The following is a 59983-nucleotide window of genomic DNA, read 5'->3' as shown; positions in this document are numbered from 1 at the left end:
TACATATCTATGTGTGTGCACGGAGGTGGGCCTAGGGCCCTTGGCCTGCACAGCTCTGTTGGTGCCCAGTCTCCTAGGTCCTGTGCAGCCCATGTCACCCCCTGACCCCGATCCACTTGCCCATCCCCCCTGTAAGCTTGTCAGTTGACCCGCTGCTAGCGGCCACCCCACCTCGACCTTGTGGAGGGAAAGAGGGGGTGAGCGGGCCACCTGTTCTGGGTTATTACATTGAATGAGCTGACAAAAGCCATCAGAAGGTACGTTTAACAGGATATTTAAAAGCAAGGAGAGTGGCTGGGGTTCTGACTCAAAGTCCCTGCATTTTTAACATAATTTCTTCTGCCCCTCAAATCACAACATTCTACATGAAAAGAGTAGCTGTGTTTGCTCAAGGGTTTTGTCATTCATGGATGTGGCTGAAGTTTTCCCATGAGCTATGTCTTTTGGAACATGTTTCTCATGTGAAGCCTGTAGACTCGGTGAGAAGGAGAGACGTGAGACCGTGGGGGCTGGAGTGGCCTCTCCCCGAGGTGGGCAGCCCGGGGCCTGCACCAACACCCGGGCGGGAGCTTGTCAGCCTTGCTGGCCCAGCACCAGGAGCAGGCTTCTCGCAGCCTCTGTCCAATAGGCTAGAGCCTGGTGGGCACCCTGCAGTAGGCTGGCTCCCTTGCCTACAAGGGAGGTCTCTGGCCTTATTCCCCCAGTTTGTGCAATTGGGTGGAGTCCAGAGCTCCACCTGGGCCCCCCTCATTTGTTCTGTCCTCCCACTTTCCATCTCCACTGGGACCCTGTCCTGGGAGAAGCCCGTCACTGACCTGTTGCAGCCGCTGCAGGGCGTTGGGCTGGCTGATGAGAAAAGCCTTCGGGGAAGAGCGGCACCTGATCTAATGCTGAGAGATGAGTAAGATTTCATCCTCACCTGAGGGCGTGTTTCATCGATTTGAGCGAAAGAGGAGGGAGAGGGACCGTGAGAGAAACATCAATTGGTTGCCTCCCTCATGCACCTGGACCAGGGATCAAACTGCCTAGGTATGTGCCCTAACCGGGAATCGAACCCTTGACCTCTTGGTGTCCTGGGTGACGCTCCTACCAACTGAACCGCACCAGCCAAGGAAAAGATGAGGGAGACGTAAGTGTATTAGCAGGGTCCGGCTCAAAAGGCAACACCTTCGTCGAAGCACTTTCAGAAGAAGAAAGTGAATGGGACACATGTGGGAAGGTGACAGCCAGCACCCTGAACAGGGCAGGTGCACAGAACCACGGAACAATTTCTACTCTTGCAAAGGTGACGCTGTGCGTGCCCTGTGACCCAGCACCGCAGCAGGCCTGGCACTCCCCTGGGATAACCTCACCGTGTGTACCAGCAAACACAAGAGCTGCAGCGTTTTATGGGGGAAATATTGCCACGAATCTCAGCGTTTCCCAAGCAGAGGAAGGATACATAAAGTCAGGGATGCTCAGCAATGGAATTTGAGACAGCAGTTAAAGCGAATGTCACATGTTGTCAAGATGCATTAAGTGCACAGATTGTTGATTGGAAAAAAGCAAGTTGCACAAGTCTCATACTATTTATTAAATGTGAAAACATGTGCAAATATTATGGTACTTTTGCATACATATGTAGGTAAGAAATGTTTAAAATGCTGCCTGGGAATGATACCAACTGTGGGAACCCTCATCAGAGTACATCGGTGATCAAGCCCAATTTGCCATAAGCATGCGTGCAGGCAAGGACACAGCAGTATGACCAGGTGAAAGGCCCTTGCCCTCATGTGCGAGGGCAGTAACTCAGCAGAATACACGTACTGCACACACTCACCCTGATGTGACCTGTTCATGTTCATGCAGCACGAGTGTCACTAACTGGCACGAGGCCTCCTGTTTGAGTGTGTGTATCAGGTGCCACTGACCAGCCTGATGTGGGCCGCTTTGTGCGGCTGCTGAGAAGAACTACTTTGTCTGATGGCTCCTGTGGTAGCAACAGCTACCTGGTCTCCAGTAAAGTCTCCCCTGTATGCCCACGCCTTCTCACGTGTTCACCTGCTGCCCGGCCTCTGAGACCTGTGCTCCCACAGCTGGTGCAGTGCAGCCGGGTCAAGGAGCAAGTGCTCTGACACCCACTCAGAGTGGCTGCCTTTGGAGATGGAGGGCCACTTGAGAGGCAGGGAGAGGCACACAAAGGATTTCAACTCTATGTGGGCTTGTTATTTCTTTAACAATGGCCTAAAGCAAGATACAATAAAATGGGGATATTCTGTATGTATATAATGTAGGTATTTGTGTGTTTTTTTATGTGTGTGTGTGTGTGTGTGTATGTATTTTTTTATCCAGCTCTAATTGGCATGTAATATTATTATTAGTTTCAGGTCTGCAACGTATAATTCATTTTTATATAATGAAATGTTCACCACAATCAGTCTTGTTAACATCCATCACCACACATAGTTACCAATTTTTGTGCGTGTGATGAGGACTTTTAAGATCTACTTGCTTAGGTGACATTCAAATATACAAACAGTAGCATTAAGTGTAGTCACCATGCTGTTCACTACATCCCTGGGCCTTACTTATCTTACAGCTGCAAGTTGGCACCTTTTCACCCTTCACCCATTTTGCACTCCCTGCCCCCGCCAGCCCCTCATCCACCTCTGGCAACTGCCATCTGTTCTCTGTATCTACGGGCTTGGTTTTCTGTGTTTGTTTGTTTGTTTAGATTCCACATCTAAGTGAGATCACCTGGTATTTGTCTGTCTCTGTCTGACTAACTTCACTTAGCATAATATTCTCCAGGTCCGTCCACGCTGTCGCAAAGAGCCAAGTTACATTCTTTTTTATGGCTGAATGTAATATACATATATCAGGTTTTCTTTATCTAGTCATGTATTGATGGGACTTAGGCTGCTTCCATAGCATGTATATATGTTGACTATGCTGTTGTTCACTTAACATTTTATAATGAGCATGAAAACATGGCTTTTGCTGACTGCATAAGGTCCTGTCAGAGGGATGTGCATCGTCTATGAGCTCAGGGTCCTGTGGTCACATCCATAGGTCTCTATCTTTTTCACACGGCAGTGACTTCCTCGGACACACTGATTCCTTGGGACAGAAACTGGGATTACTGGGTCAGAGATTTACCTAATTTTAAGGCTCTTGGTAATCACCGAGTGAGCTTGTCAGTCAGAAATCTTTGAGTTACAAGCAACAGAGAACCAGCTCCATCGGCCGTAAGTAAGAAGGGACATGTGCTGGTTTATGCGGCTGAAGAGGCCAGGGAAGGAAGGCTGCCTTCGGGGGTGACCTATGACTTTAGGGCTCTGCCCAACATCTGGATCCCCTTCTCTCCACCCCTCACACCTGCTCTCTTGCAAAGCAGCTGTATCACAGGCAGCCTCGTTCACCTGGCTGGGCGGCTCCCACAGCTCTGGGCTTGTTTGGTCTTTGTTAGTTTTCTAGGGCTGCTGTACAAACTACAACAAACTTGGTGGCTTCAAACAGGTGTGTCTGCCAGTTCTGGAGGCCAGAAGTCTGAAACCGAGCTGCCGCCAGGGCCACGCTCCCTCCCCCAGAGGCTCAGAATAAACCCACCCCGGGCCTCTCAGCTCTGCTGGCTCAGCGTCTCTTGGCTGTGGATGCATCTCTTTGTGCTTGGTGTTGAGGTGGCCTTTGCAGGTGTCTAGTCACTCTTATCAGGACACTGGCGATGGCAATTGGGCCACCCAGAGCCTCTCCTCTCAAGACTCTTAATCACATCTTTGTGGCACATTAGCGTAATATCCACTCTAAGAAAAAGACTTCAAGTTCAATGGTCACACTCCCTCCACATTCAAAAAGTAATTACAACTCAACTCCACACAGAAGGTTTTGTGCAAAGTTATGGGAACAGACATTGTCTAAAAAGTCAGGTTAAAGGTGCTTCTGTGGCTTTGTTTTTTAAAAATTTAAGTTGTTTATTGTTTAATGTAATATGTAAGTCTCCTTTTCCCCCCTCTTCCTGGTCGCCCCCAACTCCTAGCACATGCCCTCACCCGCCTGCCCCCCAGTCTGTGTCCATTGGTTATGCTCATATGCATGCATACAAGTCCTTTGGTTGATCTCTTACCCTCTCATCCCCCACCTTCCCTCATAGGTTGGACAGTCTAATCAATGCTTCTCTGTCTCTGGATCTGTTTTTGTTCATTAGTTTATGTTGTTCATTATATTCCACAAATGACTGAGATCATGTGATATTTATCTTTCTCCGACGGGCTTATTTCACTTAGCATGATGCTCTCCAGAGAGATCCAAGATGGCTGCGGATGGTACGGCAGCTGCAACATAGTGTGTGAGTGAGAGAACGGAAGGAGAGAGTGTGGATGTGCGGGAGTGTCTATTTGTGAGTGAGGGACAGCTATATTCCAAGGGACTTTTGGGGACTGGTGGACTGGGCTCCCCTGGCCAGGCAGCCTCTACTGCTGCTGAAATCTCTCCCGTAGCGGCCAGCTCTGTCCAGAGACTGCACCACCTTGAAGGGGAGACCGGCTGTGATCTGAAGCCTAGCCTTACCTTCAACTGGGGACACCTCCGATATCTCCTGGGACCGTACAACCATAATGCCCAGGTACCAGTTACCTTTTTAACTCTTGCTTTTTCTTGCTAAGTCCAGTACATAGGCTCTCCCAATTAAAAACACGCATGGAGACTGCAGGGGAAAGTTGTTTTTATGGAAACTGGGAATCAGAATGGGAAGAGATGAACAGGAAACCAGCTCTTGGGCTGTCTGTCCCTCCAATCCAGTATTAAGTGCAGCAGGGGAAAAAAAATCGGATAGAGGGGCCTTTTAGTCCAAGATATTAATACAGAAACACTGCCACCCAGGGGTTGTATCAGAAACTGACTCTTGTGTAAATACAATTAAAGGTGGGCTGAGAAACAAAGGGGCCAGAGAGATCCTTCCTGCTTAAAAACAGGATTGTGGCTTATGACACAGAGGAGCAGTGGATCAAAGGGAACTTCAACACTGTGCTAACTACCTGACAGGAAACAGACGTGCCAAGCAGAACAGTAGAGGAAGAGAACGACCTTCACTACTTCACTTTTTTATTTTTTATCTTTCACATAAAGAAACCAAATTCTTTTCTCACTTGATTTTACTTTTTTATTATTATCTTTTTATTTTTTATTGTTATTATTACTACAATTACTTTACATTATTTAAAAGTTTTATTTTATTTATTTATTTATTTTAGGATTAATGTTCTACATTTTACATTTATTTTTATTTTAGCATTATTTTACTCAATTTTTCCTTTATGCCAACACTCTCATCCTCACTTTTCCCCTTTATTGTCTTCTTACCCTGTTCCTGCTTTAGTTTTTCTCTATCCTTTCTTTTTACTCCCTGTTAAAAATTGATCTTACTCATATATCTAATTTCCTCTCCTCTGCTCCAAGTCCATGCACACTTCTCTCTTGTCTTCCTTCGCTATCCAAAATTTTTTTTCTTCCTCTATTGTTTTTCTTCCTTTTTCTTACTTTCTGTCTTATTGTTGTTTGTTTGATTGTTGGTTAGTTTCTTTTTTCTTTTTTTTGCTTCTGTTTTTCCTCTCCTTGGTTGTTCACTTCTTCTACTAATAGCTTAATTAATTCCAATCACCAACTCAGGCCTATCTACTCTCTATTCTCATTTTGCAATAATAGATGAATACATAGATAGATAGATTTTAAAAGGGGGAAATTTACATATATATATATATATATATATATATATATATACATATATTTTATATATATATTTATATATATATATATTCTTTTTTGCATTTTGTTTTTTACTTTTCTTTTTATACACTCATTCTCTTTCTACCTCCTCTATACTGAATTGTGGCTATTTCCTTATTCATTCATTTCCTTGACGTTACCTTCTGGAAATAAGCTCTGCCTCCTCAGATTCATCTGGGTGTTTGTTATTTGGGTGTTTGTTCTTTGAATTTTTTAGATTAGTTGTTGTTTATTGTTTGCATTTATTTCTGAGTATTTGTTGTTTGCATTTTTTTTGGATTAGTTGTCATTTTATTGGAGTTTTTTCTCCCATACATATATATTTTTCCCCTTCTTTTTTTCTTCTCTTTCTTTTCTCTCTTACATTTTTTCCTTTTCTCAATATCATTTTTGTACTCTTTTATGTCCTCTAACTCTCTTTTCTCTGGTGGTCACCTTTATTTGGGATTATTAGTATCGTGAATACATTTGTGTTTGGTGCTCTGTGCGTTGTGTCTTGTTGTGGGAAACTGTTTATTGCCTTCACTATCTGATAAGCATAGACAGAGAACCCCCTGAAGGCTGGGTGCCTTTGAAGACCTAGCAAAGGTCAAAGCTAGGCACCACCTCTGTTTGTCCAGACAGTGGTGGCTGAAACTACTCCCCCATTTATTATTATGTAAATCCTTGGTGATGGGCTAGTCTGCCTGTTACTGGGGGGTCGCCTGCCTAAGGGCTATGCTATGGGTGCATCCCAGATCAATAAAAGCTTGGTGAGGCCTGAGCATAAGAGGAAGTCCTTCCCATTGAGTTGGACTTGCTCGCCTGGTCCCCCAATATTTCCAATTATCTTTTGTCTTTTCATTTTCATTTGTGTGCGGCTCTGCTTCCAGTTCCTGAACCCTGATCCATGCGGGATGTGGGAAGGAAACACTCAACATCTTGTTGTGTTGTATTTTGTGCCTTTTTGTCAATGCAGGAGAGAGAGAGCTACATAACCAGACACCCTGAGAGGAGAGATCATGGGGAGACAAAGAAAGGAGGAATCACCAGAAAAGGAAGTAAACGAAATGGAAGCAAGCAATATGTCAGAGAAAGAATTCAGAGCAATGGTCATAAGGATGCTGAAAAGGTTGGAAGACAAATTCAATATTATGTATAAGAACCAAGAGGAAATGAAGAAGAACCAGAAGAAATGAAAAATGACATTGCTGCAATAAAGAACTCAATAGAAAGCATGAACAGTAGACTAGAAGAAGTGGAGGACCAAATCAGTGAGCTAGAAGACAAGGTAGGAAAAAATACCCAAGCAGAACAGCATCCAGAAAAAAACCTTAAAAAAACAGGAGGAGAGCCTAAGGGAACTTTGGGACACCACAGGACAAATCAATATTCACATAATAGGGGTGCCAGAAGGGGAGGAAACTGAGCAAGGAATAGAAAACCTGTTTGAAGAAATATTGACAGAAAACTTCTCTGATATCTGGAAGAAAAAACGCACACAAGTCCAAGAAGCTAACAGAGTCCAAAACAAGATGAACCCCAAAAGACTGACAACAAGACACATTATAATTAAACTGGCAAACACCAACAGCAAAGTAAGAATCTTAAAGGCTGCCAGAGAGAGACAGAAAGTTACCTACAAAGAATCCCCCATCAGACTATTGACTGATTTCTCAACAGAAACACATCAGGCCAGAAGGAAATGGAATGAAATATACAAAGTCATGCAAAGCAAGGGTCTGAATCCAAGAATACTATACCCAGTAAGGCTATCAATCAAAATTGAGGGTGAAATCAGGAGCTTCACAGACAAAAAAGCACTAAGACAGTTTATTACCACCAAACCAGCAATGCAAAAGTGCTAAAGGGTCTGCTGTAAAAAAGAAGAAATAGGAAAGGAAGAAGGAACACAGGCATAAAGAATAAAAATGGTGTCAAACAAGTACCTATCAATAATACCTTTAAATGTAAATGGATTAAATGCCCCAATCAAAAGACATAGGGTAGCTCAGTGGATAAGAAAACATGACCCATATATCTGCTGTCCACAGGAAACCCACCTCAGAACAAAGGACTCACACAGACTGATGGTGAAGGGATGGAAAAAGGTTTTTCAGGTGAATGGAAATGAAAAAAAAGCTGGGGTAGTAATACTTATATCTGACAAATTAGACCCCAAAGTGAAGGCCAGAACAAGAGATAAAGAAGGCCACTTCATAATACTAAAGGGAGCAATTCAACAAGAAGATATAACTCTGATAAACATATATGCACCCAATACAGGAGCACCCAAATACATAAAAAAAACTTCTGGAGGATATCAAGGGAGAGATTGTTAACAATACAGTTATAATAGGGGACTTCAATAACCCACTAACACCACTGGACAAATCCTCTAAACAAAAAATCAGCAAAGAAACATCAATCCTAAATGACTCACTAGATCAGATGGAATTAATTGACATCTTCAGACCATTTTACCCCAAAGTCACAGAAGCAAAGAGAGAGGACCCAAATAAACAAAATCAGAAATGAAAGAGGTGAAGTAACAACCGATTCCACAGAAATACAAAGGATTATGAAAAAATACTATGAACAACTCTGTTTCAACAAAATGGACAACCTAGGTAAAATGGACATATTCTTAGAAAACTACAAGCTCCCAAAACTCAACCAAGAATAATAAAAAAACCTGAATAGGATTATAACTACTGAAGAAATTGAAAAAGCAATAAAAAATCTACAGCAAACAAAAGCCCTGGTCTGGACAGCTTTACAGGGAAGTTCTACCAAGCATTCAAAGAAGAACTAAAACCTATCCTCCTCAGACTATTCCAAAAAAATTCAAGAGAAAGGCATACTTCCAAGCTCTTTCTTTGAAGCCTGCATTACCCTAATCCCCAAACCAGATAAAGACAACACAAAAAAGAGAACTACAAGCCAATATCCTTGATGAACATAGATGCTAAAATCCTCAACGAAATTCTAGCAAATCAGATTCAGCATTACATTAGAAAGATCATACACCATGACCAAGTGGGATTTATTCCGGGGATGAAAGGATGGTACAATATCCAGAAATTAATAAATGTGACACATCACATAGACATACTGAGAGTCAAAAATCACATAATCCTATCAATCAATGTAGAAAAAGCATTTGACAAAATCAAACACCCTTTCTTGATAAAAACTATCAGCAACATGAGAATAAAGGGATCATACCTCAACATAATAAAAACCTTATATGACAAACCTATAGCCAACATCATACTCAATGGGCAAAAAATAAACTCATTTTCCCTAAGAACAGGAACAAGACAAGGATGCCCACTTTCACCACTCCTGTTTGACACAGTACTGGAAGTGTTAGCCATAGCGATCAGACAAGAAAAAGAAATAAAAGGCATCCAAATTGGAAAAGAAGAAGTAAAACTGTCCTTATTCACAGATGACATGATACTGTACATAGAAAACCCTAAAGACTCCATCAAAAAATTATTAGACTTAATAAATGAATTTGGCAATGTAGCAGGATACAAAATTAATACCGAGAAATCTATGGCTTTTTTATACACCAACAATGAACTCACAGAAAGAGAAACAAACAAAAAAACAATCCCATATACCATTGCACACACAAAAAAATTAAGATACCTAGGAATAAATTTAACTAAGGACGTGAAAGACCTGTACTCAGAAAACTACAGAACATTTAAAAAAGAGAGAGAGGAAGAACATAAACAAATGAAGAACATACCATGTTCATGGATTGGTAGAATCAACATCATTAAAATATCCATACTACCCAAAGCAATCTATAGATTCAATGCAATCCACATTAAAATACCAACGGCATATTTCAAAAATCTAGAACTAACTCTCCAAAAATTCATCTGGAATAAAAAAGATCCTGAAGAGCCACAGCAATCCTGAGAAAGAAGAAAAAAGTTGGAGGGATCGCAGTGTCAGATATCAAGCTATTTTACCAAGCCACGGCTCTCAAAACTGACTGGTACTGACACAAGAACAGACATATAGACCAATGGAACAGAACAGAGAACCCAGATATCGACCCAAGCCATTATGCTCTTAATATTTGACAAAGGAGGCAAGAACAGACAATGGAGTCAAAACAGTCTCTTCAATAAGTAGTTCTGGAAAATTTGGTCAGACACTAGATCACCAACTTACACCATACACAAAAACAAACTCAAAATGGATAAGGGATTTAAATGTAAGACAGGAAACTACAAAAATCCTACAAGATTCCATAGGCAGCAAAATAGCAGACATATGTTGTTGCAATATCTTTACAGACACAGCTCCTAGGGCAATGGAGACTAAGGAGAAAATAAACAAATGGGACTACATCAAAATAAAAGGCTTCTGCACAGCAAAAGGAACCACCAACAAAACAACAAGAAAGCCCACTGCATGGGAGAACATATTTGCCAATGCTATTTCAGATAAGGGTTTAATCTCCAAAATTTACAGAGAACTCATACAACTTAACAAAAGGAAGATAAACGATCCAATCAAAAAATGGGCAAAGGACCTAAATAGACACTTTTGAAAGAGAACATACAGAAAGCCCAGAGACATATGAAAACATGCTCAAAGTCACTAACCATCCGAGAGATGCAAAAACAATGAGATACCATTTCACAGCTGTCAGAATGGCTATCATCAACAAATCAAGAAACGACAAGTGCTGGCGAGGATGCAGAGAAAAAGGAACCCTCATGCACTGCTGGTGGGAATGCAGACTGGTATAGCCACTGTGGAGAACAGTATGGAGTTTCCTCAAAAAGTTAAAAATGGAACTCCCAATTGACCTAGTGATCCCACTTTTAGGACTAATATCCCAAGTAATCAGGAAGAATATATGCACCCCTTTGTTCATAGCAGCACAGTTTACCATAGCTAAGATTTGGAAACATCCTAAGTGCCCATCAGCAGATGAGTGGTTTAGAAAACAGTGGAACATCTACACAATGGAATACTACACTGCTATAAAAAGAAGGAATTCTTAGCATTTGCAACAGCATGGATGGAGCTTGAGAGCATTATTTTATTTTTAAATTTTTTTATTGTCTAAAGTTTTATATACGTCTCCTTTCTTCCCAATTTACTCCCCCCATCCATTCCCACCCCGGGCAAGCCCCCACTGCCCCAGTGTTTGTGTCCATTGGTTATGCTAATATGCATGCATACAAGTTCTTTGGATGTTCTCTTAACCCCCCCCCCATTTGTCTCTGGATTTATTCTCATTAGTCATCAAATTATGTTGATAATTATACCCCACATATGAGTGAGATCATCTGATATTTATCTTTCTCTGACTGGCTTATTTCACTTAGCATAATGCTCTCCAGTTCCATCCATGTTGTTGCAAATGATAAGAACTCCTTTTTTTACAGCAACGTAGGATTCCATTGTGTAAATGTACCACAATTGTTCATAGTATTTTTTCATAATCGTTTGTATTTCTGTGGGATTGGTTGTTTTTTCACCTCTTTCATTTCTGATTTTTTTTTTTTACTTGGGTCCTCTCTTGAGCCAATGAAGCAGAGACAGGGTTGAATCATCTATGAGTGTTTATTCCAATCCTGCCGGCAGCACAGGAGAGCAGCAGGTCACCACAAAAATCCACTCTGCCCTCCCCACAAGCCAGCTGTTTATGTAGGGTTGGGGACCACAGGTCAGGTGGGAAAGTAGGAACTACAGGCAGGGGAAATAGGCAGGTGTAATGGTTACAGGTTACAGAAGCTGTGGGCTGGGGTCAAATAGGGCAGGTGATGGTGTCAGCAACAAGGTGCTAATCTTTCCTGGTGATGGGCAGTTCTGGGTAAGGAGGGGAGGCTGCACCCCATGCTGGCTCCCAAGTCCCCTCCTGGGGTACAGCTCCCAGCCAGCGGTGATGTGCTTTCCCTAATCACACAGAACCTTCATGGAGGACAGAACACAATGTATATTTCTTATCATTACAGCTGGTCCCACTATTTTATTTCTGCCCCTAATTCACTCAGCAAAGACATGGTTGTCATAATGAAATATTAACAGCTAATTCAGAGTAAAGATGGACAAATTTTAACATTAAAAAAGGCATAATTACCAAAAAATCTGTCACTGCTTCCTCCCTCCACATTTTGTTTTAAACTTAAAAAAAAAAGTTTGATTTTTTGGTTTTAATCCTGAAAGGGAGACAGTCAACCAGCCCCTGGAAGAACTCACTACTGACTGCGTGATGGTCTGGGCAGCTGGAGAGGGAGGGGGAGGGACAGGGGGCAGAAGGACCCCCTCAGCACTGGGCCTCACTGTATGACATGGAGGGGGAAGGGGTGTCTTTAGTCAAAAAGCAGCATGAGAAGAAGAGGAAGAGGGAGGAGGTGGGGGAGGAAGAGGAAACAGAGGTCATTGTTGCCTGTTTGAGTCCAGAGGAAAATGCCAGCCCTGTGTGTGGGGGCGCCCTTGAGGGGGGCCTGGCTGGAGGGAGCAGCCCTGGCGTGACCATCCCCAGCAGCACAGGACCCCGTGGGGGCAGATGGGGGCCAGGAGGGCGCTGTAGGAGGAAGCTACAGGGCATGAGGCTGGCCCCTGTAGTGGCTGTTCCATGGGGGGCGGGGGGCATTGGCCCTGGTTCTGAGAGTGCAGGTTCCACTGCTGGGCTCCCTGTGGACCCTGGGCACTGGCTGAGGCAGGTCGTGGGTGGTTGTGGGCCCTGATGACCCTGGGCACTGGCTGAGGCAGGTCTTGGGTGGGTGTGGGCCCGGGCAGCTGCCAGAGCTGTGGCGGGTGCAGGAGGTGGAGGGGTGGCTGTGACTGGGCTGTGGCTGCTGAGGGTGGGGCTGCTGGTGCTGGCACCTGAGGCAGGGAGGCCGCTGTTCCTGCTGTAGCTCCGGCCCGGGGTTCTCACAGGCTGTGCGGGTGCTGGTGGCTGTTGCTGGGGAGCCTGGTTGGAGCTGCAGGTTGTGGGAGGTGTTATCCAGCCATTGTTACCCTGGGGGTTCTGGTGGCTGCCACCCCGCACCCCTGGTTGAACCCTCCTGGGTAGTTGCCTCCTCACCCACTGCCCCTCCTGGGTTCTGGAAGCCTCCTGGGGCGGGGGGGGGGGGGGAAAAAGAATCACTCAGCACTGGGAATCCAATGGGGTGGGGGGGTATGCCTTCAGCCACTTGCCCGCTTCCTCCCGCTGCACTCAGTGAGCAGCTCCTGCCCAGGAAGCCCCGTGCCTGGCGCCCTGGAGGCGGCTTTCACGTCCAACACCTGCGAACTGGGTGCACACCTTCCCTCCCTCTTCAGTTCTCTGTATGGATCCGTCCTTTAGGGCTTCTTCAGGGGACGAAGGCTACAGCTGGGCCGGAAGCCTGCGCTGCCTCATTTGTCCTCTTACTGACCCTGCAGGTCCCTCTGGTGGAGGATAGAGTTGCGCTTCTTGTGGGCAATGATCTGGAGGGAGGGGGTGGCCCGGGCCCTGCTGGAGCCTCTGTCCTGGCGCTGGCCCCGCCCCCACCGCGCTCTGCATGATGCTGGTCCCAGGGTCCAAACTCCTTCAAGGGCACAGGCTGCATGCCTCATAGCCAAGGGCTCAGCATCTCCCCCTCTGCCTGGTCTTTTCCTTGGTGCCAGCCCCGCCTGCAGGGGGAGGTGCCTGTGAGGCAGAGCCAGGGGGGCGGCCAGTAGGGCTCTGTGCTCTCCCAGGGGTTGATGTCACTGCAGGATCCTTCCCAGGACATGAGGGAGGAGGGCCTGCCCCAGGCTTCCTAAGGGACTGGGAGGCAATGCCCCTCCCCTTCCTGTTCTCCTGAAGGAAAGTTCCCACCTTCCAAGTCTGCACCGCAGCCAGGCCCTATGTTCTCTGCAAACTCTCCCTGGAGACCAGTTATCGGGGGACCTCCTCCTGGCGCCCCCATGGCCCCAGGAGACAGGCTCTGGGCCCAGCTGGGTGCCGAGGCATCAGGGACCTGCGAGGGCATCTGCACGCAGGTCAGGCTCTGTGGGCGGGAGGTGCTGCGTGGGGGTCTCCTCACTGCCCACACCTGGAGCTCACGCCCCTCTCACCCACAGCTGGCTGGGCTCCTGACCACAGGTCTGCAAAGCCCTGGATGGTAGGCGGGGCCTCTACGGTGGTCTCTGTCTCCTCAAAGTGGGGGTGACAGTCAACGAGGGGCCATCACAGTCCCCTCCGTCCCCTCACGGGAGGGAGGCCGAGGAGAGGCCATCCTGTCCTCTCAGGGCTCAAAGGACCCCGTCCCTGCTTTTCTTCCCAAGGCCTCTGTGACTCCACAATTGCTGTCTTTCTTCTTTTTAATTATATTGATTTTTTGTTTATGTTGTTATGTAGAGAGACACAGGCATTTCTTTAGTCCTCACCCAAGGCTATGTTTATGGACTTTAGAGGGAGAAGAAGGGAGAGAGAGGAACATTGGTCGGTTGCCTCCCGCAGGAGTCGTGACAAGGATGGAACCTGCACTGGGATGTGCCCTCACAGGGAAGGGAACCACCTCCTCGTTGGACATGGGACGAGGCTCCAGTCAAAGGGGATGCTCGCCGGGTGCTGTCTGCCTGTTTGAGTTGAGAGGCCTCAGGAGGGAGGAAGCTGGTGGTGCTTGTTGCTTCATCTCTGTCTTCTCTGCCCCTGGGCGTTGGCCTGCTGCTGCTCCTTCCCCGGCTCTCCTGACTGTCCCCTCATTAGATGACCTGGGGCTCATAGAGTCAGTTCTGCCTCATAATATTGTCCATGACACCTCCCTGCCTGGGTTCCTCATCGTCCTCCACACAACCTGCAGCCGCTCAGCCAGCCCGAGTGTCCAGCCCTCACCCAGCTCACGTGTCCAACCCTCAGGTAACTCCCAGTGTCCAGCCCTCAGCCAGCTCCCAGTGTCCAGCCCTCAGTCAGCTCCCAGTGCCCAGCCCTCAGCCAGTGCCCAGTGTCCGGCCCTCAGTCAGCTCCCAGTGAGCTCCCAGTGTCCAGCCCTCAGCCCAGCCCTCACCCAGCTCCCAGTGTCCAGCCCTCACCCAGCTCCCAGTGTCCAGCACTCAGCCAGCTCCCAGTGTCCAGCCCTCAGCCAGCTCCCAGTGTCCAGCCCTCACCCAGCTCCCAGTGTCCAGCCCTCACCCAGCTCCCAGTGTCCAGCTCTCAGTCAGCTCCCAGTGTCCAGCCCTCAGTCAGCTCCCAGTGTCCAGCCCTGAGCCAGCTCCCAGTGTCCAGCCCTCAGCCAGCTCCCAGTGTCCAGCCCTGAGCCAGGTCCCAGTGCCCAGCCCTCAGCCAGCTCCCAGTGTCCAGCCCTGAGCCAGCTCCCAGTGTCCAGGACTCAGTCAGCTCCCAGTGTCCAGCCCTCAGCCAGCTCCAGTGTCCATTTCATAGCGGTGTATCTGCTCTGAGTTCCTGCACCTTCAGCTAGGCATGTCCCCAGCCCCGCCTCCCAGGGCTCTGTTCCCTTTAAATCTTCCCTGTCAGGAGTCCAAGGGGAAAGATGAGATGGCCCCCCTTCAATGGCACTGGCCATTCACTCTTATTTTTAATAAGTATCATAGGGCTCTAGCTGGTTTGCTCAGTGGATAGAGCGTTGGTCTAAAGACCAAAAGGTCCCTGGTTTGATTCTGGTCAAGGGCACGTACCTTGGTTGCAGGCTCCTCCCTGGCTGAGGCTCGTGCAGGGGGCAACCAATTCATGTGTTTCTCTCACATCGATGTTTCTGTCTGTTTCTGTCTCTCTTCCACTCTCTCTAAAACTCAAAGGGAAAATATTTTTGGGTGAGAATTAACCAAAAAAAAAAAAAAAAAAAGAAAAAGAAAAGAAAAGAAGAGGAAAAAGAAAGACCTCTTTGTCTTTTTTTAAAACAAGTATAATAAAGGCAGCTCTTTTAATTTTTAATTAATTAAGTTTTAATTATAATTGACAAACAGTATTATGTTAGTTTCAGGTGTACAAATAGTGATTGAGGAGATTAAAAATGGCGGCAGAGTAGGAGGATGCTGCATGGTCATGCTCCCAGGAACAAGCTGGAATTACAACTGAAATATGAGAAGGCTTCCTGAATAATCAACAGAAAACTCACAGGAGAGAACCCTGATACCCACGGACTGAAGGTGGAGCCGACATAGAGACTGGTAGGAGGGCAGAGACCTGACCCACAGAGGGGAACTGAGGAAGGTATCCACATAACATCAAGCCCTGAAAAGCAGTGGGGTGCTGTCTGCCAGGGAGTGGCAGCTGAAAGTTCAGGCACCCTCTTAAAGGGCCAAGGCACAAACATTCCCTGTGGAGCCACCCACCTTGTGCTTTGGCAGAGGGAGGGTGAAGTGGACTGGAGCTGTGAGAGCGAAGCCAGCACTGGGGACTCGGGGGACAGAGCTCAGAAGGCAGACACCCCAAGTCTCCTCGGCTTAGTCATTCCCTCACACAGCCACATAGACATCTGCCTTGCCTGGGGGGATAGACATCTGCCTTGCCTGGGGGGAAGACATTGCCTGGGGGGAAGACAGCTCACACACCCTATTAGAAAACATCTTGCCCTGAGGCCGCTTAAGAGAGTAGCAGCTGCTTGTGTAGCCCGCCCCCATCCAAGAAACAGCAGCCTTCTGATCACCACACCCTCTGTCTGAGGAACCTCTGTCTGAGGAACAGCAGCGGTATGTGAAGCCTCCCCCCACCAGCCAAAGGAGCCACCACAACTGTGAACAGCACCCACCAGAGGAGCTGCTACCAACTGAGGAGCAGCTGCTACCACAACCGCCCGAGAAGCAACCGCAGCCCGAGGAGCCACTTCCACCCAAGGAGCAGCCACTGAACAACTCAACATCTAGATATGGCTGTACGATCAAACATGGGTAAACAAAGAAACCCTCAAAGGAAAGAAAAGGAGGACTCGCCAGAAAAGCAGCTAAGTGATACAGAGGCATGCAACATGACAGAAAAAGAATTCTGATTAAGGGTCCTAGAGTGCATAAACCAGATGGAGGAAAAAATCAACAACTTATGCAAGAAGCAAGAAGAAACAGATGAAAAAATCAATAAATTATGTAAGAACCAAGAAGAAATGAAGAGTGATATAGCTGCAATAAAAAACACCATTGAAGGTTTCAACAGTAGACTAGGAGAAGCAGAGGACCGAATTGGCAAATTAGAAGACAGGGAAACAAAACACACCCAAACTGAACAGCAATTGGAGAAAAAAATTAAAAGACAGGAGGAGAGCCTAAGGGAACTATGGGACAACATGAAACAAAACAACATACGAATAATAGGGGCGCCAGAACAACAGAAAGAGGAATTAGAAAACCTATTTGAAGAAATAATATCAGAAAACTTCCCAGAGGTGGGGAAGAAAAAAAATTACACAAGCACAGAGAGTCCCAGACAAGGTAAACCCGAAAACACCCACACCAAGATACATCATAATTACCATGGCAAATGTTCAGAACAAAGAGAGAATCTTAAAGGCTGCAAGAGAAAGACAGAAAGTTTCATTCAAGGGATCTCCCATTAGATTATCAAATGATTTATCAACAGAAACACATCAGGCCAGAAAAGAATGGACAGAAATTTACAAAGTGATGCAAAGCAAAGGACTGAATCCAAGAATACTCTATCCAGCAAGACTATCATTCAAAATTGAAGGGGAAATAAGAAGCTTCACAGACAAAAAAAGTCTAAGGGAGTTTATCACCACCAAGCCAGCAATGCAAGAAATGCTAAAGGGACTGGTGTAAAAAGAAGAAATAAAAAGCTCAGAAAGAAAACAACCACACAAAAAAAGAAATGGCTACAAACAAGTACCTTTCAATAATAACTTTAAATGTAAACGGACTAAATGCTCCAACCAAAAGACATCAAGTGGCTGAATGGATAAAAAAACATGACCCATACATTTGCTGTCTACAAGAGACCCACCTCAGAAGAAGGGACTCACACAGACTAAAAGTGAAGGGATGGAAAAATATCTTTCAGGCAAATGGAAAGGAAAAGAAAGCTGGGGTAGCAATACTTATATCAGACAAAATAGACCTCAAAGTGAAGGCCATAACAAGAGATAAGGAAGGCCACTCCATAATACTAAAGGGATCAATACAACAAGAAGATATAACCCTGGTAAACATATATGCACCCAATGCAGGAGCACCCAAATACATAAAAAAACTCCTGGAAGATATCAGGGGAGAGATGGACAACAATACAATCATAGTAGGGGACTTTAATACACCACTGACATCACTGGATAAATCCTCTAGACAAACAATCAGCAAAGAAACAGCAATCCTAAATGACTCACTAGATCAGATGGACTTAATTGACATCTTCAGAACACTTCACCCCAAAGCCACGGAATATACATTCTTCTCAAGGGCTCATGGGACATATTCAAAAATAGAACACATATTGGGTCACAAACAAAGTCTCCTCAAATTCAAGAAGATTGAAATCATACCAAGCATCTTCTCAGACCACGATGGCATAATATTAGAAATTAACTACAATAAAAACATGGATAGATGTGTGTAAATACTCAAACACTTGGAAGCTGAATAGCATGTTATTAAATATTGATTGGGTTACCAATGAGATCAAAGAAGAAATTAAAGACATCGGAAACTAATGACAATGAAAACAAAACAATCCAAAACTGATGGGATACAGCGAAAGCAGTCTTGAGAGGGAAGTTCATAGCTCTATGGGTCTATCTCAAAAAACACGAAAAAATGGTAGTAAATCATCTAACTCTACATCTCAAAGAATTAGAAAGAGAGCAACAAGCAAAGCCCAGAGTGAGCAGAAGTAAGGAGATAATAAAGATTAAAGCAGAAATAAATGACATAGAGACCAAAAAAACAATACATAAAATCAATGAAACCAAGAGCTGTTTCTTAAAGAATAAACAAGATTGATGAACCTCTAGCCAGGCTCACCAAGAAGCAAAGAGAGAGGACCCAAATAAATAAAATCAGAAATGATAGAGGCGAAATAACAACAGACCCCACAGAAATACAAATGATTGTTAAAAAATACTATGGACAACTCTACTCCAACAAATTAGACAACCTGAAGGAAATGGACATATTCCTAGAAAAATACAACATTCCAAAACTCAATCAGGAAGAATCTAAAAATCTCAATAGGCCAATAAATATGGAAGAAATTGAAGCAGTCATCAAAAAGCTTCCAGCAAACAAAAGCCCAGGACCAGACAGCTTCACAGGGGAGTTTTACCAAACATTCAAGGAAGAACTAAAACCTATCCTCCTCAGACTACTACAAAAAATCCAAGAGGAAGGGACATTTCCAGGCTCATTCTATGAAGCCAGCATCACCATAATACCAAAACCAGGTAAAGACAACACAATGAAAGAGAATTACAGGCCAATATCCCTCATGAACATAGATGCCAAAATCCTCAACAAAATCCTAGCAAATCGAATCCAGCAGTACATCAGAAAGATCATACACCATGACCAAGTAGGATTTATCCCAGGAATGCAAGGATGGTACATTATCCTAAAATCAACAAACGTGATACATCACATAAACAAATTGAAAGAAAAAAACCACATAGTCATATCAATTGATGCAGAAAAAGCATTTGACAAAATCCAACACCCATTTTTGATAAAAACTCTCAGCAAGGTGGGAATAGAAGGATCATACTTCAACATAATAAAAGCCATATATGACAAACCCACAGCCAACCTCATACTCAATGGACAAAAACTAACACCATTTCCCCTAAGAACAGGAACAAGACAGGGATGCCCACTCTCACCACTCCTGTTCGATATAGTACTGGAAGTATTAGCCATTGCTATCAGACAAGATGAAGAAATAAAAGGCATCCACATTGGAAAAGAAGAAGTAAAACTGTCCTTATTTGCAGATGACATGATATTATACATAAAAAACCATAAAGAATCCATAAAAAAACTATTAGACTTAATAAATGAATACGGCAATGTAGCAGGATACAAAATTAACCCCAAGAAATCTGAGGCATTTCTATACACCAATAGTGAACTTACAGAAAGAGAGACTAAAAAAAAATCCCATTTACCATCACACCAAAAAAATTAAGATACCTAGGAATAAACTTAACTAAAGAGGTAAAAGACCTCTACTCAGAAAACTACAGGACGTTGAAAAAAGAGATAGAGGAAGACATAAACAGATGGAAGAACATACCGTGTTCATGGATTGGTAGAATCAACATCATTAAAATGTCCATACTACCCAAAGCTATCTATAAATTCAACGCACTTCCCATTAAAATACCAACTGCATATTTCACAGGCCTAGAACGAACTCTCCAAAAATTCATCTGGAATAAAACAAGACCCGAACAGCTGCAGTGATCCTGAGAAAGAACAAAGTAGGTGGGATCTCAATACCAGATATCAAGCTGTACAGCTGTATTACAAAGCCACTGTTCTCAAAATTGCCTGGTATTGGCACAAGAACAGACATATAGGTCAATGGAATAAAATAGAGAGCCCAGAAATTGGCCCGAACCAATATGCTCAATTAATATTTGACAAAGGAGGCAAGAACATACAATGGAGTCAAGATAGTCTCTTCAATAAATGGTGTTGGGGAAATTGGACAGATACATGCACGAAAATGAAACTAGACCACCAACTTACACCATACACAAAAATAAACTCAAAATGGATAAAGGACTTAAATGTACAATGGGAATCCATAAAAATTCTAGAAGAATCCAAAGGCAACAAAATCTCAGACATATGCCGAAGCAATTTCTTCACTGATACAGCTCCTAGGGCATTGGAAACTAAAGAGAAAATAAACAAATGGGACTACATCAAAATAAAAAGCTTCTGCACAGCAAAAGAAACCATCAACAAAACAACAAATAGCCCACTGCATGGGAAAACATATTTGCCAATGTTATATCTGATAAGGGCCTAATCTCCAAAATATACAGGGAACTCGTCCAACTTAACAAAAGGAAGATAAACAATCCAATAAAAAAATGGGCAAAGGACCTAAATAGACACCTTTCAAAAGAGGACATTCAGAAAGCCAAGAGACATATGAAACATGCTCAAAGTCACTAATCATCTGAGAGATGCAAATCAAAACAACAATGAGGTACCATCTCACACCTGTCAGAATGGCTATCATCAACAAATCCACAAACGACAAGTGCTGGAGAGGATGTGGAGAAAAAGGAACACTGGTGCACTGCTGGTGGGAATGCAGACTGGTGCAGCCACTATGGAAGACAGTATGAAGTTTCCTTAAAAAACTAAAAATGGCCGAAACCGGTTTGGCTCAGTGGATAGAGGGTCAGCCTGCGGACTGAAAGGTCCCAGGTTCGATTCCAGTCAAGGGCATGTACTTGGGCTGCGGGCACATCCCCAGTGGGAGATGTGCAGGAGGCAGCTGGTCGATGTTTCTCTCTCATCGATGTTTCTAACTATCTCTCTCTCCCTTCCTCTCTGTAAAAAATCAATAAAATATATTTTAAAAAAAGAACCAGGGTCTATTTTCATTGTTATTTTCTATTGTCTTATTAGTCTCAATTTTATTTATTTCTTCTCTGATCTTTATTATTTCATTCCTTCCACTCACTTTGGGTCTTGTTTGTTCTTCTTTTCCTAGTTACGTTAGGTGTACGTTTAGATTGCTTATTTGAATTTTTTCTTGTTTCTTGAGGTGGGCTTATTGCTTTGAATTTCCCCTTAGAACTGCTTTTACTGTGTCCCAAGGATTTGGGTTTGTTGTGTTTTCATTTTAATTTGTCTCAAGACATTTTTTTATTTACTCATTGATTTCTTTATTAGCATATTAATTGTTTATGATTGTTTAGTACCATGTTGTTTAGCCTCCATGTGTTTTTGTTTTTTCCTGTTTTCTTCTTATAATTTATTTTTACTTTCATACTGTTGTGATTGGAGAATATTCTTGATGTGATTTAAATTTTTAAAAATTTTACTGAGACTTTTTTTGTGACCTAGCATGTGTTCTATCCTGGAAAAATGGTCCATAAGTACTTGAAACTAGTTTATATTCTACTGATTTGGGTGAAATGTTCTGTATCTGTTCAGTGTATCTATTCTACAGTGTCATTTATTACCATTGTTTCCTTCTTGATTTTCTGTCTGAATAATTTATCCATTGATGTAAGTGGGTGTTAAAGTTCCCTGATATTATTGAGTTACATTCTACTCTACATTTATGTTATTAATATTTGCTTTAAATATTTAGATATTCTTAATGTTTATTGTATAGATGTTTACAAATGTTATGTTCTTTTTAGATTGACCCGTTTATCATTATGTAGTGCCCTTCTTTGTCTCTTGTTAGTCTTTATTTTAAAGTCTATTTTGTCTGACATAACTATTGCTTCTGCAGCTTTCATTTCATTTCCATTGCATAAAATACCGTTTTCTATCTCTTCACTTTTTGTCAGTATGTTCTTTTGAACTGAAGTTAGTCTCTTATAGGCAGCATATGCACAGGTCTTGTTTTTGAATTCATGCAGTCACCCTGTCTTTGGATTGAAATATTTAGTGCATTTGTATTTAGTAATTATTGATAGGTGTATACTTATTGACATTTTATTAATTGTTTTCTGGTTGCTTTTGTAGTTCTTTGCTGTTTCTTTCTTCTCTTGCTCTCTTTTCTTTTTTTAAAAATCCTCACTGAAGTATATTTTTCCATTGACATTCAGAGAGAGTGGAAGAGAGAGGGAAAGTCAGAGAGAAATATCCATGTGAGAGAAACATATTGATTGATTGCCTCCTGCACGAGCCCGACCAGATACTGGGCCATGGAGGAGCCTGCACCTGTGGTCGGTGCCCTTGACTGGAATCACACACAGGACCCTTCAGCCCACAGGCTGATGCTCTATCCACTGAGCCAAACTATTGCTCTCTTTTCTTGTACATTGATTGCTTTCTTAGTGTTTGTTTGGGTTCTTTTTCTTCATTTTTAACTGTACCTATTATAGATTTTTGGTTTTTGGTTGCCATAAGATCCTAACATATACAAAGAGTGAGGTGCCATCACAACCGAACGGGTGACCTGCACCATGAAGTGCATGGAGCATCTCTTGGTCCCCCCTGTCCCCCGGCCCCTAGCCACTCACCATGAGGGGGCGCTGGCAGCGGGGTGGGACTGGGGATTGTTGAGCACCGGTGGCGGGCTACTTCGTGGGGTGGCCATGAGCTTAGCAGAGAAGTCACCCTGGTGGCAGCGAGTTTCGTGAAGTAGTGGTGGGGCAGGGGATTTTCGCGGAGAAGTCCTGGGGTGGGGGGAGCCTCGCGGAGCAGTGGCAGGGCAGGGGGAGTTTTGTGGAGCAGTTGAGGGGCCTCGAGCATCGCAGAGCATCCTGAGGCAGGGAGCTTCATGTAGCGATGCAGGGCGGCAGAGGCCATGTGATGGAGGCCAGGCCAGGCCTAGGGACTCTAACCACACACTCTGGGCCTCTAGCTCATATATAAAAAGCTATGTTTATAGCAATGTTTCTTAAGTTAATTGTTGCTTAAGCTCAAATGCATTCTAAATCTACATTGTGTACTCACCCCATGTTTATGTTTTTGACATCATATTTTACATCTTCTTTTTGTGTATCCCTTAATGTACTACTGTTACACATGCTTTTACTGGTTTTGTGTGCTAATCTTTTTTTAGCGTTATAATTGGTTGATCTGCTACACTTACAACTGTTTGCCTTTATCAGTGCAATTTTTTTCTTTCCAATATTTTCTTATTTTTAGTTTTGGTATTTTCCGTTTAAAGAAGTTCCCTTAACATTTCTTTTAACGCTTGTTTAGTGGTGATGAACACTTTCAGCATTAGCTCACCTGGGAAACTCTTTTCACTCCTTTAATTCTGAATGCTAACTTCTCTGGATGGAGTATTCTAGGTTGTAGGTTTCCACTTTGAATATTTTGTGCCATTACCGTATCTGCTGAAAAATCAGCTGATGGTCTTCAGAAGAATCTCATGTATACAACTAGCTGATTTTCTCTTGCTGCCATTAAGATTCCTTAACTTTTGTCATTTTAAATATGATGTCTCTTGATATGGGCCTCTTTGGGTTCATTTTGTTTTGAACTATCTCTGCTTTCTGGATTTGGATGTCTGTTTTCCTCACCAGGTTGGGGAAGTTTTCAGTCATTATCCCTTTAAGTATGTTTTACATCCCTTTCTCTCTCTTCCCCTTCTGGGACTCCAATGATTCAAATGTTGGCACACTTGATGTTGCCCCACAGTTCTCTTCAACTGTCCTCACTTTTGAAAATATTATTTTCTTTTTACTGTTCTGATTGACTTTCACTACCTGTCCTTCAGCTTGCTGACTCATTCTCCTGCCTCAACTAATTTGCTGTTGATTCCCTCCTGAGTATTTTTGTTTTCATTTCAATTATATTCCTCAGTTCTGATTGGTTGTTTTAAATATTTTTCTATGTCTTTGTTGAAGTTCTCACTGAGTTCATGTATTCCTCTTCCAAGTTCATTGTGCATACTTATAACCAGAGTTTACTTTTAACTCTTTATCTGGTAAATTGCTTATCTCTGTTTCATTTAGTTCTTATTTATGTATGTATGTCTGTTTCTTGTTTGTTTGTTTGTTTATTTATTTATTTATGTTTCCTTATCCCTTATTGGAATACATTTCTCTGTCTCCTCGTTGTGGCTGACTCTTTCTGTGTGTTTGTTTCTATGAATTAGGTGAAATAGCGACCTCTCCCCGTCTTGAAGGAGAGACTTGTTTAGAAGCCTCTCCTCTGTAGACTGTGTGAGCCAGGTGTCTTTAGCAGGCTAGCCGGAGCTGCAGTGGGAGTGGGCCATAGGGAGCCTTGGGGGTAAGGGGCCCTGAGCTGGAACTGCAATGGGATTGGCTGTGGAAGTCCCGGGGACGAGGCACAGAACTAGTGTGGGCCGGGGGCCTGGGGCCTAGGGCCTGGGTTCCTGCAGTTCCCCTCCCACTTGCAGATGTTCTCGGTTAGTAAATGGATTTTCCTCCTTATAGTCTAGGTGCCCTTTTAGCCAATGTTTTTCACTTTACCCACAGTGGGAGGGTCTGCACATACACCCTCAGGGATCCCTGCCCACTGCAGGTCAGTGCTGGGGTGGGGTTGCCATGGTGCCATGTCTCTGTCTCTCCCCCCGTGTCTATGGGATTTCTCTCTTGTTGGTCGTGCAGAAGTTGTTCAGTCAGCCCTCCTTTCCTCTCCAGGGGGAGCTGCTCTGTCTGCAGGTGGAAATTTAATGTGAAATGGGGGGAGGTGATCTCAGGCCTTTTCTGCACTGTCGTCTTGGACTGGGAACCCTTGATTGATTTACTGTTTTAGCTGTTTCCCATCACCTACTTCTTGTCAGTTTGTTTCTATTGCTATAGTTTGTTGCTTGTTTTTATGTATTGCCTTCTAAAATTTTTGATTTAAATTATTACATAAAATATTTGTATGTTCCTCAAGTTAAAACTATTAAATAAGATATAAATTCAGAAAAACACAGATTCCTTCAATCTATTCCCTCATTTTGCTCTGTAGACAACCACTTAAAAATCCATCCCTTGTTTCTATAGATAGATGACAGATAGGTAGAAAAATAAATAGGCAGATGAAATGAACAGGTTGATCTATATGTCCTGCTCTCCTCCTCTGTCTTATTAAACAAAACGCTGCATAAAACTCTGCTGCTCCGTGCTCACACGCATTGGGAGGCCACCCCACAGGAGTCTCTCATGTCCCCTCCAGGGCAGAGGATTGCACTCTGGTGGCACATCAGGGGGCCACACGCTCCCCTGGGTGCCCAGCAGGGGCCCTGGTTGATGCTCAGATAAGGCCCACACAGGGTTTCCTGTGACAGACAGTGAGTTTGCCACACAAGCTGGAGGCCTCAGAAGCGCACCTTTCCCACTAGAGTTGCAGCTCCGTCCTGATGGCCTCCGGGACCTGCTCATGGGGAAGGTGCATCTCAAGGAAGAGTCAGCACAGCACGCATTTTATCTGAGGCACAGAAAGACTGAGGAATAGAAGTGAAATAAGTCAGTCAGAGAAAGATAAATACCACATGATCTCACTCATTTGTGGAATATAGAGAACTACATAAGACTGATGAACAGGGACAGATCCAAAGACAGAGAAACAGCAATCAGACTATTAATCCCCAGAGGGAAAGTAGGGGAGGGTGGGGGTAAGGGGAAGAGATCAACCAAAGGACTTGTATGCATACATATAAGCCAAACCAATGGACATGGACAACAGGGGGATGAGAGCATGAGTGGTGGTGGTGGGGGGGGGAAGGGAGTTAATAGGGGGGGATATGGACACATTCGTAATTCCTTAACTAATAAAGAATTTAAAGATTAAAAAAAAAGACTAATACTTTAAAAGGGGACTTCAAGAGGTACCAGGTTTAGGAACCTTCTTTTAAAAAATTAGAGAAAAAAAGTGAAAAGAACATGATTATAGAAACAGTGAAGACATCATATCCTTACAAGTGGCCTGCTTTTCTTTTCTTTTTAAAAAAGAAATATTTTTTATTGATTTCAGAGAGGAAGGGAGTGAGAGAGAGAGAGAGAGATAGAAACATCAATGATGAGAGAGAATCATTGATCAGCTGCCATCTGCACACCAACCACTGGGGATTGAGCCAGAAACCCAGGCGTGTGCCCTGAACTGGTATTGAATGGTGACCTCCTGGTTCATAGGTTGACACTCAACCACTGACACACCAGCTGGGCTTGTCTGCGTTTCTTATACTTGCTGTCCCCTCTCAGTATCCCATGGGCAAGGGAACCTGTGTGCTTGTCTTTGAGAAAACACCCACGTTGGAGACCACCGTGTTCAGGTCCATGGCAGGCTTTCTCCTGGCTCAGGAACCAGGAGGGAAAACTCATGAAAAGCAGGACGGGAACAAGGAAAGCTTTTCTTCCTACTTCCTGCCCTTGAAGCCTGTGAGCCAGATGATTTCACTCCATATTTAATTAGGAACATTTTGTAAAGAAATGTGGGCTGAGGTGAGCTAAGGTGCTTATCAGACAGCAAGGGTTGAACTCACAGGGACAGGGAGGGATGGTGATAAGGTTCTGCAGTCAACACTGGGGCCTCCAGGTCCAGGGCGGGCAGGAACCAGCAGGGAGGAGCTGCTGGGGAGTCAAGAGCCAGGATGCAGCCAGAGTCCAAGGCGGCTCTCCTTGTGGAGTGAGAGCCCAGCAGGAAACCTCTTCAAGCTGCCAAGGGGCCAGACAGAAGGTTCTTTCCTGCCCCTGTCGCCATGGCCACCTCAGCTCAGGAGTCCTGCAGACAGAGGACAGTGCTGTTCCCAGGCCCAGCCAGCAGGGGCGCTGCCCTCCCAGGCCTCCTGCTGTGGCTCCCAAGTGAGATGAAATGCTCAGAGGCCACAGGAGCCAAAGCTGCTTTAGAGCTGCCTCTCACCAGGCGGGAGGAGACCCTGCAGTGTAAGCGGCCAGAGCCACACCCAGCCTCCCCGCTGTCTGTCCCCTGGCTCGTCCCCTGCACCTTCTGTTCTAGGGAAACCGAATGCGTCCCTGAGAGAGGATTAAAGAGCGTTGCCTGCGGGCTGAAGTCCAGAGTGTCCTGGGAAGAGAAGGAAGATGCTACTTAAAAGATATGAAGGTAAGTGTGTCCCCAAACACAGGGTCCCCTGCCCAGGCCACCTGAGCTTCTCCAGCAGCACCCCCACCCGCTGACACCAGAGCAGGGACAAGAGCAGAAGCTGAGAGCAGTGGCCCCGAAGCTGTCACATCCAGTGTCATTAGTGACCACAGGGCCTGCTCCTCCATGTGCCCCAGGATCTGCACCCAAATCCCCGTGCGTGTTAACCCCTCTCTAACCCCACAGCCATGACTCCTCATGTCTCCACCCTGAGAACCGGGAGCTGGTTATTTCTGCATTTCCAGGGAACGTGAGACCGACAGGGAAAGAGAGGCTTCTACTGCGTTGCCATACCCAGAGCTCACCCAGCAAAGCCCCAGGTCCCCCTACCGTCTCGGGGCCTCGGCGGCCAGCAGGCTCCTTACCTTTCTGAGCCCTGAAGTAGATGAGCAGCCCTGCCCCGAGGAAGAGCAGCCCCAGCACGAAACCCCCGGCTCCACTCAGCACCTTGCTCTGTGTGGATCCAGACTGGGCCCCTGAGAGAAGAAGCTGGTTTTAGTGGGTTTTAGCCCAAACCAACTTCTCTAATGGAGACCCTGGGATGGAGAGCTGGGGGGGGGGGGGGTGGGTATAGGGAGGAGCTGCCCTAGAAGAAGCAGAACAACATCTATTTCCACAAATGAGACCGAGGTCACACTGAGCAGGTACAAGGCCCAGGCACTGGCCTCAGGTCCCCTCACACCCGACCCAAGGCCACTGCTTTGGCCTCTGAGGCTGCGGAGCCCGGAGCTTGTGACCTCCAGGACTTGGCCCGGGTGACAGAGCTACAGAGAGCAGAGCAGACAGGCTCTCCCGCGGCAGGAAGGTCCCCACGCTGTGGAGGACGCGCCTCTTCCCAGATCACAGTGGGCAGCTCAGCGCAGGCAGAAGCACCCGCCCAGCCCGACAGGGGATGGTGCCCAGGGCCAAGGGGCACCATGAAGGGGAGAGTGTGGGGAATTCAGAGCAGGGCAGGCATGGAGGCCTCCCAGGGCTATGGGTGTCCACAGAAGCGATCACAGGGCTACCCTGCGGCCTGTGCTGAAGGAGAGACAGAGCAAAGGAAAACGGGGTGTGGGGAGAGGGGACCCTGACCCTCAGGGACAAGCAAAGGCCCCTGAGGGGGGAGGCGTGTGAGGTCAGAGGGCGTCTCACTCCATTCCACGGTGACAGGGCTGGTGCTGCTGGGGTGCCGCACTTGACAGGTGTAGACCTCCCCTCTCCGGGGAACTGTTTCCAGCATCACCAGGGTCTGGAAGGTCCAGTCCCCGTTCCGGATCAGGCCCGTGGACACCACCCCGGCCTCCTCTTCCTGGCCGTTGCGCAGCCAGCGGACCTCAATGTGGCCCGGATAGAAGCCGTTCACGGAGCAGACCAGGAGGTTGTGGTGCTGCAGGCGCTGGGTCTTTGCAGGATACACGGTCACTGTGGGCTCAGCTGGGACAGAGAAGGCGGAGGGAGACGTGAGCAGGACAGGCAGGCCCCATGGTTGCCCCCCTTCAGCCTTATCTCCAGTCCCAGGCTCCAGGCCCGGGCAGGCCCCCCTCAAATCCACCCTGTGGCCCAGCAGCAGGTAATGCCATGAGCCTTGAATCTCTGCCTAAGCCCAGGCCACTGGATTTGAGAGACGTTGAGGAAATTTGGGGGATTTTTCGCATCTGGAAACAGTTACTCATTGTTGAATGAAGTGTTTACAAATCTTTGCGAGGCACAGAGTGTGTGAGTTCCAGCGTGATTTCTGGAGCAGGGCTGCCTGGTCACATCCAGGCTGTGCCTCTTACTGGGTGATCCTGGGAGATCCTCTCTGCTCAGCTCCTCACCTGCAAAGGGGGTGGTAATGCTAACTCACCGCTTAAGGACATATGAGGACCAATGGGCCTGAAACATGTACAACAGCGGCTGGAACACAGCCATCACTGTATGTCATCTGTTTATCACATATGGAGAGAGAACATAAGGAAAGCAGAGGGAGAAGCTGGGGAGCAGCTTGGGGAGATGGGGACTCAGGGTGTGAAGTCCTGGGAATGCGATCACACCTGAGAACACAGAGATGGTTCCCCTGGAAGCAGGAAAGATGGTGACTCCCTAGCTCCAGGGGCTGAGTCCTGAGGGAGAGGGAGGAGCAAGGCAGCATCATTATAACACTGACAGTGACACTCACTGAGCAACCCGCTCCTTCTCAAAAGAAGCCGGCCTGTTATTGGGATTGTTGACATTTTATAATTGTCTCTCTTTTCAAGCTGACATTTGAGCTCAGGGCAGGGTCTGGGATTCATTAATGCATGTACTTCCTGCCTGACATCAGACCCAATAAATACAGTTTTGGAGGAGGAATAGGAGAAGCGGGAGGAGGAGGAGGAGAATGAGGAAAGATTGAGGAGTAGGAGGAACCCGGGGGAAACATTTTTACTGGACCTCAAAATTGTAGATTTAAGATTGATGGAAAGTCATTGCTAGCGACTTCTGAGTGCATTTCATTACCTTAAAGATGTTTAAATTCCTCACATGGAAAGTAATAAAACAGAATGAAAACACAAGCCAGGAGCTGGAGAAAATGCTGCACCAATGTTAGCAAAGTGTCCATCTTGCTGCCTAGAGAACCTGGAAAATCACTGAGAAAAAGGCCCGGACCCCAGGGATGAAGGACAATAGGCCATTCCTAGATCAGGATCAGCCATTAGCCAACACGTATGTGGAAAATGTTCAAGAACCTTAGAAATCAAAGAAGGACAAATTTAAAGTCAAAAACAATTTTTTACCTGAGTGTTTGGCAATATTGAATAAGATTAAAACAGAATACAAAGTAAATTGTCAGAACTCTAGACAGTTAACATGTAATGACTTAAATGCTATCAGCCTGTGTGGATGTAACATCAGTGTGTTAAGTAACACAATTACAATTAGACCCTGGCTCCCCATCACCCCCTCTGTAAACACAGGGCACTGAGGGGGGAACAAGACACTGAGAACTGAAAGGAGCTCAGAGAGGCCAGAGGTGCCTGGGAGGCCCCGCCCCTCACACCCAGCCTGACCCTCTGCCCAGGGAAAGGCTTGTGCACCCAGCACCCCTATTCCAGGGGCTCAGGGTCAGGGGGGGTTGGCCAAGACAGACCTACTCCCTCCTCCCACCTCCCCCACCCTCCACGCTGCTCCCCAAACCCTCCCCCCACTGGACAGGACTGGGCACCCCTGTAAACGCCCTACACAGGACAGGACTCAGGGTCCCCACAGCCGCCCTCAGGCCCCTCAGGGGTGCTCCTCACAGCCCTGTGTGCACACCCTACCACGCCACCCCTCCCTCCTCCCACCCTTTACACCCCCCTCGAGCTCACTTTTCCGCTGCACCAGGAATCCTGTCACCCTGTAGGCCTCTCTGCAGAACGTGTCCACGTAGGCCCGCCTCTGCTCCAGTTCGCTCTCCAGGCTGTTCCAGTCCTCAGCATCTGGCCACCCCAGCTCAGTCAGTGCGAGGAACTCCCCCACGTCGCTGTCGAAGCGCAAGTCCTCCTGCCCATTGTGGATGTATCTCTCCAGGTACCGCACCCGCTCCGTCCCGTTGGAGAAATGACACTCGTGTTTAACCTGCTCCAGGAAATTTGCTGCGGGGACAGGAAGGACCCGTCACGCTGGTGAGAGAAGATGGCGACGCCGCCCAGTGCTGGCGCCAGGCGGTGGGGACACAGGCCCAGGCACCGCCACTGCCAGCGCCCGGGGCCCTCCTCTGGGGCTGAGAGGCCGCAGGGCAGGGAGACCCCTGGGACCCTCAGCCACTGGGGACCCACTGGGCTGCCCCGCGGGCTCCGGGCTCCAGGCTAGGGAGGACTTGTGCCATCACCGCCTCCTCCTAGATGCCCCCCCATGACCCCCAGCCTCTCCCTTCCCCACACCCGCCTCCTCCTGTCACCCCCTGGGCAGGGGACCTCGTGCCAGGCCCCAGCTGCCCGGGACCCAGGCAGGAAACCGGGCATCGCCTTCTGCTAGCTCTGCAGCTTAGAATTCACCAAAGTGCCCATCACAGCCCAACCACAGGGGCATCCACACAGGAGGGAGATGGAGCAGGGACCACAGGGTCCAAGTCCCATCAGGGGCGGGGCCAGGGCCTCTGAGTGACAGGATGTGGGGGAAGGTCACTTTTTTGGGGGAAGGGGGTGTAATAAACGCCCCAGGGATTAGGAACAATAGAAGGTTACAGTTAAATTAGGTCATCGCAGTCTCTGGCTCTGTTGCAAAGACCACAGCTCCCTCTTAACATTTTTTACAAACAGGTCACGGATTAGCCAGGGGTGAAGAGCCTAACCTTTCTAAGGTATGAGCCTGTAACCTTCCAAAGGCATGAACCTGTGGCCTTTGAAAGGTATGAGTCTGTGACCTGTGTTGAGAAATGGAGTAACGAACTTTGTGTGTGTTCAGCCAACCGTTTGTGGTTTTGTGAATAAAAGCTTACTTCTACATCTGGTCGGGGCTGCAGTTCGGTCCTTGCTATGGCGGGGTGCTGTAACTGCAGTTGCTGGCCAGCTAATAAAGGCTCCTAAATTCTACCCTTTGGCTCTGGTGGTCGTCTCTTACGGGTTGCGCCATAACAGGAGGCACCTCTCAGGTGAAGGCAATGCCACCTGCAAAGCCTGAGAGAACCCATGTGCCTCCTGGGAACCCAGGGAACAGGCTCTGAGCCCAGACAGTGGGAGGGAGGGGACAGGAGCCTGGAGGAGGCGGGTGCTGAGAGCCTGGGGGTGAGTTAGGGGGCTTCTGCTGCATGTAAGGGAGAGCACTGAGGAGGTTCAGGGGTTACACCCTAATCCCAATAGGGCGCCCTCTCTTTCCTGCATGTCCAACCCAGGAAGCACAGAGAACAGAGCACACCTGTGGTTAAAGCAGGGGGTGGATGGAAGCTCTGACACCATCGCTGGTGTGGAGAGAGTCCCTGCAGAAATGGGAGGCCCTGACTGAGGACAGGGGGCTCCCCACGATGCACGACTCATGGAGGAGAGACACGGAAGGTCAGCAGAGATGAGTGACCACAACTCATGATGTTTTGACAAACATCGCATAAAGCAAAATAAACATAAACATCTTGAGCTTCAATTGATTGAATGGGTTCAACGAGAAAGTGGTGAATTTATGTAACTGTCTAATTTTTTTCTTAATAAACCGTGAAGAGCTGCATTGGAAGGTGAGTGTGTGTGTATAAGGCGTGAGTTTAGAATTTTTAGAAACAGCCAGTGTCCAGCTGTGTTCTCAACCTCAACACTACTGACATTTGGACCAGAAAATTCTTGTGGTTGGGGTGGGTGTTCTGCACACGGGATCCCCACCAGTTGTCAGAGAAACCCTCCCCCCACCCCCACTTGTGACAACCAAACATGGCTTTACATATTGCAGACGTCCCAAGGGTGGGAAGTGGTGGAAGGGGTGATAAACCATCTGAAAAATCTGGGGTGCAAAAGCCACTGTTGATTATGCAGCAGCTGGGAATTAACATAAAAATTCAGCCAATATTATCTCTGTGGAAAGTCTAGGTCTACATGACATTTATATTCTTTGGGAATCTGGTTCCAGTGAGACTATTTTTCCAGGAAAATGAATTCGTTCAGAACCAAGATCTACCTGTTTCTTTGTGTCGCCACCCAATCTCCCGGCCACTGGCCCACTGCTTGTCTCCAATAGAAGTTACAGCCACGGCCATTTGTTTCCCATTCAGAGTCCCAACTAATTCCCTTTCTAACCGCCTCCTGCTCCCAGTAATACCAGGAGGCATCAGGTTACCAGCCTTGGCCAGATGTGGACTCTCATTTCTATAGGCAGGTCCTTCAGAAGGGGAGCAGCTGAGATGACCCCCTCACATAGACAGATTACAAACAGGAGCAGGTCCCAGCTTTAGATGGAGACCTTCACGGAGAAGTGATGGCAGAGGGGAGGGCACTCTGCTCAGACTCGGTCTATGTAACTTTTCACAAATTCTCTAGCACCTTCCTGACACATGAGAAGTTGAAAAATAAACATGTGTGAGTTGCTGTTCACTGTAGCCTGTTTGGTGAACACTATCAGGCCGTGCTCATGGGCCCAACTTAAAGGCCTCCAGATAAAGCAAATAAAAATACACAATTCCCAGCACATTTGGATTTAAGATAAGTAATTGCTATTTCTCTGAAATTCAGCTTAAATCGGGCATTCTATGTTTCCTTTGGCAACACAACCCACCCGCTGATGGAATCTGAGGCTGAGGAGGGCACTTAAACTCCCTTGAGTTCCTCACGTGCCCACGGCAGTCTGCACATAGTGTGAGCCCATAGGGAACTTTTCAAGGTGTAAATACAAAATGGATGTAAATTCCTCCTGTATATTGGAACTAGCAGCCCTTGCACCTGCTGCCCCCAACCCTGAGACACACGCTGGCACATGGGAACATCAGAAATCTCAGCAGCAAGTCGGACCCAGCCAAGCCCCTGTTCACAGTGGGGGTGGAAGCCCAGGCTCTAGAATGAGGATTCTAAATTAGAACATGAGCTCTCCCACTGGGTCAGATTATAAATCCCATGGGCCTTGTTTTTTATCTCTAAAATAGATGTAATAATACTGTATTCCTCACAGGATATTGTTAAGTGTGGAATTAAATAGTGATTCTTTCTGGTGCTGATCATCTAAGCACTCAATAAATAGCTTGCTATTTTAATTCTTATAATGCCTAGGAAAGCAAGCTCACAAGATCTTTCTATTCCTTAAATTCCTAGAGCAAATAATATCTTCATCACCATTTGGCAATTGTCTTTAATCCATTTTATCACTAAACTAGAGGCCCAGTGAACAAAAATTTGTGCACTGGCGGGGGAGGGTTGTCCCTCAGCCTCACTTGTGCCCTCTCACAGTCTGGGACCCCTCGGGAGATAACGACCTGCTGGCTTAGGCCTGCTCCTGGGTGGCAGAGGGCAGGCCCAATCCCTAGGTGCAACCCCTGGTTGGGCTCAGAGCAGGGCCGAGTGGGGAGTTGGGGCGCCACCCCCTGTCACACTCAAGGTAGGGTAGATGGGGAGGTTGCCACACCACCCCCTGTCACGCACAGAGTAGGGCTGATCAGGGGGTTGGGGAGCTCCCGCCTGTCACACATAGAGTAGGGCCAATAGGGGAGTTGGGGCACCGCCCCCTGTCACACACAGAGCAGGGCCGATCAGGGGGTTGGGGCACTTCCCCCATCACACTCAGGGCAGAGCCGATGGGGAGGTTGCAACTCCACCCCGTCACACACAGAGCAGGGCCCATGAGGGGGTTGGGGCGCCGCACCCTGTCACACACAGAGCAGGCCGATCAAGGGGTTGAGGAGCTCTCCCCTATAAGGCACAGAGCAGGGCCAATCAGGGGGTTGGGGCGCCTTCCCCTGTCACAAACAGAGCAGGGCGGATAGGGAGGTTGTGGCCCTGCCCCCTATCACACACAGAGCTGCAGGGCAATCAGGGGGTTTGGGCCCTTCCCCCTGACACGCTGATCCCGGTGCCGGGAGGCCTCGCGGCTCCACTGATCCCGGGTTTGGGAGGACTCGCGGCTCTGCTGATTCCGGTGCTGGGAGGCATATTACCCTTTTACTATATAGGATAGAGGCCTGGTGCACGGGTGGGGGTCGGCTGGTTTGCCCTGAAGGGTGTCCTGGATAAGGGTGGGGTCCCACTTGGGTGCCTGGCCAGCCTGGATGAGGGGATGATGGCTGTTTCCAGCTGATCACACCCCCTTCAGGGTGGGGGTCGACCACTGGGGTGCCTGGCCAGTCTGGGTGAGGAGCTGAGGGCCATTTTCAGGCTAGCGGGCGAATGAAGCTTCAAACCTCTCCTTTTTTTCTTTTTTTTTCTTTTTTATTCTTGGATTTATTTACCTTCTATGGCTGTCACTGGAACTGAGAGCCAGCTTTCTCTCTGAGGCTTGGCTCCAGCTCTGAGACTTCGTCTGCTGAAAGCAGGTATCTGGTTTGTTTGGGTTCTATAATCGAAACAGTGTTTCAACTCCAGCTCTGAGGCCCGGCTGGCTGAAAGCAGGTTTCTGGGTTTTTTTTAGCTTCTATATTTGTAACAATGTTTCTTAAACTGCAAGCTCAGAGCCCGGCAGCGGCAGGTGGGGAACGTTGGCTTCCTCCGTCACTGAAGCAAGCAAGCCTCATGTTCGCTTCAAGCTGCCTGGCTGCTGGCCGCCATCTTGGCTGGCAGTTAATTTGCATATCGCCCTGATTAGCCAATGGGAAGGGTGGCGGAGGTATGGCTAATTACCATGTTTCTCTATTATTAGATAGGATATCATTTTGATCACAAGGACAGAAACATTGGTGTCTGTATATAACAGGATATACATGCACCTAATATGAAAGTACTATGCTGACGAAGAAGAGAGGAACTTTCTAGATACTGAGATCTAGACTATGTCACCTGGTTCTACAATTAACCTTGTGACTCTGGGTAAGTTGCTTAAACTCTCTGAATCAGATTTCATGGGTGATTACATCTGTAATTGCTGCAGGTGAGACAGGATGGTTATGAGAGTCACACACTCAAATGTAGGCCTGGTGCACAGTAACTGCCCACTGTGACGCTGCTCCATGCCGCAGGGACCAGATTTGTCTTGTCCATGACTCCACCCTCATCCCCAGGTGGTGACTGTCTGCTCTGGTCACTAATAAACAGTGGCTGTGGAATTGGTGGCTTTCATAACCAGTCAACTCTGCCTTCAAGGCCACTCCAGTGGCTCCTTGCTGATGACTGAGCATCTCTGGTTCTCGAGTTCCCAGCTTCTCTTCAGGCTCCTTTGTTCTTATGCTTAGGGTCCAGCTGACTCCCTGAGCCCAGCGCACAGTCTCCCTGAGGACGCTGCTCAGAGGCATCTTCCCTCACGTCTTCAGCCCCCGTCCTCTCTTCAATGGTACAATCAGGTTTCATCTCATACACTCCACTGTCTGTGAACTTCACACCCACCAAACCCAGTGCTCACTTCTCTGCATGCCCTCACTTCCCTGCCTCCTAGCAGTTCTCACCAAACCTGGCCACTCCCGCCTGGAAAAACCTACTTCTCCTCACCGCCCTGCATCACCTTCTCTTGGTTTTCCTCAACACACTGCACCCCTTCTCAGTCTCCTTTGCAGACTCATTGGCCCTTGGTCCTCTGGGATCAGCCCTTGACATCTTCTCTCTCTCTCTCTCTCTCTCTCTCTCTCTCTCTCTCTCTCTCTCCTCCTCCTCCACCTCCTCCTCGACTTCCCTGGTGTTTAACACAGCACATGTGTCAATGACATCAACACATACACCCGCTTCCCTGGCCAGCTCTGAACTCCATGCTCCTGTATTCAACTGACCTCTTGGCAACTCCACACAAATGTCAAGAAATCATTTCAAACTTACACAAAACCTTTATTCCTAACCACCCCCTTCAAATTACTTCTTACACAGTCTTTCCTTTCTCAACACACAGCTCCACCAAGTTTATTCTAATTATTCAAGATAAAATCCTTAGGGATTGTGACTCCTCCCCCATTTCATCCATAACAAGTCATGGAAATATCTACCCCAGATCTGTTCACTTCCCCTTTCCCGCTGCCTTTGCTGCACTCACTAACTGAAGCCCAAGCACGTCACCTGGGAGCTCTTCCATGCTCCTCAAAGGCCCCCCGACTTCTCTTGTGAACCCTGCAATCCAATCCCCCCTGGTAGCTGGGGTTATTGTTTTTAATAAATGTACATGGTCTCTCCTTATACCCTAAGCAATTCCCATGTCTCTTCAGATAAAATTCAAACTTCTTACCCGCCCGTCAGGGCCCAATATGATTTGTCTCACGTCTTCTCCAGCCTCTTCCTATGTCAATGTCATTCCCCAACTTGCTCACCTGCTGCAGCCTCGCTTGCCTTCTTCCTGCCCCTTCAACATGGCAAACACGTTCCCACACTGTGGCCTCTCCCTCTTCCTCTCCCTGGGACACTTGTCCCCTAGATCTTCACAGGGTGGCTACTCATCATCCAGGTCTCATGTGTCTCAAGTGTCACTTCCTCAGGGACAGCTCCCTAAACCTTTGAACTGACGGCCTGTAACCTGGCCTAGGGCAATAATTTCAGAGCAATAATTGCACTGAATTTTTTCTTTCTTTAGGGGTTCATGAAGAAAGGAAAGGAGATGGTGGGGAGCCCCCTGGATACATCTCACATAGTAGGGAGAGGCACCTGCATCACAGATTCTGCTGAGGACAGAACACACAATCCTCAAAGACAGACCCTCTAATTCCTTTGACTCCCCATTAAATGCCAGAGAAACGTTCCTTTGGGGATAACTCAATACAATAAATGGAGGACTGGGTGGGAATTAGTCTGAGATCATTATTGCTCAATCCTCTCAAGACCCCTATGGACGGGGACACAGGCAGGGGAGATTTACTGGAGACGAGGTGAGAAGAACAGCTGAGATACATGGAGCCCCTTGCACACTCATAGTGGCGAGCACCAGCCCCTTTTGTGGTGGAAAGAATCAGGACCCATATGATAAAGGCAGGTGGCCACTGAAGAAAATGCCACCATTTTCTAAGGGACATGGCCTGGACATGGTGACAAAGCTAATTCCCTTTCTTCCTCCCCCACAACAGCTCACCCCCAAGGTGCACTTACGTGGAGTGTCCCTGGCCTGAGCCAGGGGAGGGCTCAGTGCCATCAGCATCACCTTCAGAGCAGCCATCCAGGAGCCTCCGGGGAGCCGCAGACACACCATGCTGGAGACCAGAGAGGACAGGGGCAGGGAGCAGGGGGGTCTCACTCAGTGAGGACTGTGACCCTTCTCCATGGACATCCCCAAAACAGCAACTGAGGCACTCATTTCTTAGTTCTTGGATTGGGTCATCTCAGTACTGAGAACCAATGAGCATCAGATGAATAGCATCACCAGTTGCTGGTCAGAGATTCAATAGAAAGGTCCTCTTCTGGAACTTAGAATTTCCTCCATTAAAAGCATTGCTTTGATTTAGTGCTTAAAGGTTTGGTCTGGTTGTGTCAGAAACACTGTGTTGGGCCCTATTGTGAGGCAGCTCTGCGCTGGTTAGTGATGAGCACACAAGTTGGAGCCTTTGGGGAGCATTGGTCTCTCTCACTGCAGACAGAGCCCTTTTGCAAATGGATGAGTGAGTGTGCTGGGAGCTGAGAGTGAGGGAGGTGATTGCAGGTTAGGAGGCCTTCTATTTTGTTCTTTTTAAAATAAATATTTATTGTTGAAAGTATTACCTATGTCCCCTTTTTCCCCATTGACCTCTGCTAGCCCTCCCCCACCTCAGGCCCTCACCACCTTATTGTCTGTGTCCCTGTGTTATGCATACACACGTACAAGTTCTTCGGTTGAGCTCTTCCCACCCACCCACCCTCCCCTGCCTTCCCTCTGAGGTTTGACAGTCTATTCTGGGCTTCTATGTCTCTGGATCTATTTTGTTCATCAGTTTATTTTGTTCTTCAGATTCCACATATGAGTGACATCATGTGATACTTGTCTTTCTCTGACTTGCTTATTTCGCTGTTGCACCTTAATTTAGTGCTGAAGATTTGGGGAAACGACTTAACCTCTCACAGTTAAAGCCACTTTCAGGTGATCTTTCAGGTGTTTCAATACTGGGAAAGGCTGTGGTTCTGCAGACACCCCATGGAGCAGCTTCCCCTAGAAACTGATGACATGACAGGCTGGTAGCTGTTGATTGGACAGTATAATTGGTGACTCTTTACAGGGGAGGGGATGTCACTCACTGAAGGAAAATGAGTTATTCAATAATTATCCTGAGTGAAAGGTTTTTCAGGTTTCTCTCCTGGTGCTGTCACTGAGCTCAGGGCCCCTCCGGAACACACTGGAGAAAGGGGCCAGAAGAGGCGATCTGTGTGGGATGGAGGGAACGTGCCTTTGGACAGCACTTAACCCACCAGTGTGATCAGCCAACTGTCCAAACCAAAGTGCGCAAGGGACTGGGAGACTGAGAAGGACTCAAAGCCAGCCTGTGGCCCAGCAGCTCTGCGTTAGAATAGCTAGTATTTCATGTGAAAAGCATTCAGTTCTTTACTCCTGGTCCCCATTAGGATTTTCTCATTTCCTTGGGGGCATGAACTCTTATTCAGTCAACTGCTCTTGCTTTATTCTATGAAAAGGTAGAAGGAGACTTTGCTAATGAAATTATTACAGAGTGCTCAGGAAATGGAGCTTGATGGGAAACTAGGAAGTACATCCTTTGATGTCATCAAGTGACTTAGAGCATCTAGTTCTACGTTAGATCATCAGCACACGTTATACTAACATACATGTACCTCTCAGATCCTCAGTGGACTTGAAAGGACAGCTGTCCATTGAAGTCCCGCGTTAACTCTCATGCCCCAGTTCTGAGCAGTCCTCCTCTTGCCTGCATATATATGTCTAGTGACAGGATACTGACCATGCTGCAGCGAAATGACTGCAATTGAGGGGGTGAAATGGAGGAAGATGGTCAAAAGTCACAAACTTCCAGCTAAGAAATAGACAAGTCATCAGGATGTTATGCACAGCTATGAGGGTAGATCTTAAAGCAGTGGTTCCCAACCCTTTTTTGGCCATGCCCTACCTAAGCTTCTCTAAATCCTGATGCCCCCTGTGACATAGGATTCCTATTATTCAAAAAGTGAGCTCCTATTCACGGAAGGAAGCCTAAAAGGCCGTTAATTTGGTCTAAACAAGCTTCCAAGAACACGGTCTCCATGAAAAAGAAAAAATAAAAGAACGAAAGGACAGTTGAAGTACTGAGGTAGGAATGACTAAGAAATTGTTTTTAAAAAGTAATATGAAGTGATATAAAAAATAGCAAATAAAGTTTCAAAACATAATTCTAGTAGAGAACTGAAATGCATAAATATGTCACAATATATATTTATATACTGTATAGGAGGCCCCTAGAACCATAAGAAATGCAAAACATTCACTGTTAATAACTCATTCTTGAATTGTCCCCGTGAAAAATCAAATTGCCGCCTGTGGGGCATGTGCCCCACATTGGGAACCACTGTCTTAAATGTTCCCATCACTAGAAAAGTTTAGTAACTATGTGTGGTGTAGATGTTACCTAGACTTACTGTGGTGTCATTTCCAATATATACAAACATACAATCTTTACATTGTACACCTGAAACTAATATAATGCCGTATGTCAATTATACCTCCATATAAAAGTGAGTAAAGTCTATTGAGTAATTCTGAACATTTTACTCTGTACCCAGGATATTCAGGGGCTTTCTTTGAAACAGATTTTAGTTTAATTCTCACATCATCTGGTGAGCTAAGTGCCCTTCATCCCTACAGTTGGAGAGAATAGAGTGATGGCGGTTGAAGGACCTTTGCAAGGACACAGGCAGTAAAGGTGCCCTCCAGGTTGAGCCCAGCAAAGTGTTCAGACCCACACGCTCAGCCACTGCACCGACCACCTCGCATTCACCTTCTGAAGGGACTGTTCCTCCAGGGAAAGCACTCCCCTCCCTCACTCACAGATGTGCCGCCCACAGCTACTCCTCTCAGTGAGTGACCGCATTTCCCATAAACTGAGGCGGCTGCAGCGGAGCAATTCCGGTTCCTGGACAAGATGCCCGCCTCACCATTGTCCCCTTCTCTGGAAATGACAAGCTTTGTATTTCTCTTACGTAACCACACCCAGAGCTCCCCCACCCACCTTCCCCTTCTTAGAGACAGCAGTGCCCCCAATTCCTAAACCCAACCTACTGTTCTCATCAGGATTTCAGGCTTTTCAGCATGTTAAGTGCAAGTTAGACCCCCTGAAATCAGAACAGAAAGTGTGTCTCACTTACTTTGGGAAAATATGTTTCTGTTAATGTGGAAAAGTCAGAATTCCTTGGCGAGGTTGGGAAGAAATCACTCCTGTTCCTGGATTTGAGAACAAACTCTGTCCCCTGACCCCACTGGGAATTCAGTACTGTGGGCAGCTGTACGGAGGCAACTAGGAGAATATCATGTTTAATTTAGCAAACAGACAATCATAACTTACTCAAAACTCACTAATCGTGATGTGTGACAGTCTGGGGAAGCCAAGCTAAGGTCCACATTAGATTTGGATGAAAAAGAACGGCAAACAAAGCAATTCTATATGAAGAACACACTGAGATATAGTCAAAGAGAACATATCAAAATGTTTAAACAAATTTGACATAAAATTTAAAAATTATACCAATTTATTTTTTAAAGGAATGGACCACCCTGGCTGGTATGGGTTAATGGTTGAGCATCGTACTGTGCACTGAAAGGTGGCTGGTTTGATTCCCTGTCAGGGCACATGCCGAGGTTTCAGGTTCAGTCCCTGGTCCGATGTGTACAAGAGGCGACAGATAATGTTTCTCACTCATATCAGAATTTCTCCCTCTCTCTCTCCCTGTCCCTTCCTCTCTCTAAAATCAATTTAAAAAAGAATGTATCAACAACTGTGACTTAATTCTGTATGTTATCCAGTTATGTGTGGCAAAACCTGCTCCTTTTAATATCCTCTATCTCACATTTTTCCTCAGAGCTGATTCAATAGAAGGAGATTTCAGGTAAAGCAACGTAGCAGCTGCCCCCACAGGGTCAGTCCTGCAGGTGGTCCCCAGGCCGGACCTCCCACTGAGCAGGAGGGGAGGCAGCCCTGCTCTGCTCTGCAGGAAACTTGAGGTCCATCCTGAGGAAAAGGCCATTGACTTGGTTTCTAGGAGAAAGTGGTTGTCAGTTCAGGAGTTGTACAGTCTCTGGTTCACCCTTGGGGGCACAGCTTTGTGTTTAAGGAAAATGAATCACAACATCTTGGGACGAAATCAGTAAAATCAGAAGCACAGATTTAAAAAAATCTTTTTTTTTATTGGTTTCAGAGAGGAAGGGAAACATCAATGATGAGAGAGAATCATGGATCGGCTGCCTCCTGCATGCCCTCCCACCCGGGCATGTGCCCTGAGCGGGAACTGAACCGTGACCTCCTTATTCATAGGTCGATGCTCAACCACTGAGCCACGCAGGTTGGGCCAGAGCATAGATTTTTGTGGAACAACAGCAGCTTGCCATCGGCAGCATCACACACGGTCTTGAGTTCGGCCCGTGTCACACCATGGACTCACGTGTGCTGAGCCTGAAAGGTTGCAATACACCTGGGAAACAGGCGTTTGGTGATCAGCAAGCCACAGGCAGCATGGAGTGTCTGTCTCTTGTCCAAGTCGTCTCAGAACATTCTCGTCGTTTCCAGAAAGCTCCCACTGCTAATTTGGAACTGAAAGTGAGAAGCAGGTTATTGGTCCCTATAGTTAAGGGGGAAATGGGTAGACAGGGCCAAGGTCGTCTTATCACGGAAGACACGTATCCGTGAGGGGAGGCTGTGCCACGGACAGGCCACGCTAGCGCTCGGCACGGCCAGCAGCCCTGCCCGGTGAGATGCAGCGATGTCCTCCCGCAGTGACGTTGGATGGACCCGTCTTTCCACGGAGCCGGTTGGCAGGGCTTCCTCGGCTTCTGAAGTCCATTCTCTGACCTCACTGATCTGCGCTTCCTGACCCTCAGCCCAGCGTGAGCTTTAGAACCGGAGTGTGTGCAGGGAGTGGCCCAGGGAGAGCAGCAGAGGGAGCTCACAGGCCCGCCCACTGGTCTGTCAGCAGGGGTTTCCCTTCCTTCTCTCTGACCCAGGCCTGTGGTAACTGTGTCGTGGAGAAGAATCCAATACAAATACTGGCCAGGTTATTTTTCAAAATTCTACTTTGTGTTCCACTAGCCACTGCCCAGTCATTCCAGGTCTGCACCCCTGTGCCTGGAATGTTGTTTCTTTTATTCAAAACCAGAGGCCCGATGCATGAAATTTGTGCACTCAGCAAGGGGGTCGTTCCTCAGCCCAACCGGCACCCTCATGCAGTCCGGGAGCCCTCGGGGAATATCCGACTGACCACTTTGGCCAGCTCCCTGCACGGAGTGTCTGCCCCCTGGTGGTCAGTGTGCATCATAGCAACTGGTCGTGCTGCCATTTGGTAGATTTACATTTTACCCTTTTATTATATAGGATAAATAATAAAATATTTGCCAGTGATTTTTGTATAGTTCATCCTTATAGAGAAGTAAGTTCCTACTCAGAAAGAGTAAACTAATACTGCCTGTCCTGGGGGCAAATGTGCTCCCCTGACAGCCTGGCCTTTCTTCCTCCAGGTGCCGGGAGCAATGCACCACCCTGCAGTGCCATGTGGAGACCATTCACTAATCACTGCACGATCACTATTTGACTGCAAAGCTTACACAAGCAAAAGAAGGATTAAAATGTGGTGCTGTTACACGGCCATATGAACAGCTGAGGATGACCTGGAGGCCTAAGATACCCTGTCAGTCTCTAGTCCCGAATTTGGGACCCGACCTTAAAGAAAAAGCTTTCGAGGGGATCTGGTCAGTAGTTAAAATAAGAGCAAAGAAATGATCTCTGTCCTCGCCGGTTTGTCTCAGTGGTCAGAGTGTTGGCCTGTGGACCCAAGGGTCCCAGGTTCCAAGGGTCCCAGGTTCAATGGGTTTGATCCTGGTCAAGGGCAAGTACCTGGGTTGCAGGGTCCTCCCAGGTCTGGGCCCAGGTCATGGCTTGTGTAGGAGGCAACCCATCAATGTGTTTCTCTCACATCGATATTTCTCTCTGTCTTTCCCTCTCTCTTCCATTCTCTCTAAAAGTCAATAGAAAAATATCCTCTGATAAGGATTAAACAAAATAATAATAAGATAAAATAAGGATAAGAGACCCTTTTTAAAAAACGATCTAAAGTTACTAATGGCTACATCATTAATCAGGGGAAATGCTTTGTAACAGCCACAGTGGGAGAGCACATGAGGACACAGAAATGTGAGGCTGCTCCAGGAGTGCACACCTCATGGCCTTTCCCATTTCTAAGCTTTGAAAACACAGACGTGTGACAAGTCAGTCCTCCAGGCCACTGGTCCCGCCAAGAGGAAGTGCACAGCAGTGTGTTCAGTTTCTCCCTGAATAGAGTGAACACTGAGTTCTTTTCACTGTCAGCATCCCCTCAGCTGTTGCTGATTCATTGCAATATCGTTCTTCCTGCCCATCGTCTCTCTGCCTATAGTTTTAGAGCCCTGACTCAAGGCCTCCAGGAACTCGCTCTGGCTGTGCTCTCCCGTGGGCTAGTCATAGGAGTGCTTACTTGGATCGGCTGCCAAGGGGGCTTCTAGCTACTCGCTCTGTTCGTTAAAGATGGTCACTGCCAATTGTTAAGTCGGAAGTTTATGCAGAGACATTGCCTTCATTATTTCAGTCTTTCACTTTGGCTCAATGGTCTTTCCTCTCAACAAGTGATGAGTAAATATGCATCTTACAAGCTTCACCCCTGTTATAATTTATAGGGTGCTTTTTGGAGAATAAAGTGATCATGTTGAGTTACAAAAGTGTAAAAAATTATCAAAATATGAGTGGTTGTGACGGACCATTTCAATACAAACAGTGAAGTTAAAACTCATTGACTGTTTTAAACTCTTTTCGAGAAATAACATAACTTTCTCTTCCTGGTTCAATCCACCTCCTCAAATAATCTGACTTCTAGCAATAGACTTTCCCCTCATTTGCAAGTGATACTTTAAGAGTTTCAGCTGACAGCTGGGTAAGGTTAGTTTCCTTCCTTCATGTCAATAAGAGAACAGACCATCAACGTGCCAGTGGCGTGTGGAAGCCTGAGGCCTGTCTAACTGCCTGGAGCTGGAGGTCACAGAGCACGGGCAGGGCCTGACCCCGAAACCGACACCCAGCACCACACTGTCCAGCTTCCTTACAGGGGGGTCCCCGTGGGCCTGGGGCATCTGATTGTCTTTCAAAGAAAGTGTTGTCTTCTTTCTCCTCCCATGTGCCCCCTGGTCTGGCTTCTGAGGAGTTTTAGAAAGTCAGGTTTCCGGACTTGGCAACAGAAAATGAGAGACACAGAGACACTGTGCCTGGAACTGCAGAGGCCGCCAGGAGCATTTAGCCGAGGGAGGTAATAACGAGGTGGTGGGGACAGAGCTCAGAGAGCCCTTGAGTATATTGGGAAATGAATCTATATGCACTACAGGGGAAGGAAGGGGTAACATGGAAAGTGGCATCAGTGTTGTGAATTAAATATATTTTATTTCGTATTTGAGAGGCAAGCTGAAGAGTGAAATTACTTTGGAAACCACTTCTGGCTGCGGGAAGGGGCTGGAGGAGTGTGAATGTCATAGGTTACTCTCCAACCATCAGCCATGCTCACCTCTGAAAGGGCAGGTCAGCAGCTGCAGGGCAGACGTATATCCTGCTCGCACACTCGTAGTTATTGCAATGGACATGCATTACCTGATGACTGAACTACCGTTAACAAAAGTACACGGACAGAATCAGGGAGGAAATATTAGTAATAAATAGAAGCGAAGACAATAGAGTTTCTGCATGTATCTCACCTTTAGCTCTGAGATTCCTGGGGACCAAATGAAACAGGAAACAGAGGTGGATCCTGAACTTGCTCTCATCTCTCAAGGGAAGCACAGTATTCCCTCAAGGGGAACTCATGCTCCCAGTTAACATTTCCCGAGTCTATCTGAGTCCCAACAAACCATACACGATTGTTGAAGAGCCACACACCTGTGTTCTAGGAGTCATCGAAACACCTAGGAATGTCTACATCTTGTTATGAGCCCTTGACGGAAGGCAGCATGTGACAGGACAGTGTAACGCAGTGAAGATGTGACTGGCGCTCTGTGTACCCTCACCTGCGCTCTCCCTCTCGCAAGCACGCTCAGCAGGAGCTGTCACTGAACCTGAGCCATTGAGTCAGAGCCCTGCCATCAGCACCAGCCATGCGATGGTGAGAGAGGCTCGGCATTGTGGCCTCCACACCCACGGGACAGAGCTGAGCACAGGAGGAGGAGGAAAGGGGCCGCCTTCCCACGTTTGCGCCTCATCTAAATCCACACGGAGGACCATTTGCCACCCATGCCTTCCCACGGGTAGTTGCTTGTTCAGATTTATGACAGGTTTACATACTTCTATGTCAGTGGTTCTCTTCCTTCCTAATGCCGTGACCCTTTAATACAGTTCCTCATGTTGTGGTGACCCCCAACCATAAAATTATTTTCATTGCTACTTCATAACTGTAATGTTGCTACTGTTATGAATTGCAATGTAAATATCTGATATGCAGGATGTATTTTCATTGTTACAAATTGAACATAATTAAAGCATAGTGATTAATCCCAAAAACAATATATAATTATATATGTGTTTTCCGATGGTCTTAGGCGACCCCTGTGAAAGGGTCGTTCGACCCCCAAAGGAGTTGTGACCCACAAGTTGAGAACCGCTGGTCTACGCGAATTTCAGAATTGCCAAGTGGTGTTCATGTGTAATATCAGGGGTGTAGAGACAGTTAACTTATAGGGAGTTCTGTTTCCATCTCTCGGTGGCCAACATGGGATGCGGAATTTTATACAAGTGATGAGTGTCTGGCCTAGTGGTGCTTTGGGGACATGTGGCTTCAGTGGAGTCAAAGCTAAAATTGCTTCCATGTCTACGCTGCCGGGTAACTCCCTTGATTAGAGTGTCGTCCCGATACGCCATGGTTGCAGGGGCGACAGCCAGTCAGGGCACATACAGGAAGCAGCCAATGGGAGCAGAAGTGAGTGGACAACAAATCGACGTTTCTCTCTCTCTCCTCCTTCCTCTCTCTCCTCCAACCAATCATTTAAAAAAGTGCTTCCATGTCTAAGCAGAGAGAACTGCCTGCAGAGTGGCCAGTCCTGGCGGGAGCGAAAGGGTCTCTGGTCGCAGGCACAGGTGTGGCTGTGGGTGTTTAAGTGGGAGCCGCCCAGGGCTGGGCAGGAACGGGGTCCCAGGACAGTCCATGCTGCACCGGGTGTGCCTGTGACACGCAGTCTCGGTGTGCGCACCTGTGACCGCAGCTGCAGGGGGTCCCTGAGCTGGGACCCGGCCGACCCAGGAGAAGGGCAGAGCGGGTCACGTCCCAGTATCTGCCAAGTTCCCTGCTGTTGGCTCTCATCATTTTTGCTGCCCCATTTTATCCATGGTCCTTAGTGCTTTAGGCAACCTAAGGCTAATGTGCAGTGACGATGAGCAGAAGGAACTGCTTGCCACCCGTTCCTTCACGTTTATCAAACAGCAGGAAAACACAAAGAAAACCCATGTGTGTCACTCTTCTTAGGTCCTTTGCTTTTGTGACTTTTTGGCAACTTGCCTGACCTGCCTGTGTTGTAAAGTTCCCAGGGAATCCCTTGAGATGCTGGCTGGCTTTGTGTAACGTCTTATGGAATTTTCACTCACAATCTAGGCCTAATGGTGAAGAACACGTGTATTAAGTTCATGTAAGTGGTGTGGACGAAAGGGGCCACATGCTGACCTGACAAGCTCAGGAGAGGCCTGCATAGCAGTTTTGTAAACTCAGAGACCTAAAGTCACCACAAAGGATGGTCTGAAATTAAACATTAAGTAAAAGCAGTTATGGTGGGCAGTTACGTTCTAAGCAGATATCTTCACTGATAAGGTCAACCTTTAAGGTAACTGAGCCTATCTGTCTTTTTGCATCTAAGATAACATATCCTTGGGATGTCTGGGTAACTTGTGACTTCCCTTATTATGGAGCCCCTGGGTGCAGCCAGGTGTGCTGGGCCCAGGACAGATGCCTCAGATTCTTTCATTTATCATGTTAATCGTTCCTGTACCCACCTAAGTATGTGTCCATCATTTTACTTTTTATCCTATCCCAGAGGTTTCCTCCGCTTTGCTTAATCCCACCTCCTTAAATCTGTCACCAATGAATTTCATTTAACCCACCTATGTTCCTCCTTTGATTGCAATGTATAAATACAGATGTAACCCCACCATTCTCCGGAGCACTATCTCAATTCATTAAGGTTCTGCTTCCCGGCATATGTTGACAGTTTGGCTAAAATAAACTCACAAAAATTCTTTACAGGTTTCAATGGTTTTTTACGTTAACAGTGGAATAAAAGTTTGTGAATGAATTTTTCAACCACTTCTCTCCAGCTTTTCATGTCAATTAGTCTTTTGGTTCTGAAACTTCACTAGAGGAATTTGCACATTTTGGGAAATTTCTTCCTTATTCCCTCTTGGCAGGTAATTGGCTTTTTACCAAGTTTAAATGCAAAGTTTATCATAACAACAAAATGCTAATAACTTCTCCTATTCTAACTCACTGTCCCATAGTGCACTGCCCCCTGGCGAGCCCCCTGGGGGAGAAAAGGTGGGATATTTTTTTGGTTTTGTTTTGTGTGTTTTTCCCCCAGAGGTGGTGGTGGTGGTGGTGGTGGGGTGGGGGTGGGGGGTTATCAGAAAAAAGTAGTGTGGTCCATTTAAAATTGTAATATTAAAAAAGAAACACACACACACACACACACACACACACACACACACCACTTAAAAGCCCTACCCAGTGTGGTGGAGCAGATCCAGCACCAGCCGGCACACCCAAGGGTCCTGGGTCCCATTCCAGTCTAGGGCATGCACCTTGGTTGCAAACTCTTCCCCTGCTCGGGCCCAGGTCAGGGCTCATGTAGGAGGCAACCAATTGATGTGTTTCTCTCACATTGATGTTTCTCTCTCTGTCTTTCCCTCTCTTTTCCACTCTCCCTAAAAATCAATGGAAAAATTCACTAAGTGAATTCTACCCAGTGTAAGGTGCGCCAAGAGCATTTTGGCTTCTGAAGTTAGAAAATACCATGTATGACCTTGTTTGTGCGTTTGTTTGTTTATTAGTTAATTCTCACCCAAGGATATTTTTCCCACTGACAGCACCCAGGTGAGCCCCTACCCCTGGCATGTGCCTTTGCTGGAATCAGACATGAGACCCTCCAGGCTGAGGCTCTTGGCTGAAGGGAACCTCCTCTCTCAAGGTCGCCCCATTGACTGGGGCAGCTTGCATCCAGTGACCAGTAAAAACACAGCGTAAAAGACACTCCCCTTGCTCCCGTGCGATCTAGTACAGGGGCTGTGGCTCACCAAGGAAGGCTTCCTGGAAGAGGCTGCGATGTAAGGAGAAGGAGCTGTTTTAACAGCTTGGGCCAGAGCCCGAGGCGGCTCTCTTTGTGGAGTGAGAGCCCAGCAGGAAACCTCTTCAGGCTGCCAAGGGGCCTGACAGAAGGTTCTCTCCTGCCAGTGTCGCCATGGCCACCTCAGCTCAGGAGTCCTGCAGACAGAGGACAGTGCTGTTCCCAGGCCGAGCCAGCAGGGGCGCTGCCCTCCCAGGCCTCCTTCTGTGGCTCCCAAGTGAGAAGAAATGTCCTGAGGTCCCAGGAACCAAAGCTGCTTTAGAGCTGCCTCTCACCAGGCGGGAGGAGACCCTGCAGTGTAAGCGGCCAGAGCCACACCCAGGCTCCCCGCTACCTGTCCCCTGGCTTGTCCCCTGCACCTTCTGTTCTAGGGAAACCAAATGTGTCCCTAAGAGAGGATGTGAGAGCGTTACCTGTGGGCTGAAGTCCAGAGTGTCCTGGGAAGAGAAGGAAGATGCCACTTAAAGATATGAAGGTAAGTGTGACCCCAAACACAGAGTCCCCGCCCAGGCCACCTGAGATTCTCTAGCAGCACCCCCACCCGCTGACACCAGAGCAGGGACAAGAGCAGAAGCTGAGAGCAGTGGCCCCAAAGCCGTCACAGCCCAGTGTCATTAGTGACCGCAGGGGCTGCTCTTCCATGTACCCCAGGATCTGCACCCAAAACCCGTGCGTGTTAATCCCTCTCTAACCCCACAGCCATGAATCCTCATGCCTCAAACCTAAGTAACGGGGAGCTGGTTATTTCTGCATTTCTAGGACATGTGAGACCGACAGGGAAAGAGAGGCTTCTAAGAGCTCACCCAGCAAAGCCCCAGTTCTCCTCACCGTCTCTGGCCTCGGCTGCCAGCAGGCTCCTTACCTTTCTGAGCCCTGAAGTAGATGAGCAGCCCCGCCCCGAGGAAGAGCAGCCCCAGCACAAAGCCCCCGGCTCCACTCAGCACCTTGCTCTGTGTGGATCCAGACTGGGCCCCTGAGAGAAGAAGCTGGTTTCAGTGGGTTTTAGCCCAAAGCAACTTCTCTAATGGAGACCCTGGGATTGAGAGCTTGCGGGAAGTCTGGAGGTGGGGCGGTTGGCGAGGGCGAGGCAGCCCTTGAAGAAGCAGAACAATAGCCATTTCTTGGAAAGAGACTGAGGTCACACTGAGCAGGTACAAGGCCCAGGCACTGGCCTCAGGTTCCCGCACACCCGACCCAAGGCCACTGCTTCGGCCTCTGAGGGTTGCAGAGCCCATGCCTGGTGACCTCCAGGACTTGGCCCCGGTGACAGAGCCGCAGACAGCAGAGCAAATGGGGCTCCCCCGCGGCAGGAAGGTCCCCACGCTGTGGAGGACGCGCCTCTTTCAAGATCACAGTAGGCAGCTCAGCGCAGGCAGAAGCACCCGCTCAGCCCACAGGGGATGGTGCCCAGGGCCAAGGGGCACCATGACGGGGAGAGTGTGGGGAATTCAAAGCAGGGCAGGCATGGCGGCCTCCCAGGCTATGGGTATTCACAGAAGCGATCACAGGGCTACCCTGCGGCCTATTCTGAACAGAGACACCAGCAAAGCAAAACGGGGTGTGTGGAGAGGTGACCCTGACCCTCAGGGACAAACAAAGGACCCGGGGGGGGGGGGGAGGGGAAAGCATGTGTGGACAGAAGGCATCTCACTCCATTCCACGGTGACAGGGCTGGTGCTGCTGGGGTGCCGCACTTGGCAGGTGTAGACCTCCCCGCTCCGGGGAACTGTCTCCAGCATCACCAGGGTCTGGAAGGTCCAGTCCCCGTTCCGGATCAGGCCCGTGGACATCACCCCGGCCTCCTCTTCCTGGCCGTTGCGCAGCCAGCGGACCTCAATGGGGCCCGGATAGAAGCCGTTCACGGAGCAGACCAGGAGGCTGTGGTGCTGCAGGCGCTGGGTCTTTGCAGGATACACGGTCACTGTGGGCTCAGCTGGGACAGAGAAGGCGGAGGGAGACGTGAGCAGGACAGGCAGGCCCCTTGGTTGCTCCCTTTCGGCCTCGTTTCCAGCTCCAGGCTTTAGGCCCAGGCAGGCCCCTCTTAAACCCAGCCTGTGGCCCCGCAGGTGGTAGTGCCATGGGCCTTGAATCTCTGCCTACAGCCCAGGCTGCTGGATTTGAGAGACTTTGAGGACATTTGGGGAATTTTTCATATCTTGTAACAGTTATTCACTGTTGAATGAAGTGTTTACAAATATTTGAATGCACAGAGTGTGTGAGTTCAAGTGTTATCTTACTGGTTTACACCTGGGAGATCCTCTTTGCTCAGCTCCTCACCTGCAAAGGGGGTGATAATACTAACTCACCGCTTAAGGACATATGAGGACCAATGGGCCTAAAATATGTAAAACAGTGGCTGGAACACAGCCGTCACTGTATGTCAGCTGTTTATCACATATGGAGAGAGAATATAAGGAAAGCAGAGGGAGAAGCTGGGGAACAGCTTGGGGAGATGGGGACTCAGGGTGTGAAGTCCTGGGAATGCAATCACACCTGAGAACACAGAGGTGGTCCCCCTGGAAGCAGGAATGACGGGGGATTCCCTAGCTCCGGGGACTGAGTCCTGAGGGAGAGGGAGGAGCAGGGCAGCATCATTATAACACTTACAGTGACACTCACTGAGCAACCCGCTCCTTCTCAAAAGAAGCCAGCCTGTTATTGGGATTCCTGTCATTTTATAATTGTCTCTCTTTTCAAGCTGACATTTGAGCTCAAGGCAGGGACTGGGACTCATTAACATGTGTGCTTCCAGCCTGAGACCAGGCCCAATAAATACAGATTTGGAGGAGGAAAAGGAGGAGGAGAAAAAAGCTGAAGAAGAGGATGAGGAGGAAGAGCAGTAAGATGATGATGAGGAAAATATGGAGGAAGAGGAGGAGGATGAGGATGAGGAGGAGGATTAAGAGGAGGAGGAGGAAAAATTGGAGGAAGAGGAGGAGGTGAAGGAGAAAAAAGTGAAGGAAAAGGAGGAGGAGGAGGAGGAGGAGGGAGAGAAGAAACTTGGGGGAAACATATTTACTGCACCTCAAAAGGGTAGATTTAATATTGATGGTAAATCATTGCTAGCAACTTCTGAGTGCATTTCATTACCTTAAAGATTTTTAAATTCTTAACATGGAAAGTAATAAAACAGAATCAAAACACAAGCCAGGAGCTGGAGAAAATGCTGCATTAATGTTAGCATAGTGTCCCTCTTGCTGCCTGGAGAACCTGGAAAATCACTGAGAAAAAGGCCTGGACCCCAGGGATGATGGACAATAGGCCATTCCTAGAGCAGGAATAGCCATTAGCCAACACATACTTGAAAAATGTTCAAGAACCTTTGAAATCAAAGAAGGATAAATTTAAAGAAAAAAACAATTTTTCACCTGAGAAATTGACAATATTAAAAAAGATATAACAAAACAGAACGCAAATTGTCAGAACTCTAAACAGTTAACATGTAATGACTTAAATGCTGTCAGCCTGTGTAGATGTGACATCAGTGTGTTAAGTAACACAATTACAATTTAGATCCTGGCTCACCGTCACCCCCTCTGTAAACACAGGGCACTGAGGGGGGAACAAGACACTGAGACCTGAAAGGAGCTCAGAGAGGCCAGAGGAGCCTCGGAGGCCCCGCCCCTCACACCCAGCCTGACCCTCCGCCCAGGGACAGGCTTGTGCACCCAGCACCCCTATTCCAGGGCTCAGGGTCACGGGGGGTTTGGCCAAGACAGACTGACTCCCTCCTCCCACCTCCCCCACTCCCTCCCCACTGCACCCCAAACCCTCACCAACTGGACATGATTGGGCACCCCCAGAAACTCTCCCACTCAGGACAGGACCACAGGGTCCCCAAAGCTGCCTTCAGGCCCTTCACGGGTGCTCCTCATAACCCTGTGTATGCCCTCTCCCCCTCCCCGCCGCACATGGGACCAATCCCCCCTACCCCACCTCTGTGCTCACTTTTCCGAGGCACCAAGAATCCCTCAAACACCCGATAGTTGTATCTGCAGAACGTGTCCACTGCGCTCCGCTTCCGCTCCAGGATGTCCTTCTGGATGTTCCAGCCCTTCTCGTCAGGCCGCCGCAGCTCGGTCAGCGCGCGGTACTCCCCCCACGGCGCTGTCGAAGCGGAAGTCCTCCTGCCCGTTGTAGATGTAGCTCTCCAGGAACTGCACCTGCTCCATCCCCTTGGAGAAATGACACTCGAACTTAATCTGCTGCAGGAAATGCGCTGTGGGGACAGGAAGGACCCATCAAGATGGTGAGAGAGGATGGTGGCAACGCCTATAATGGGGTACCCAGGTGGTGGGACACAGTGTTGCAGGTGACCAAAGAAATACCAAGCACACTTCCTAGAGAAAGGGAGAGACCCCTTTATTAACCATAGTTGACTCCGGGAATAATTTCCAAATCAGAGTGAGTAACACGCAGAGGGCTTCACTTTTTATAACCTTCTGTTGTCTTTGTCTTGCAGATATGGTTCTGCCCCCTTTTGAGAGCTTAGAGCAAGACCCCCAGGTGTTGGGGATCCCCAGGCCATATTCGATGATCTGTCCTGGGCCCAGTGATAACGACCTTCCCCCACCACCCCAAGGGCTGTACATTGTTCAGTTTTTATGGCCAGACACACCTTTCAAGACCAGTTTGCTCCTCATCTCTCCCCCACCCTCCTTGTTCCACAAGCTTCTTTTAGCCTGTGGAGCAAAGACCACGGGATGTTACGATGAACAGGGGTGACGAACGCTCTTAGCTACTTCCTGGTGGAAAAGGACGATGACCAAGGGATTAGCATCCTGCTTCTTCCTCTCAGAGGGGTTTGTAGAGAGTTCTTCTGGTTTCAGGCAGGCAGAAGTAAGCAGTGGTCCCACATGCATAGAATATTCCTGCAGGGGGCCACCAGGGGTAGGTGGTGTTTTCAGCCTTGGGGGTAGAGTTGCACAGTTCATCTGGGAGGTGACCTGTTGGATGTTGGCCCTGCGTACTGCTGAAACCAATAGGAGCAACATTAGTTAGCTGCACATTGGCCATGACCAGTGCTATCTAATACAATCCCCCTCCCCCTGCCACGTGCATTTGGTAGTGGAGTCGAAACATGCCCCAGGCTGATAAGTACAGCTAACAAAAATCTGGCTTGATTGGGTTTTCTCGTGGACTACCTGGTCTAGCATATTTGGGTAGCAAGTTTCTAAGCAAGGATCAAAGGATGGTGCCGGGAGCCGGTCCATCCTTGCTGCTTGACACAGTCGCTGCAGAGAAGAAACATCTGCACAGCATATGTTTCAAGGAACCTGGCGTATATGGCATACTGTTCTTAATATGTTTGCTCACCTTCTTGGCGCTATGTGTTTTAACCAAGGTCACCTCTCCGAGAAAGGTTGTTTTCCCAGGTAGGGATTTTCCCCTGAAGTTAGGGAGGGGATAAAACCCCTTAACTAAGTGCCAGGCGAGTAGTTAATCACTTTAACTACAAACGATCATGCTTGAACTACATAATCTTTACTCCCTGGAATGGAGATAAGAAACACCCTAACTTTTGGAATAGAAATTGATAGGATTAAAATCAACTGGTATAAATACAGATGTAACAAGACAACAGGAGACAGAACCTAGAGACAGGACTTGGCTGGAGGTCCTAGACAGAACCTAGAGACAGGACTAGGCTGGAGATCCAAGACAGAACCTAGAAACAGAACCTAGCGAGAGAACCTGGCTGAAGAACCTAGAGACAGAACCTAGCAAGAGAACATGGCAAAAGATTCTGGACAAAACCTGGCTACAGAACTTGGCTGAAGAACCTAGACACAGAACCTGGCTATAGAATCTGGCTGGAGAATCTAGACAGAACGTGGCAAGAGAACCTGGCTAGAACCTTGCGACAGAACCTGGCTGAGGAACCCAACTATGATGATCACTGAACGCTGACCCCATGTCATTCCTTCTTTGCCGACTCCGTCCACACCTTTGGGGACCCCTGGACCTGCTGGGGTTGGACCCTAGCAGGATGGCATGACAAGGTGTAATCCAACAGTTTATGATAAGGCCTTTGTTTCTTTGCTGTGTGGTTAGCAGTAATTTTATGGTGCTTTTGCATCCCAGCAAGAGCAGATGAGTTCTCCTCCTGGTACTAGTCTCAGATTCCTCTGGCACTCATAGAAAGACATACTGAGAATTATTAGATAAAACTAGTGATTATCCAGAAATACTAGAGCGTGTTACATTAAGAGGAGATAAGAAAGATAGATTAGTGTTAGGGAGAATTCAGCAGGGTGTTATCTGAATTCCTTGGAGCAGGTTGCTCAGCCAAGTCTGCTGTCTTCTTGAGGGTGATCCGCAGGGGGTGTTTCTGGTCAGAGGTCACCTTCCACTCAGACTGGATGTCACTCGGCTGGTTGGGCTGCCTTCACCCGGGAGTGGTGGATCCAGGTGTTAAGTCCTACAACCTTAAGAGCTGTGGGGGTGGTTTATATGACTGGATAGGCTCCCTTCCAGGTAGGCTTGAGGGAATCCTTTTCCCAATCCTTTACCCAAACCTGGTCTCCAGGTTTATAAGGATGTACGGCTGTTCCTAGGGAGATGGGTAGTTGGCCAATAACTTACCTGTGGACCTCAAAGACAGTTTTTCCAAGTCCTTGTAGTTGTTTCTGGATTTCTAAGTCCCCTATTTCCCTCAAATCTCCCTTTGGCCAAATTAAGGGAGGGAGTCTACCGTATAGAATTTCAAAGGGAGAGAAACCTACCCTGGCCCTTGGGGCACAGCGTACCCGCAGGACTACAAGAGACAAGATATCTGTCCAGGGTAAGGTTGTCTCTTGGCATAGCTTAGCCATAGGCTGCTTTAGAGTCCAGTTCATGCGCTAAACTTTCCCTGAACTCTGAGGCCTGTAAGCTGTATGTAGATTCCATTTAATTCCTAAAGCCTTGGCTACTTGTTGTACTATTTCTGCTACAAAGACTGGGCCATTATCGGACCCTATGGTCAGAGGCATTCCATACCGTGGAATTATATCCTTCAGCAATGCCTTAGTGACTTCTCTCACCTTTTCTGTGCGAGTGGGATATGCCTCGACCCAGCCTGAAAAGGTGCAAACAAAGACTAGCAGGTATTTATTCCCTCTGCTAGGCCCTATTTCTGTAAAATCTACTTCTAAGTCCTCAAAAGGAGCTTTCCCACAGTGCTGAACTCCTATCGGTCCCACAGGACCCTGTTTAGCATTGTTCTGAGCACAGAGGTGGCAAAGCTGAGAGACTGAGGCACACAAGGAGGGAAGATGGGCAATTAGGTAGCACCTGCCTAACAAAGCTTCTAAGGCATTCTTCCCTAAATGAGTGAGTCCGTGCTGCTGGAGGACTACTTATGGGCTAACTGCTCTGGAACATAGACCCTATGATCTGGGAGTATCCACCAGTCTTCCATTATTCTCTTGCCCCCTTCTTTCTGGGCCCATTCCTCCTCCCGAGGAGTGTATTTCGGAAGTTCAGGTAATTCAGGGCCAACATGATCCATGACGGTGCCACTTGTCCTTTAGCAGCCAGCTTGGCTGCAGCGTCAGCACATTGGTTTCCTTCTGACACTGAGTCTTTCCTCTTCTGGTGACCTTTGCAATGGATGACGACTATTTCCTTGGGCTCCCAGACTGCTTCTAATAACTTTAAAATCTCATTCTGATTTTTGATTCCTTTTCTTCCTGCCGTCAAGAGCCCCCTTTCCTTATATATGGCCCCATGGACATGCAAGGTAACAAAGGCATAGTGCAAGTCAGTATAGATGTTGGCTCACTTATTCTTACTGAGTTCTAGGGCTCTTACTAGGGCCCAAAGTTCTGCCCCCTGCACTGACCATCCTTCAGGCAGGGCCTGTGCTTTAATTGTCTCAAAGTTTGATACCACTGCATAACCGGCTTGTCTTTTCCTTCATCTAAGAAGTTGCTGCCGTCTGTGAACAATACCAAGTCCACGTTTTGCAGGGGCCTATCCCTTAGGCTGAAATAGACCTCCTCTAGGACTTCCAGGCAATCATGCTCAGGGTAGAAAGGTGGCAGGATTAAGTGTTTTCACTGCTTCTAATTGTACCCGTGGATTCTCACATAACAGCCCTTGATACTGAGTCATTCGAGCATGAGCCAGCCAGTGCTGCCCCCTTGCTTCCATCAGGGTGACAACAGCATGAGGTACTTTGACATTTAAGTTTTGTCCTAAGGTAAGCTTATCCGCCTCCTTGACTAACAATGCCATGGCTGCAAGGGCCCTGAGGCCCAGGGGCCACTCGGAGGCAACCGGGTCAATCCGCTTGGAGAGATAGGCTACTGGTCTTTGCCAGGGTCCAAACTCCTGGGTTAGAACTCCTAGGGCTACCCCACTGTTCTCATGAACAAAAAGATTAAAGTCTCCTGTCACATGTCACATCTGGGAGCCCTAGTGCTGGGGCCTCAGTGAGCTTTGCCTTTATGGTGATGAAGGCTTTCTCCTGCTCAGGACCCCCGTCGATGGGTGCCCTCTCTTCTCCTCTTAAAGCTTCATAGAGAGGCTTGGCCAGGTCTGAAATCCCTGGGAATCCAAATTCGACAGAACCCTGCCGCTCCTAGGAATTCCCGAATCTGCCGCCTGGTGCTAGGGACTGGGATGGCACATCCTGCCTGCTTCCTTTCAGTCCCTAGCCTTCGTTTCCCTTGGGTGATCTGGAAGCCTAGATACTTGAGTTCTTTCTGTCAAATCTGTGCCTTTTTCTTAGACATCCGACAACCTGTTTCAGTTAATAGTCTCAGAAGGGCTCGTGTTCCCTCCCAGCACTGAGCTCATGTGGAGCTGGCCAGTAGGAGGTCGTCTATATACTGGAGTAGAACACACCCCAAGTCCTGTCCTGGGAACTTAGACAGATCAGATGCTAGTGCTCCACTAAAAAGAGTAGGGGAGCTCTTGAACCCTTGTGGCAGTCTGGGCCAGGTGAACTGCTCCTTGGCCCCTGTAGTTGGGTTTTCCCATTGGAAAGCGAAGAGAGGCTGACTGGAAGGCACTAATCAAAGACAGAAAAAGACATCTTTTAGATCTAGGCATGTAAACCATTCCGCCTCTGATGGGATGAGTCCCAGAAGAGTGTAGGGGTTTGGCAGTGCTGAATACAGGGTTATAACAGCCTCATTAATAGCCTGTAGATCCTGCACCGGGTGGTAGTTGTTAGTCCCAGGCTTTTTGACAAGCAAGAGAGACGTGTTCCATGGAGACCTGCATTGTTTAACAAGTCCCCACTGAAGCAGCCGGTCTAAGTGGACCTGGATTCCTAGGCATGCTTCCCTTGGAATTGGATATTGGCGGATTTTAACAGGCTGTGCCCCAGGCTTTAACTCAATTAGCACCAGGTCGTGGTCCTTAGCCAGGCCTGGAGGATGCCCTTCTGCCCAGACCAGTGGGAATTCCTTCTCTAATTCAGGTTCTAATGGTGAGGCCTTTGTCTGGGGGGGTATAAAGTCTCCATTCTTCCTCCCTCGGCACTGCTAAGGACAGGATCATTGGGGAGGTCTCCTCACTTAGGCGAAGCTGTGCTGGGCCATCTGGAGCAAAAGTGATTTCTGCCCCCATTTTGGCTAAAAGGTCTGTATCCATTAGAGGCACTGGACAGTCTGGCAAGTACAGGAATTCATGAATTACTTGATGGCCGCTAAGTTGGCATCGGCGAGGGCAGCAGAATGATCTATGGGTCTGGTCCCCAGTAGCTCCAATGATGGTGCCTCCTTTCCTGAGAGAGGCGCTACTTTCTGAGTGACTACTGAGTGCTCAGCTCCCGTATCAGCCATAAAGTCCACAGTCTGGCCCCCAATGTTCATTCTGACCATGGGCTCGTGGGGGCCTAGCTGAAGTGAGCCCCGTCTGTCCTAGTCGGGATCAGCCATTGCTAGCCCAATGAGACCTGCTTCAGGTGGCTCTGGTTGATAGCGACTGGGCAGAAAAGGGGGCCCAGTTTTCTTATTTTGCCGTTTGGGACATTCATTTTTCCAGTGTCCTGTTTCCTTACAATAGGCACACTGGTCTCGTCTCAGGCTTGCTCTTCCTTTCCCCCGATCTATATTCTTGCTTCCCTTTCTGATCTGTCTGGGAGCTGAGCCTCTAAAAGCCGCTGCTATTGGCCCTTCTTTGTATTCTCTTTTCTTCCTCCTTCTTTGCTGCACTGTCTCGATTGATGAAAACCTTGTTGGCTATCTCCAGCAGTTCAGTAGCATTCTTTCCTGCAAACCCTTCCAGTTTCTGTAATTTTCTCCTGATGTCAGGCTGGGCTTGGCCTACAAAAGCAGCATTTACCATGGTTTGATTTTCCAGGGCCTCAGGTCTAAAGGGGGTGTAGATCCGGTATGCCTCACACAGTCTCTCATAGAAACCTGCTGGACTTTCGTCAGGCTTCTGGAAAACCTCAGAGATTTTAGCCATATTGGTGGGCTTCTTGTTGGTGACCCCCTGGAGGAAGGCCAGCCGAAATCTTTCTAGCCCGGTCCTTTCATCTTCTGAGTTTGGGTTCCAATCAGGTTCCTCATCTGGGAGGGCCTCCCTGGCCCATCTGTCTGTATCCAATATTCCTGCCATGGCCTGGGTCTGGAGCCAC

At 47.6% G+C, this 59983-nt stretch overlaps 1 protein-coding gene and 1 pseudogene across 1 annotated transcript; both read right to left on the bottom strand.

Moving 5' to 3' along the window:
- Positions 1 to 27274: 27274 nt before the first annotated feature.
- On the bottom strand, positions 27275 to 38152 carry LOC102428157 (DLA class II histocompatibility antigen, DR-1 beta chain-like). Its single transcript, XM_014449784.2, has 5 exons — positions 37989 to 38152; positions 30702 to 30968; positions 28525 to 28806; positions 27756 to 27866; positions 27275 to 27312 (listed from the first exon to the last, which is right to left on the bottom strand). The coding sequence occupies exons 1-5, from the start codon at positions 38086 to 38088 to the stop codon at positions 27275 to 27277; spliced, it is 798 nt and encodes a 265-aa protein (XP_014305270.2). The 5' UTR covers positions 38089 to 38152.
- An 11286-nt stretch (positions 38153 to 49438) lies between these two features.
- On the bottom strand, positions 49439 to 53642 carry LOC102428463 (annotated as a pseudogene).
- Positions 53643 to 59983: the final 6341 nt, after the last annotated feature.

The sequence above is a fragment of the Myotis lucifugus genome, unplaced genomic scaffold (assembly GCF_000147115.1).
Source record: "Myotis lucifugus unplaced genomic scaffold, Myoluc2.0 scaffold_1416, whole genome shotgun sequence".
Taxonomy (NCBI): domain Eukaryota; kingdom Metazoa; phylum Chordata; class Mammalia; order Chiroptera; family Vespertilionidae; genus Myotis; species Myotis lucifugus.
The sequence above is the reverse complement of the archived record's forward strand: the minus strand, read 5'-3'. Positions and strand labels throughout refer to the sequence as shown.

What these genes read in the sequence shown, in the direction of transcription:
- LOC102428157 (XM_014449784.2), bottom strand. Translation starts at nt 38,088, where the DNA reads ATGGTGTGTCTGCGGCTCCCCGGAGGCTCCTGGATGGCTGCTCTGAAG. An exon ending in ATTCCTGGTGCAGCGGAAAA is followed by an intron (nt 28,807 to 30,701) that starts GTGAGCTCGAGG and finishes TCTCTGTCCCAG; the next exon opens with CTGAGCCCACAGTGACCGTG. An exon ending in CTACTTCAGGGCTCAGAAAG is followed by an intron (nt 27,313 to 27,755) that starts GTAAGGAGCCTG and finishes TTCTCTTCCCAG; the next exon opens with GACACTCTGGACTTCAGCCC.